The sequence below is a fragment of the Phyllostomus hastatus genome, unplaced genomic scaffold (assembly GCF_019186645.2).
Source record: "Phyllostomus hastatus isolate PE091 unplaced genomic scaffold, TTU_PhHast_1.1 phas_scaffold_385, whole genome shotgun sequence".
Lineage (NCBI taxonomy): Eukaryota > Metazoa > Chordata > Mammalia > Chiroptera > Phyllostomidae > Phyllostomus > Phyllostomus hastatus.
This window is the reverse complement of record NW_025334026.1, coordinates 35,878-107,436: the sequence shown is the minus strand read 5'-3', so window position 1 is coordinate 107,436 and position 71,559 is coordinate 35,878. Positions and strand designations below refer to the sequence as shown.

At 46.8% G+C, this 71,559-nt stretch overlaps 1 protein-coding gene across 1 annotated transcript; it reads left to right on the top strand.

Moving 5' to 3' along the window:
* Window positions 1-16,728: 16,728 nt before the first annotated feature.
* TEKT5 (tektin 5) lies at window positions 16,729-50,246 on the top strand. Its single transcript, XM_045819631.1, has 7 exons — window positions 16,729-17,304; window positions 20,448-20,531; window positions 21,137-21,207; window positions 25,291-25,434; window positions 29,531-29,753; window positions 47,093-47,247; window positions 49,893-50,246. The coding sequence occupies exons 1-7, from the start codon at window positions 16,729-16,731 to the stop codon at window positions 50,107-50,109; spliced, it is 1,470 nt and encodes a 489-aa protein (XP_045675587.1). The 3' UTR covers window positions 50,110-50,246.
* The last annotated feature ends 21,313 nt before the right edge of the window (window positions 50,247-71,559 follow it).

Sequence of the window (71,559 nt, the reverse complement as noted above, 5' to 3'; positions counted from 1 at the left end):
AAGGTGATAAGGAGGAAGTTACAATCCATTTACGAAACAATACATTCCTTTTGGCCAGGGGCCCCTGATCAGCCCTCAGTCATGGGAGGAGGAAGGGCCATGTCCACTGACCCTACACTAGTACAATACCATTATTTTTTCTGGTCAGTTCCACCACCACACACACAAATTTGGCCAGCAAAGCCTCATCAAGCCAACTCCTGTGTTTTGAACACCAATCCAACTTCTTTGAGCACTTTGTTGCTTTCTGACACAGTAAGATGTACCAGGTTCCCCCCCTGCTTTCCCTGCCTCAGCCACCTCTCCAAGGAACTCAGCTGAGTGTCCTGCAATCAGTTCTGACACTGTACCAGAGACAGTGCCAAATTCCACATGACAGCTTCCCCACGCCGACTTCAGACACCAATCGCAAACCACATTGTCATCGTGCTTCAGACCTACCAGCTATCAATTGGGGCTTCCAAGGACCTCCTCTTTGTGCTTCAGGCACCAGTTTAAAGTCCAGGTTGTTACCTGTGCTTCTGGTGGACTGTCTGTAAACCAGAGTTTCCCATGACCTTTTCCCTGTTTGAATTTACTTGAGTGCCTTAGGGAACTTGGAGAAACATTTTAATTGCTAGATTACTGGTTTATTATAAAAGTATGTAACTCAAGAGTAGCCAGATGGGGAAAGGGTGCCCTCTCCAGGCTTCATATCCCCCTCTCAGCATCTCCACAGGTTCACCAACTTGGAAGCTCTCGGACTGTCCCTTGAGTTTTTATGAAGGCTGCATTACAAAGGCAGGGCTGATTAAATCACTGGCCGCTGGTGGTTGATTCAGCCTCCGGGCCTCCTCTCCTCCCAGGACGTTAGGGTGGGGTGGGGTGGGTGGGACTGAAAGTTCCAGCCTTTCAATCACATGATTGGCTGTCCCACCCTTAAGTGAGGTCCAAACGTCACTTATTAACGTAACAGAGACACATTTATCACTCTTAAAGCTTAGGAAATTACTGAGGTTTTAGGGGCTCTGTGCTAGGAATGGAGGGGAGAAGACCAAAAATATATTTCTCACAAGTCACAACATCACAGATGGTTTAAAAACTTTTGGGGGGTTCTAGTGACGGCACTATAGCTTCCACGGCGGAGATGGTTGCAATGGGTGAGGGGCGATTACATAGTTTATACAGCTCACCACAGGGCAAAGCCAACCCCATTTGCTATGTGACACTATTTGCCCAGCAGGCCTGTGACCTTTTTAAATGTGACTGCCATTTTACTCTTCTGAGCTCATCCCCAGGACTGGAAATTACTGGGAAGCAAGAACAGAAACCGCTTCCTGCAGCCAGGGGCAGAAGATAACTTTGGAACAAACTGCAGCCTCACATTACAACAGCCCAGGAGCCACACAACAGCAATCTCCCCACCCTTTTTTAATCCAATTATAACCCAAGAAAAGCTCAAAGCCTCACACCTCAATACTGGTGCATCTCTCCACACCATACCCCTCTTCTTTCTTGGAGAGTGAATAAAAACTTCATTCTCTACACTTTCTTCTCTTTGTGAATTCCTTCACAGCCCTGTCACTGACCATTCTAACAGCTCATGCTCTGTGTTAGGTAGCTGAAGTGGCTAAGAAAGGACTCGGAGCCAGAAAAGTCCAACTAAGAGCTTTCTTCAGAAGGGAGACACTGCAATTGGGCAGGCTGAGTCTGACAGACTGCAGCCCCAAGGGAAGGGGTAGAGGGGTTTTTAAGGACATGGAGCAGACCCCCAAGAGCATGAGTCACCTTGCTGGTCTGTTCCGGATGTGCAGGGTGTAGGTGTTTGTGAAACAACAATGTCCTCTGGTCAGGAATGACTGATTTGGCAACAAAAAGCCCTGGGGTTATGGGCTTTGTTTCTGGGGAATGCTCCAGGGAGAGGGGAGAGGGCAGTGGGGCTCAACCGGTTTCCAGCAGGATACCGACAGCCATGCCCCAGTTGCCTCTGATAAGAGGCAACTGATAAGAGGGAGCCTTGTGGGCAGGTACAGAGCCTATGACACATACCCTCGTTGTTTCAGCACAGGTGGTGGCTCAGGTCCTCCAAGTCCCAGGACATTCTAATCACATGACTCATGTCCACATCCTAACTCCAACCAACCATTATGAGCTGAAAATGTTGCAGAATGGACCTATGGGGAGGACAAGATACTGTTACCGAATGGACCCCCTCCTGGGGTCCCCTTGTACTAGGTGCATCTTGCCTGCCACCAGGAAATTATGGCTCTCAATGCCAGAGTTTGGTGAAATGGAATTATTTATTCAAAAGTTATACAGGCTTAGAGTAATGACTTAATGTCTTTGTTAAAATCCCAGAGTCCCTTAAAACACTCACAAACACACAGCCCTTCCTTCCCCACTTCACCCGGTCAGGCCAGTCTCAGCACATGCCAGTCAGAAGTACTGTCCTCCAGAAGAAAAAGAAGAGAAGTCCACAGCGCACTTCTCCCAGTTCCTTCCAGCAATCTGTGCTGCTCGGCTGTAGGCCTCCCGTGGTTCCCAGCACCATCAGCTGTGTTGCCGGGATCCCAAGTTCTTAATTTGAAACTGCATGACACCTTCTCATGGCCCACCGGCAAGAGTCCTTTCACCCCTGTCCTTCCTGCAATATCTCTCCTGTATTCTTACAAACTGCTAAGAGAGAGCTCTGTATCACTGTTACATCTCACTTTCCAGCTTCCTAAGTTATGTGGCAAAGGGAACCCCCAAACTGTGTGGTTCCCCCCAAAACATGTGGTTTCACACCTTACCACAAACCACGTGTTTCCCCCCAACCTCAAGACCACATGGTTCTGACCTGCATGGTTGCCGCACCTGGGTTCAAATCCCAGCGTGAATCTTTCTCTGCATCCCTATTTCCAACTCCTCCCACCATTGGCTACATCTGCCAGCATTCCAGTATTTTTCCAGCTTTTCTGGGCTGCCATAGTAAGTTCAGGCAGGCGTGGCCCTGTGGCATGGAGGGAACTACCTGTAAGTGCTGTAACCAGGGGGAGTTGCTTCCCAGTTACACCCTGGGGTCAAAGTTACTCTCTGGCTCAAGGCTTGGCCACAGCTACTTAACATATCTATGAAACCAGTCAAAAGTTATAGATATGTTAAATGACCATTCTTGTGTTTATTTACAAAACTGCCGATATGCAAAATAACTCTCAATGGCCCTGCTCCATGTGTCCCATCCCCCAGTTCAGATTTGTGGGGGTGAGGACATCCTATATTTTTTATATTTCCTGGACACCCCAAGTTGTGGACCCGATTACAAGTCCCTCTTTAGGGGGGTTATGGCTGCTCCCTGCTATGAAAACACTGGGCAAGTCCCTTCATGTCCCCAGCCTCTTTTTTGTTCATCTTAAAATGGGGATAATAAAGCATTTGTCCTGTGAGGTTGCTGTAGAGATAAAATAATTTAACTCCTGCAAAGCACCAAGCACAGACCATCCAGAGAGCACAGCTCCAGTCTACGCATAGCTTGGAGATATCGCAGGTTCCATTTCAGAACACCGTAATAAAGCAAGTACTGCAATAAACCTAGTCATGATCATTTTTGCCTTCACGTTGTGAAAAATGTAATACCTGTAAAGAGCTATAAAACAAAGAGCAAGAAGATGAAGGTCTGCCTGTGCAGTTTGCAGGGTTGTAGATGACAGCTGTGGAGATGATCTCCTGCGTGGTCACTTACAGATGGGGGACCAAGGCCTTCGCAGAGAAAGTTGCCTCAAGTCACATGGCAGGTATAGTGGGGGAAACAAGACTAGCGCTTGGGTCAAACTGAGATAGGATAGTAAGAAGCTAGAAAGATTCCTGGGCAAGCAGAATGGGGAAACTGAGACAAGGAAATCAAACAAGGCCAAAGAGTTTGAGCAACTTACAGCCCGCTGGTGAATAGCAAGACCTTATCTTCCCTAACTAAGGACACTTGAGAACAAATGGTTTATGCCTCTTCTCCCTAACCAGAGAATACATCACTTTTCTGGTCATAAACCACAGGTGTCAAGAAGAGAGGAATGCTGATGCAAATGGAGAGCAAATGCTGGAGCAAAGGGAGCAGCCTGGGAAGAAGCTGAGAGTGAGACTCCCCTTTCAGCTCCCGCCCCCCCCTTACTCCCAAGGGAAACAGCATGTCTGCACTCCCCTCAGAAATTCCCTCTCCCAAATTCCCACATTTCCTTTATATAAACTTGTTTCATGAAAGCTTGAGGGAATGTGGATGTTAGGGTTTTTACCCACCACCTTTTCAGATTGCTGGCCTCTGATATTAATAAAAGCACAATTATAATCCAATCCTTGTCTCTGCTTTTTGGTTGAGTGGTGACAGGCAGCACGAGCCCCAAACTCGGTTGCCCTCTGGTTTCAAAACTAGTTAAGAATTTAGATACTGATTCAGCATATGCAGATGGTTGGTGAAAACGAAGTGCACGGGAAGAGCCTGTGGTTTTGCATTTTACCACCAGATGGCGATCTTCCCCTATCTATGAGGAAAATAGTCAGGAATTGGGAAAAAAAAAATGAGCAGAAAGTTTTTTTTACCTGTTCCGCGTACCCAGCAAAAATATCTAACAAAGGGCTATCAATATACACCACAGGCATTTAATATGTAACTGAGATGGGATATAAGGTTCAGATTTATGAGGGGGGACCCCCTAAAACCCAGAATTTTATTTATTAAAAATTGTGTATTTATTCTTACATGTTTAAACATCAGTCACCTTCAAAGTACTCTCCATTTGATGCACTACACCCACTGAGATTTTTGCACTGCTCAAAACAGTTTTTAAAGTTATCAATTTTGATGCCTTTTAGTGCTCCTGTGTTTTTTTGTTTCATTTCTTCCACATTGGCAAAATGTTCCCCTTTGAGGACTTTTTTCACTTGGGGAAACAAAATAAAGTTGCTTGGGGTAAGATTGGGTGAATAGGAAGAGTGGGGCATGGGGATCCTGCTATTTTGGGTCAAAAATTGCTGAACACTTAGTGCAGTGCGGGCAGATGCGCTCCTAAATCACCCTTCATGAAATGGACAAATGCATTGAGAGTCTTCAAAGAAAATTCACTGAAGCAGAATGCAGCCTCTCACAATACCACCAGTTGACACACTGATACAGATGGGTTCCTAGAACACTCATCTGGTGGGGGAAGGTTGTACTGTAAGGGGCCCACCCTCCAGAAGATAATACCTGGCTTTTGGCCACCCCTTGTATATGGAGAAACTGACTTCTGCGTTGGTTAAGAACTTGCATTTTTGAATGACAGGTGTCTACATTCAAGTCCCAGATCCCCATTTACCAGCTTTCCATCTTTTCTTCATGCCTCAGTTCCCTCCTCTATAAAATGGCAATAATAATATTAAGTACCTCAAAGGGTTATCATTGGGAGGATTAAGTAAGTTAATATGAATAAAATAGTTTTTTTTTAAAGTGCCTGGCACATTTGAGCCCTGTATGTGTTCTCAATTATTAGTTTAATTCTAGAAAAGTTTTATAGAAACCATCACCACAGTTAAGGGGTGAGCATGTGAGTCATCCCCCAGAGTTTCCTCATGACCTTCAGCAGACCAGCTCCTCCCCCCATTCTCAGGCAATCGCTTTTCCATCTCTGTAGCTTAGTCTGGGTTGCCTAGGATTTTACACAAAGGGAATCCTACAGTAAATACGTGCTCTTTCTGGCTTCATTCGCTCAGCATATTTATTTTAGATTCATCCATGTTTGTTGAGTGTGTGTAGGTCTTTTTTTTCCTGGTTGCTATGTAGTGTTTCATTGTCAGATTACACCACAACTTGTTTATCCATTCACCTGTGGGTGGACATCTGGATTGCTTCCAGTTTGGGCATGTAACAAATAAAATTGCTATGAACACTGTTGTATAAGTCTTTGTAATGACATGTACTTTCACTTCTGTGGAGCAAATACGTCGGAGTGAAATGGTGAAATGGTGGGAAACTGCCCGGCTGTTCGCCACAGTGGTTGCACACGCCCACCCGCTATGTGTGTGGATTTTAGTTGCTCCATATTCTCTCCAACAGTGGGTATGGCCCCAGTTTTTATTTTTTATTTTTGACAATCTAAGAGGTGCATAGTAGTATCTTATTGTGGTTTTAATTATTTGTATTTCCTAGTGAATAATTATGTTGAACATCTTGTCATGGGTTCATTTGCCATTCAGCATGTCTTCTTGGTGAAATGTCTCTTCAAATCTTAAGCCCATTAAAACATTTTTTTGGTTGTTTTATAACTGAATTTTGAAAATACTATAGCCCTGGCTGGTGTGGCTCAGTGGATTGAACATGGGCTTTGAACCAAAGGGTCACTGGATTGATTCCCAGTCAGAACACATGCCTGGGTTGTGGGCCAGGTCCCCAGTAGGGGCCGTGCAATAGGTAACCACACATTGGTGTTTCTCTCCCTCTCTTTCTCCCTTCCTTCTCCTATCTAAAAATAAATTAAAATCTTTTTAAAAAATAAAAATACTATAAGTATTTTGGATACAATTCCTTTATCGATTATAGGTTTAGTAAATATATTATTGTAGTCTATGTTTTGTCTTTTCATCCTCTTAAAAGTGTTTTGAAGAGCTATTTTTAATTTTGATGAGGTCCAGTTTATCAATTTTTTATGTATTGTATTTTTGACATCATATCTAAATCTTTACTGAACACAAAGAAATCTTTGCCTAATAAAGATTTTCTCCTATTTTTCCTTTTAGAATGTTTATAGTTTTAGACTTACATGTAGGTCTATGGCCCATTTGGAGTTAATTTTTATATGTAATTTTTGCATATGATGCAAAGTGTGGGTTGAAATTCATTTTTTATGTATGGATATTCAACTGTTCCAGCACCTTTTGTAGAAAAGACTATTCTTTCTCTACAGAATTAACTTCACCCTTTAGCTGAAAATCAATTGACCATGAATATGTGGATATATTTATGAATTTTATTCTGTTCCATTGATGTTTGTCTATCTCTATGCCAATACTATGCTATAGCTTTATAATAAGTCTTGAAGTCAGAACGTCTAAATCCTACAATTTTGTTTTTCTTTTCAAAGTTGTTTTTGGCTATTCTAGATGCTTTGGATTGTCACATGAATTTTAGAGTCAGTTTATTAATTTCTACTCCTAAAAAAGGCCTGTTGGGATTTTGATTTGGTTTGTATTGAATCTAACTTTCCATTTGGGAAGAACTGACTCCTTTACAATATTGAATCTTCCAGTTCACACACATGATACATCTCTCTATTTAGGTCCTTTTGAGACAGGAAAATAAGAAGCCAGGAAAACCCCTTGGCAAGCGGAGTGGGGAAACTAAGACAAATAGCTGATTCAAGCTGGCCTCATCCAGCACCCTGCCTCCCTGCCTCCTTCTCCCTTGCTTGACCACTCCCTTAAGCATTAAACCCTCAGGACAAAGAGGTTCTGACCCACATCAAATAATCTTAGAAAGAGAGCCTTGGGTCTGTTGACCACAGAGACAGAGTTTTGGTCAAACTAGGGCAGGGCTGTCAAACTCATTTTCACTGGGGGCCACATCAGCCTTCAAAGGGCTCAATGTAATTAAGTGAGAGTCCTTAACTCAGGGCTGCTGCTGGATAAAACAAGGTGGAGGTCTGGATTTGGCCCACAGGCCTTGTGTATGCCACCTGTGAACTACAGGTAACACCTAGACCTCAGTTGTGTTTTAGCTCCAGGCCCAGAAAAGCCGCAAAACCAGACAAAGTGACACACGGCTACCTCAGGACCAGCTGCAAGGACTAATGACCCCCTACCCTAGTGTCAACCAATCAGTAGAGACCAAGACCCTGAATCTTTGATTATTTTGATGCATCTGCATATTAAAAGACACACCTGGAAAGCTGGTGAATATTCTATTGAGGTCCTCTCAGACCTTCCCTAAAATTCCAACCTTTAGAAAGCAAATAAAAACTCTTAAGACAAAGGACCCAGAGCCCATTCGTCCTGGAGCACGCCTACATCTTTCCCCTGCCCTTTCCTCGGGTGCGTAGTTTTGTTTTCTTCCCCCAAAGCTCTAAAGGTTCCCAGGAGACTTGCGACCAGGGAAGGAGCAGGAAGTGGCAGCTCATCTCAGCTGACCTCCTGAGCCAGTCTGCAAGGGCCCTTATTTAGCATCTGTAACTTGTTTCCTGAGTCCACACATCCCAGCTGGCTCACTTTTCTGCCTCTGTGACTTTCTAAAGGGCAAGGCATCTATCTCTCTGAGCAGCTCACTTGAATCTTGTCTTTGAGTGTATTAAGTTTTCACGCTAAATAAACTCCCTCTTATGCTAGAGTTCTTGGTTCTGAACTCTGTTTTTGTCCAGTTTAAGAACCAGAAGCCGTCATTGCTGCTAACACTTTTAAACTTATTCAGCAATATTTTATAATTATTTTTCAGCATTTTTCTTTTGCACTACGTACTCTGCTATATAATGGATTGAATGTTTGTGTTCCTCCAGCCCTGCATCCATATGTTGACGCCCTAACCCCCACCCAATATGATGGTGTTTGGAAGTGGGGGTCTTAGGAGGTATTAGGGTTAGATGATGTCATGAAGGGGGTGTCTTATGATGGGATTAGTGTCCCCATACTCAGAAAGGCCAGATGAGGACACAAAGAGAAGGTGCCCATTTATAAGCCAGGAAGAGGGAGCTCACCAGAACCCAACTGTGCTGGAATCCCGACCTTGGACTTCCAGTTTCCAGAACTGTGAGCAATGACTTTCTGTCCTTTGTCAGGCACCCAGGCTGTGGTGTTTTCTTGGGCAGCCTGGGCTGACTAAAGCATGCCTTTAATCTCATCTTGTGTAGTTTTCATTTCAGACATTGTAGTTTTTGTCTCTGCAAATTCAATTCAGGTTTTTTCTTTTTTTAAATGTTTTTCATGTCTCCATTGGATGTGTCCAATATTTCTTCTAGCTTCTTGAACACATAGGATGCAGTTATAATAACTTTAGATATCCTTGTCTACCAATTCAATTATCTGTCATTTCTGGTTTGATTTCAGTTGATTGATTCTCTGCCTCTGTCCACCACAGGTCATATGCTCCTGCTCCTTTGCAAGACCAATAATTTATTATTGGATGCCAGACATTGTGAATTTTACCTTTTGACTGATGAAAAATTTTGTAGTTTTACACATTTTTAAAATATTTTTTCCTGGGGCACAGCTAATTGACTAGACACATTTTTAAAAATATTTTATTTATTTATTTTTAGAGAGAGGGGAAGGAAAGTAGAAAGAGAGGGAGAGAAACATTAATTGTGTGGTTGCCTCTCATATGCACGCCCTACTGGTGACTTGGTCTGCAACCCAGGCTTGTCCTGTGACTGGGAATTGAACCTGTAACCCTTTGGTTCACAGGCCCGCGCTCAATCCACTGAGCCACACCAGCCAGGGCAACTAGAAACATTTTCATCTTTTGGGGTGTTGCTTTTCAACTTTGTTAGGCAGGACCCTTCCAGATGTTTGACTTGGTTCTGCACAAATTGTGATGTTCCCTACTGTGGTTGGCGGGATAGGAAACTATTCCCAGCCCCATGGGAGCTCTGGGGATTGTTCCCTCTAATTCTTTTGGGTTGTTCTTTCCCCTGCACAGGGCTGTTCTGTTGCATCCAGGCACTGATCTTGCTCAGCTGAAAACCCAGGGACCCCTCTGCAAACCTCCAGAGCTTTCCCTGGGCAGCTCTTCCTTTTCCCCACTCTGTCCTTTGGACTCTGGCCACATTGGTGTCCCACCCTCAGCTCTGTCTCCTTAACTCCAGAAGAGATGCACTCCTGTGCCAAGGACTCTCACCTCCTTTGTTCCCCATCTCTCAGGGATGACTGTCCGTCATAGCCTTATGTCCCTGCTGCCATCAATATGGAAATGAACACATACATGCACGCGGTTCAGCACAGTGTATGTGTGTATCTGCAGGGACATTTCCAGAAACTTTGCTGGGTCACTGGACACCAGCCAGGGCCAGTGCTCTAAGCACCAGAAAGACACCTTCAGAAATTCAAAGTGAAAAATAAAATGCTTAATTATGAAAAACAGTTTTTGTTTCTAAATGATACACACCTAGGTGGATGCTGAATTCAAAGCAGCTTCTTTCTGGATTTTCTCTGTTTTCCCTCTGTGTGGGTCCCTATTTTGCTGGTTTTCTGAACACTGACTGGCTGCGAGGAATTGTGGCTGCGAGGAAAGCACAGGTGAAAGATCCCTGCTGACCCATAGGGGGCACCCAAGGGGTGCTTGCTGCCTGGCTCGAGGAAGCTGCGCCAGACAGTGCGGCCCTAGCAGTCACCTTTCTTCTGCACACAGAGGGTTTTGCATTAAATTCACTGAAGGGAGCTGCCCCTTCACAGCCCATGGAGGCCAGGCCGCCCAAGCAGCAGAGTGGAGAGATCGCAATAAAATAGAGTCAATGCGATCCCGGGCGTGGGGGGGGGGGGGGCGCGGGGGGAGGGGGTGGCCTCCCAGGTTTGGGAGGCGGAGCTAGGGTGGAGGACGGGGGGGGCGGGGGGTGGGGGCTGGGGGGGGCTGGGGGGGGAGGTAGGGGGGAACTCCCTGTGGGGGGCGGGGTGGGGTCAGTCAGGTCTCCCCTCTCCTCAGCCTCCCCTACTCCACTCCCCACAGAGGTTTCAGAAGAGAACGAGTTTTCTATGGGCATGGTGTAAAAGAGACTGAAAAAATCTTTTAGTAGGATCTCCAAACAGTGATGTGCCTGACAACAAACAGAGTGGATGATTTCATTGACATCTTCCCCTCTATACCTCAATTTTCCAGAAGGGTTGTGCTCCTGGTTAGTGTTTTAATTTTGATAGAATTGACAAATACAAAGATTACATACTCAAAGGGCCTTACTTTTAGTATTTTCACTCTCTAAATTTTTATTTTTTATTTTTAATTTTTTTATAAATTTCTTTCTTTTTTTTAAAGATTTTATTTATTTATTTTTCGAGAGGGAAGGGAGGGAGAGAGAGAGAGAGAGAGAGAGATCAACGTGCGGTTGCTGGGGGTTATGGCCTGCAACCCAGACATGTACCCTGGCTGGGAATCGAACCTGGGACACTTTGGTTCCCAGCCCGCGCTCGCTCTCTAAATTTTTAGAAGTTGATTCCTTTAGTCTTCTGGACAGAGTTTTCAGGTCTTACTATTCTTTTTTGGTTGAGCTGTGGCCAATTGTTTTCAATTTATTTTTCTCATTTAATGGCATCTGAAATTCTATCACTTCATTCATTCACATACTCACGTTCTACTCACTCACCCATCCATCCACACATGCACCTATCCATCCATCTATCTATCCATCCACCCACCTGTCCATCCATCATCCACCCATTTCTTTCATTCATTCGGCAAACCCAAACTGTGCACCTACTGTGTTCCAGGTACCCAAGTAAGTACTGTGGATACAATGACAAGCAAAATCAAATAAGGTCCCTTCTCTCATAGAATTTATTTCAGGGTTTCCACTACTCCAGGTATGTGTGGACCAGTCTCACCTGGGAGCTTGTAAGAAAAACATCTCTGGGCAGTCCTAGCCCTAGTCAACCAGCCCTGGCCTTTTAGCACGCTCTCCAGGCCATGTGAGGGCACATGAACAAACGAGAGGCACAGGTAGGAGGATGCAGTGGGACTGCAGGGAACTTAAGTTTGGGTGATACAGAGAATTGTTTTTAAGATTTAAATGCGTTAGAAATTGATGAGACCTTGGGAACAGCAGTGGTTTAGGAGATGCTTCAACCTGCCCCCTCAGGCCCGAGTCCTTCTCAGTGTGGACACTCATCAGCACATCACTTTTGCCTGACTTTTTATCACCCAGCATCCTTTCCTATTGCTGACTGTGGTGGAAAGAATGGTGGTACCCCGAAGATGTTTTCACCTTAATGTCCGGAAGCTGTGGTATGTTGCTTCACATGTCAAAGAGGACTTTACAGATGTGATTAGATTGAGAATCTCCAGAAGGGGTGATTCTCCTGGATTACCTGGGTGGGTCTAATATGATCAGAGGGTCTTGTAAGAGGAAGGCAGGGGGGTCAGAGGGGAGAGACGATGCTACACTGCTAGACTGCAGGCGGAGGAAGGGGCCTTGAGACAGAGGGGCCAGCAGCCTGTGGAAGCTGGAAAGGCCAGGAAATGGATCCTCCGCTGGAGCCTCCACAAGGAACCAGCCCAGCCCACACCTTGATTTGAGCCCCTTAAGGCTCTGAGAAGAAGTTTGTGTTGTTTTAAGTCACAGACTTTGTGGCAATTTGTGACAGCAGCTGTAGGAAAGTCATACACTCACCGCCAGCAGGATTCCAGGTTTAATAGAATGCTTTTTGATTGCTATAATAATCCCATTATTTCTCTAATGATTAGTCTGACTTCAGAAAGCCTGGACATGGAATCTGGCTTTTCCACTTCTTGGCTAGGTGGCCTTCATTTATGAAACGGCTGGAGGGGGGCGAACCAAATCGGGGCTTCCACTGAGCTCCCCGGAGCTCACCTCCACTCCCCGCAGCCTGAGCGGCTCAGGGCTCTTTGTGCCACGTGCCCTGCTCCTGTGGGGGAGTTTATTTGAAGACAACCTTCCACGTCAGAGAATGTGTTTGAAAACCACTGCATTTTTGAAATTCTTTATAAAGTTGCAGGTAAAAGAGAAACCTGACTTCACTGAGTTCTTCTCTGAGCTCCCTGCCAACTCCACTGGAAGGAGCTGGATTTTTATCTGGTTGTCCCCCCTCCCCCCCCGGGAAACAGAGAGGGTGCTACCTGAGCCATTTCTGGACACCAGTTGTCCAGCTGTGTGCCCCTGGGGAAATGAGTTCACCTCTCTGAGCCACAGTTTGCCCACCATAAAATGAAGGAGTGAATAATGCCCAACTCCTGACATTATCAAAGGATAAAAATACAAGGATGTGGTGAAGTGTGGTGTAATAATAATAATAATAATAATACTGATAACAATTGCCTAGCACCTACTACGCACTAAGTATCTTGCTGTGCCCTCACTTGATTCTCGAAACTCCCATCCAAGGGCAGCACGGTTGCCATCACTGTCCAGGCCGGGAGGGGTGCGCAGCTGTGATGGCACTCGGGGGGAAGGCTACCTTTGCCCGAGCAACACCAATCAGATGTGCCCCAGTGCATCCTTCCTGCCACTGGAGCCCCTCAACCCACGGTCAGGGCCTTGCGACTGACGTTGTTGTCCACAGGCGGAAGTAGGAGGGCAAGTATTTAACAAGCCTGGGAAAACAGATTCGTTTGTAATCAAACCTCTTGCCAACTTTCCACCCCTCACATGACATAGATTCTTCTTTGTCTTCAGAGCCGGAAAAAATGTGTGAGTCATATATATACATATATGAATGTACACATGTGTGTATATACTATATGTGTGTAAAAAATCCATATATTATAGGGTGCTGCAATAAACCTAACTGAAAGTAACCTCACAGAGTAATCTGATCACACATTTATAACTGGGCAGGTCACGGTGGGTAGTCACTCCCCAGGCCTATAACTTCTTAGTGAAAGGTTTACCTTTGCCTTAAGCCAGCCCTGCCAGTTGTTCTTGGGCACCGAGGTTAATGCACATTTGGGATGCCAGAGTCATCCTCTTTTTCAGACCCCTCTGAAGCATAACCACCTTTAAGAGAGCACATAACGTTGCTAACTATCCTGTAATCTGATCCCCACCTCTCTTTCTCCCACCTTCATGTAATCTTCCTTCCCTTTCCTCCTTAATTACAACTGTACAAAAGAAACTGCAAAACTGCTATTATTCAGAGCATTTGAGATTTTGCTTCCTAGCAGTGTTCTTCAGTTTGGCACAAATAAAATCTTATAAAAATTCTCTACGGTGTGGACATTTCTTTTGTTGACAATAACATATGCAGAGTCAAATATCAGGACTTGGAGATCTGTTCTTTTCTTCAAGGAGTCCCATCTTGCTCAGGAAAGTCAAGCCAGGGCTCCAAAGTGCTGAAAGGCAGGTGGGCTAGTTTCTCTGGTGGCAGTTTCATTTTGTGGAGGGCTGACTGTCAGTGGGGTTTGTCCCTGCACATTTTGCCAGATCAACCAAGCAGGAGACCTGGAGTCCAGGGAAGGGAGGCCACAGATACTTCCAGCCTGCTTGGAGCTGTTCCTACTGGAAGTCACCAAGGGACTTATCTTGCCAATCTTTGTTTTTTTTCTAAGGCCCTACTTCCTCTCCGCAGTAGCCCTGTAGCTGGTGCCGGGCTGTGGTGTTCAATCTGAGCCCCCGGCCCCCACAGCACCGGGTTCCCGGCCAAGGCAGACAGCAGGAGGAGACACCCCCGACTGAGACTAACGTTCCTAGGTGTCCGAATTGAAAGCCATTGCCAGGATTCAGAGAAAACCCTGGCTGCTCCCCTCAGAGACCAATGGGGCAGGAAAAGCTTCAGGACAATATACATACATGTAGAAATATACTAGTTGTCAAGTGTGTGTCTAGAGGCCCCCAGGACGAGGGAAACCTCCAAGACAGTATATATCCAAGGAAAAAATACACATGTGCTTCCACCCAGTAACTTCTTCCAGAAGCTGTGCTTGGATGCGCTCAGAAATGTGTGTGGAAGGACACCGCTTGCGTTTAGCGTCATGCTAAACGAGAGAGGCCAGGCTCGAAGGACTTCGATCCCACTCGAAGGACAACTCCAGGATCCCACTTACAGGGCATTCTCTGGGGACGGAGGGACCAGGAGGCTGGTGGTTGTCGGGGCTGGGGACACAGGGGAGAGCGCAGAGTGAGGGAATGCGCTCCTCCTGAGGGTGGCGGAGGCGCCTCTGTCAGACTCGGGGAGACCGTGAGCCCAGAGGGTGACTGCGCTGTGTGGAGACTGCGACTCCATTAACCTGACTTAAAGACAGGCATGTGGAAGGACACTCACTGAACAGTGTCTGTGGCAGCGAAAGACAGGAAACAGCCTAAAGGCCCAGTCACAGCAAATGGTCAATGAGTCACAGAAACACACAACGGAGGGCCGTGCAGCTACATAAAAAAAATAAAAGACAGATGTTTATGGACCAACATGAAGGGCTGTCCTAGAGCTATGGTTATATGGAAAATGGTATGCGTCTTATGTACCATTTATGTAAAGAAGATACAGATTTATGTGTGTTTGTGTATGTATAGGGTATTTCTATAGGGAAAATACAAAACTCTGACAATGGTAGTTGTATCTCTGGGAGACTGAAAGTAGCGAGGGGTGATGAGAAAGTCTGAATTTTACTTTTATACCATTAGATATTGCTCATATTACTGTTTTTACCTTGAAATTCAGGGCTTTAACAATGCCCTGAGTCTTCCTGGTCCACTTTGTGACTGCCCTCGACATGCAGGCTCTTCCTGTGTGGAGCTCCCATCTCCAGGAAGGACCCTGCGAGGTGAGCACTGTAGGGTCCGAGGGGTCCGGACCCCACCCTGTGCGCTCATGTCGCCCTGTGGGATGGGGGTGTCAAGGCCTTCTTCATAGGTTCTCTGTGGAAGTGAAAGTGAAATAAAGAAGTATATGTAAAGCATCAGGTATAAGGAAGGTGCTTAATAAATGTTATTTCTCGCTGCCTTAGTCCTCTGATACCCACTCCCATTTTTCAGCTCTGGTTTTAGGCAATCGGGGAGGACATTCCCATTGGCCATCACACTCCACTAACAGGGACTATTTGAGGGTCAGAATCTTGTCTTTCCCATTTCAAAGGGGGAAACCAAACACCCCTCTTATTCTAGATATTGAGATTTTATTGCCACTCCCACCAGATCAGGGGGCAGGGAACTTTCTTGATGGTATAAACATATTGATGTAGAACAGAGGGTTGAATGCTTTTTCTGAAATGATAAAACTCTCCTTTGAGATGCCCATCTGTCATTCCTTCATTCAGTGGTGTGCTGGGACCTGATGGTGAAGCAAACAGACAGGGTCCCTGCTGAGTCGCGGAGCTCATGCTCCCTCGCCCTCCCCTATCACAGTCGGGTTTATTGCAGTATAATTTGTGTACCATGAAATTCCCCCTTTTTAGTGGGCCGTGCTACAGGTTTTGACAAACATGTTTAGTTGTGTACACCTCACCGCAATCAAGATTTAGATCATACTATCACCATCCCCACATTTTCTTGTCCTCTCAGCCCCCTGGTAACCACCCGTCTTCTGTCCACATGGATCTGCTGCTTCCAGAACATCGTCTAGATGGAATCACACAGGATATGGTCTTTTGAGTGTAGCTGCTCCCATTTAGCTGAATACGTTTGAGATTTATCCTGTTGTTCTGTGTACCAAGAGTTCTTTCTGTGGATGTCCCACTTTGATGCCATCTTAGGGACAGGGACAGAAGGAGAACCACCCACCTTGACCAAACTGGCCCTGAAATGACCGACTGTGTTTTACTGGAGTGGACAACATTAAATTTTCTCCCATAGGCAGAGGTAGGTCTGGAAAGGCAGATTTGATTGTTATGAGAAAATAGATAAATGTCATTTCTTGCACCTCCAACTCTGTGGATTGAGGACCTCACATTCACTTAGGTGATTTTTGGTGTGTTTTGACTGGGACAATATGGCCCCAGCTGGCCTGAAAGTGAGCGAGGGCCCCAGCAAAGCCCTGTTCCCCAGGCTTTATGACAACAGTGCAGAGTCACAGAGGTCCTGCAGTCCCCAGAGACGCTCCTTCCCTTTGCTGTGTGCCTTGGCACCTGTGAGCAGTGTTTTGCCCTTTCAGGGCTGATGGGAGAGGATGGAGTTTCTTGGAACCGCTCAGACTGCCAGTTACTGTGGCCCCAAGAAAGCCTGTGGCTTCAGTGTGGTGCCTCCAGCTGTGCCGGCCCCAGTGATCCAGGAATGTTACCAGCCCTATTACCTGCCTGGGTACCGCTACCTCAACTCATGGAGACCCAGCCTCTTCTACAAGGTCTCTAATGCCCAGACCTGTCTGGACAAGGGAGCCACATGCCACAGCTCTGTGAAGCCACCCATCACCCTGCCTGTGCTCCACTCGGCGCTCTTCTGTCGCTACAGCCCCCATGACTGGGACAGGTCCAACGAGCTGCAGATGCGCGGGGCTGAGGCCTCTCGGCTGTGGGCTGGCCGGCTGACAGGGGACTCCTTGCAGCTCATGCAGGACAAGGACCAGCTGACCCGCCAGATGCAAGAGGGGACCTGCCGGAACCTGGGCCAGAGGCTGTCGGACATTGGCTTCTGGAAGTCTGAGCTGAGCTACGAGCTGGACAGGCTTCTCAACGAGAACCGCAGCCTGGACACCATCAAGAAGCGGCTGGAGTGTGCTGCTGAAGAAGCCAACTGTCCCCTGCAGGTGAGTGTGGGGCTGGGAGGGGGACGTGGAGGCCGCCATGATGCAGCGCCTGCGCTTTTTCTGAGTGAAGACAATGATGGTAGACTTTTGGGGGTTGGTTTGAACAGCGTCATCCTCTTAATCAGTTTTTAAGACAAAAAAATGTAATCTTAGTCATTTTAAGATAGTCCCAGTCAAATCAGGGTTCCTTACAGTGAGTGGAATTTCTTTTCCTCTTTGGGGTTACATGGAAATGAGAGTTCCATCAGGCATGTGTGTGGTGGTGGTCTGGAGAGGTCATACTTACAATAACTGCTTTGCTTCTCTATGAAGTCCTTAGTATCTGCTCACATACCCTATGATATTCACATTTATTTACTTACTGTTCCTCTCCCCACACTAGAATATAGGTACCACGAGGGCAGGAAGTTTTGTCTGCTTTGTCACACATGTGTTTAAGACTGATACTCAGCTCTGATGTACCTGCACATCTCTGCTGGTCCTTTATGAGCAATGTCCGTGCTCACTGCCTGTTGACTATACCACTGGCTTGAATATCTTCCCAGCCTAGCACAGTGTGGGGCACATAGGAGACAGTCAATGAGTACTGCTTAAATAAATGAATAAATATCTGAATATGGACATTCTCAAGACTCCCTTTGTCTCCCAGCATACCCTAGATGGGTAAGGATGGCTTTGGGCTGCATGGAAACAGGTACCTGACTAAAGCAACTCAACCAGACAGGAATTTCTTTTTCTGCCATAGTCAGAATTCTAGAGAGAAACAGAGCAAACATCTGCATTTGATGCCAAAAGGTAGCCAGGCTCCAATCTCTGCTTGGCCATCCTTAGCATGTAGCTGCTGTCCTACTGCTTGCAAGGGGGTTTCGTATCTCATATTGCAAGTTCCTGCTTGCAAGGAGCTTTGTCATATTTTCATGTGAGACAGGACAGTAGGGGTAGGGCATTGTGCCAACTGTGTCTGTCTCTTTTTATGGGGAGTTTCAGTTTTCCAAAAGGTGCATCATGTGATTCCATTTTTATCCCATTTGCCAGGCTCACCTGGGCTCCCTGGCTTCAGGGAGCCTGGGTGTTTTACTCTGGGTTCTGGAGTGGATGTTGGGTAAGGAGCCTGCCTTGTGCTGGGGGAGCTGGTCTTGGCCACCCAGAATGATGTTCTGTGGCTCCCTGGAGCACGTGGGGACTCAGAACCTCTTGCCTGGAAACCCCCTGCAGCTGTTCCTGCTCCATGTCAGGTGTGGGGCTTCTGTAGGAGAGGTCCTGCTTCCAGATCCTCTGGGAGACATGGCACAGATTCCATCCACTACAGTGGGGTGGGGGGAGTCCTACTGTTTCCCTACAACCCCAGGTTTCTCCCTGGGAGGAGAGTGGGCAGGAATGCTGCTCAGAGACTGAGGGCAGCGTCCCAAATCTATGCTGTCCTCCCCTGCTCTCTCCCCACTCTCCCAGCCTGTCTGGAAAACTCAGCTCTGGCCCTCACATCCCGTGGCCTCCTCAGACAACCACGTGGTGGCACAGGGACCAGAGACATCTCGGTTCTCTCCGCTTCTCTCCATCTGCAGGGTCACCGCCTCAGTCCAGGTGCCTCTCACTGGGCGGTGGTGACCGCCTCCCTCCTGGCCTCCCCGTTCCTATTCCCCTACAACCCATTTTCCAGACAGTGGCCAGAGGGATGACTTTAAATATTAAACTGGATCTTCCCACTTCCCCACTCAACCCCCCTCAGTGGCTTCCTAATGTGCCCTAATTAACATCTAAATTACTAATCACAGCCTCCAACTGCATGAGGCAGCTTCTGCCCACCAGTCCATCCTCACCTTCTCCACTCCAGTCCCAGTGGTTTTCTGTCAGCTCCTCCTCCTACCTCGGCCTTTGCACCTGCTGCTCCTTCTTCCTGCTGCATGATTCCCATTCATCTCTGCTGCTTCCCTTGGTTTAATTTAGGTCATGCATGGTGTGTGACCTCAGAGAAGTCCTCCCTGACCACCCTGACCCCCTTACTCCCCACCAAGACCCTACATCACCGTTTTTCTCACAACTCTTACCACAGTCAGAAATGATTGAGTTTATGTGTTTATGTGCGTGTGTTCTCCCCTCTCTGTGAAAACTCCATCACAGCTGGGGCCATCTGTGGAGTTTATTGCCGTTTCCCCAGTGCCTTGACTGAAAGTGACATGGAGAAGAGGCTCAGGAAATTCTTGTGGAATCAATGAATCCCTCTCTTCCCTGAGGTCCCAGATGCACTGGCATCCTGATACCAAGATGTGATGCTCCCCATTTCCTGCCCCACCCCCCACTCTTTGTGACATCACAGGCTAGTGGCCCATCGCCATTCTCAGTCTCATTGCAGGGCCTCCCTGAGCTGCCACTTCTGTGCTCTGTTCCACTCTGCTCGTGACCCCATGACAGTTGAAGGTCCATTGCTGGGTGGCAGGGTTTACTGGACTTGGCCTTAGTCACTTTCCAAAGCTTCCCTCTCCTTAGAAATATCCAGGAACAGGTTTTCACATCCAGTTGACCCCTGGACAATGATGGGGTGAGGAGCATCAACTGCTCTTGCAGCCCAAAATCCTCATATAATTTTTCACTTCCCCAAAACTTAACCACTAATAGTGTACTGTTGAGAGGAAGCCTTACTGATAATATAAACAGTCGATTAACACATATCTTGTATAAACACATATAAGTATACTAGAGTAAGCTAGAGATGAGAAAATGTTATTAAGAAAATCCTAAGGGAGGGAAAATACATCTACAATATTTATTGAAAAAAAAATATCTGCGTATAAGTGGACCCATGTAGTTCAAACTGATGTTGAAGGGTCAACTTCAACAACAATTAGTATTCATAGATAATAATTGCCAGTATTCTGAGTGCTTTACCCTTCTCAAGTTGACTTAACCCGCACAGCAAACTGGTGTGATACGCACCAATATTGCACTCATCTGCCGTCATGGCATCTCACAGCCCCCTGAACCCCCTGCCAGAAACCCACTCAGATGCACAATGATGCGGCTACCTGAAGTATCCAAGTTTCTCGGGGATAAAAGCAGACCATGGCCAAGAGAGATGTGAGTCCCTCCTCTCAGGGTCTAATAGACTGCAGAGAGAACACCTAATTTCCCCTGTTTGGTTCCTGCAGGTGGCCCTGGAGTGTCTGTACCACCGAGAGAAAAGGATTGGGATCGATTTGGTCCATGACAATGTGGAGAAAAACCTTATCCAGGTAAGGTGCCTCCTGGGTCGCCCAGTCCCTCAAGGTGGGAGGGAGGACCAGCTGGTCAGACAATGTCCCGAGCTGCCTGCTGGGAGCAGAAGCCCCATGTGTGAGCCCGTGCAGAGTTGGGGCTCAGAAAGCCTGGGTGGGGGGGCCAAGGTTGTGGTTTAGGAACAGGCAGAAGGGTCATTTGACTTTTAGTCTTTTCATCTCCAAAATGTGGGTGCCATCTTCATCATAGTAGTAAAAAATAATAATAACTAGCATTAATGAAGCACCTACTGTATGTACTGTATGGTATGCATTATATAATTCAGTGATAAAATATTTCATAAATGAGTAGTTGGAACAAAGTAGGTGCTAGATTTTCTTTTAATTTGGAAGTGTATAAAAAAGAAAAGAAGGTGGGCAAATTATGTGGAATTTCCATAGTCAACCCTCATCTGTCTGGCTCTGGGATCATGTGGGGTGAGGCAAGAAATGGACTCCACCCTGACATTTCAGCTTGTGGGGTCTGGGGTGGGCAATGGGAGGTGAGGATGGGGACACTGGTCTGGGGGACAGGAGGCTGTGAGTTTTAAGGGGTGCCGTTCTTGCTGACATTTTCATTGCAGGAGGTAGATTTGTTAAAATGTTGCCAAGAACAGATGAGAAGACTAGCTCAAAGAATTGATATCCAGATGAGGTAAGGGCTGCTTTCTCTCCTTCTTAGAGTTTGTATCGTGGGGAAAGCCAGATGAACCCCCGGCTCTAGGTGGTTCTCATGGTCAGTGGTATCCTGGGAAGTGTTTAACAACTAGCTCCCTAGGAAGGAAAAAAAAATCCTGATTTGGAGCATTTGACAATTTCAGTGGTATAAATGCTGCCATCATAGCTGATTTCATTCTACCAGTAAGATGTTACTGAGATGTGCACATTGATTCCCATGAGTCAGCATATCACTGGTTGTTCCCGTTTGCAGTGCGAGCCTCAGCAAAAGAAATCATTCTCACTGTGGCCTCCTCACTGTGGCTGTGTCATGTGAGTTCTGAACCTTGGGAAATGGCAGAGAGTGGGTGGCATTAGACATCAAGGTGAGAGGTAGGGGCATCTCCAGAGTAGAGCTGGTGGATGCCTGAGCAGAGATCCTTCAAAAGGAATCAGCTTTTAGTTCTTGGAAGATTATGTAACTGGTACCATGACAAGCCAAGAGGCTCCCTCATAATTAAAGGGAGGCTTGAGTTTTACAAGGCTTGGAGCCCTAGCTAAGCCCTTGGCTCCCAGCTCTTCCAGAGGCGGCCTTCCTGCCTGGCTCTTGACCCGGGCACTTGCTTTTAACTCATGCAGGGCACACAACTCTGCTAGCTTCTCTATTTACTCAGATAGAGATAGCAGGAGGTAGGCTGGCAACCTTTTCAGGGCTTCCCTCCTTGCTGTGTGTGGCTCATGGGCAGCCTGGATGGAATGTTAAGGGGCCAGGCAGCTTGCAAATAGGCTCTAGGGGTGCCTTGGCCTGCTGTACCCCGGGAACAGCAGTCACCTCCCCCCTCCACCACCACAGCAGTCCCTCAACTCCACTGAGGCAGTGAGAACTGGGTGGCAGGGATTGCAGAGACTCACCCAGGACAATACAGCATCCAAGGCAGTGTTGAAAAGCTACCAGCAGAACTGAAGGCGAGGTTGGGGGCAGAGCCGAATGAGGTGCAAACATAGCATCTCACTGAATGGATGAAAGCAGGGTTAAATCCTGTCACCTATGTGCCTCTGTCCCGACTTCTGATAATTCCACCCTCCACTTGGATTGCTGTTTGCCTAGTGTTTGTCTATACACTAATTCACTTTTTAAAAACCTTATATACTTGAATTTAAACAAAAAATGTGGGTAGGTGAATGCCTTTATTGTATTTTTATTGCTTGTATTTTTACAATGACTTTTTTTGGCAAGAGCAAATGATTTTCTTTTTGTTGTCAACATAAAGCTGTGACAAAACGCGGTGTTCAGGCGTCAAGAGAGCTGAAGTTTGGGGAACAGGACAGTTTGAACCGACAAAGTGAGCAATAGGCCAGACTTGAAACTGGGGAGCTGGACCCCAGGAGAGAAATTCTGAGACTAGGGTTGGGGGAGGCTACTTGTGCAACCCCAGACAATGAAGGACACGGAGGGAGAGTTGGGAGAACCAGAGAGACTGAAACAGACCAAGACAGTCCCATCACCTGGGAGATGGAGTAAGCACTGAGAGAGAGAGACAGCATGAAGTGGTCAACAGAGATGGGAGGGGGGTGTCAGGGAGACAGAGGGACAGAGAGGGACAGAGGAGAGACATAGTTGTGCTCAAAAAAGAGAAATCAAGAGGTGAGTTAGAAGCAGAGAAAAGCAGAGGTGGAGAGGGGCAGACACGGAGAAACAGGAAGAGAGAGCAGGGGATGCTGGAATGGACACTGAGAGATGCACCAGCTGAGGCAGAGGGTTGGGGGGTGGGGAGCATTCCCTTCTGTGGGACCAGAGGCTGGGCCACCCTGGATAGAGACTGTTCTATCTCAGAGAGCAGCCAGTTTGTCAGAGAATGCCTATCCTCCTGCAGGGAGGCAGCCTGTGTTGTCATGAAGCCTAATTAACCTAGAAATGGCCAGACCTTTATTATCAGTGTGTCCTGGCTGCCTGTAGGGAGGTTCTGCTGTTGACCTACTCAGGTGGCTAACCTGGCATAGGCAGGCCAGGACTATTGACTTGTGGTTTTCCTCAAGTCAGGGTGAGGCCTGAGGTCCCTGTCTGGGCAGGACCATGTTTGCAGCTTCCCAGCCTTCTGAGCAAAGCAGGAAAGGCTCTTCCTGATTGGGCGGGAGTCAAGTTCTGGCTTTTTCTGGTGGATAAACAACTGGGTGAGCCTTGACACTAGCAGGGCTTGCTGTCTTGGGCCAAGGAAGGGACTCAGGGGCTGTCCCATCTTTCTCCAGGCCTCATTGTCAAGGGCCAAGAGTCTGGACCAGCTCACCAGGGATTCTGAGGCCCCAGGATGCCTCCTTCTGCCCCAGCATCATCCTGAGTATACTGATAGGTGTGGGCCCACCATCAGGATTTAATGTTCCTGCTCCTGGCCTGTTTGTAGCCCCTCACCAGCTCCCAAGATCCATAGCAGAAAAAGAAAGTGGCAAAAGGATGGAGATAGAGAGGGAAGAAGGAGAGAGAGAGAGAGACAGAGACCCTAAGGCAGAGAGAAATCAAGAAAGATGAGGCAGAAAGAGATAAAAATGTGAGAAAGAGATAGAAACAGAGGAAGGGAGAGAGAATGAGAGGATGCAGAAGGGGAAAGCAATGTAAGATGTGCACCCATCATTCTAGCTGGTATCGGGATATCAGCTTGCTGAGTCAGAGTTACTCCCTTGTTCTCTTTCAGTTCTTCTAAGCACTTCAAGGAGAAATTCCCAATCGATGCTTAGGTGTTTTTAACACTGACTAATCTCTTTTTTGAACAAGAGGGAAACAAAAAAAGTTTCAGTCTTATAGCCTTCTAGAGACAATGGATTCTAGCTAGGATTCTGTTAGTGCTTACTTAGTATTTATGTTTGAGGTGACCCATTAATGGAAAGAATTATTGTTTTTTTTTAAGACAGTGATGGAAATTTTCCCTTTAAATACATTTATGGTATTTATATTTTAAGTGATTTAATACAAAGATAATAGGACATAACTAATAGTGTATGTACTTTGGGACTATGACAAGAATCATGAACGTGGTTCCCCAATGGCTAGAATTTGGCAAACAGGGGCCTTTGAGTCTAAGCTTCTTAACCAAGATACCAGCCCTGTAGGTTCAAGTCCTGGTCCCTGACTTATTGTCCTCTCATTTCCTCTGCCCAGTCCTGGACTCCACCCAGTCCTGGACTCTGCCCCATCTCTAACTCTGCCCAGTCCCGGATTCTGACAGCCTTACTGAGCTGCTTATAGATCCCTAAACACCTGGGGGTCTCTAGATCCTCTGCTTTTGCACATGTGGTGTCCTCAGCTTGGAATGTTCATGCCCCCACCCAACTTTGTCCACAATGTCTACTCCTATTATTAGGAAAAGCCAGCTTAGTACCTCCCTGGGAAGCCTTCCCTGATTACCCTCTCACCCTGAGTTAATATTACTTGGTATCCTTTACAAACCTGCAATGTTGTCCTTACCATTCTGTACACATGTAGTTTTACTATATTTATTTACACAAGTCTGTGAGCGATGTGAAGGCAAGTGACTGGGTCTTATTCACATCTTTTCCTTCTGTGCCAGCTGTAGGATGAGACACATGATTTAAACCCATACCACGCTTTGTTCAAAGTATGAATTCATGTCTTCTAAATCAGGTCGGCAAACTACAGCTGAAGGGCCAACTCTGGCCTACCACTTGTTTTTGTAAATAGAGTTTTATTGGAATGCAGCCATACCCATCATTTACATATTATCTGTGACTGCTGTCTGCATAGCTGAAAAGCTGCTACCAGACCATATGACCCACAAAACCTAAAATATTTAGCATTTGACTCTTTACAGTAAATGTTTGCTCACCTCTGTTCTGATAACAACAGGTCTGCTTGGATTGGAAGGAGGCCCTAGGTATGTGGTGAGGGCATCAAAGTGGGAAGAGGCCTGAGAAGCTGCTGGGGGTGGACAGAGCACCCTCCTGGGAGTCCAAAGACTTGGCTTTCAGCAGTGGCTCTGCAGCAACCTCCCATGTGCTCTCGGGTGAGGGGTTCTTGGGTTAGTGCATAATCCAGGGATAAATCCTTGACAATGCCCCTGCCCCCACCCAGGGATAACCGAGATGCTCAGCATGCTCTGGAGAGGGACCTTGAAGACAAAAACTCAGCGCAGTTTATTGATGAAAAATGTTTTAACCTGAGGAACACATCAGACTGCATCAGCTACTTCCACGGCATGGAGAAGGTGGATGGCACGTAAGTACTGGGCTCTTGGTCCCCATCTGCCCATGCCCAGTGGGAGTGGGGGTTTCTGAGTCTGCTCCTGCCAAGCAGCCTTAAAGGGGCATCATTCACCAGTCAAGTGAGAGGCAGTGTGGTTGAATGGGAATCTGTGGTTGCAACCCACAACATCCAACTCTGGCTAAAAACTTAAGACAAGTTGGAATTTATTGGAAGGCTTCGGGGAGCCACTGAGGGAAAGGCTGGAGGGGAAGGCTCTGGCAGCTTAAACGAGCGAGTGAGGAAGTGAGAGCTAATCAGCTCTTTTGTCAGAGCAACACTGTCTTTCCATTCTTGCCCCACTTTGCCCAAGATTCAGATTCCACCAAGATAGAGCAAGCGATCGGCTCAGTGAGGGTCACACAACTGCTGCTGCTGGGCCAGGACATCCTGAGACACCTCAATTGGCAATGCCACCAAACAATTCCCAGAATAAAATGGTAGTAACCAGAGGGAGGAGGAATTCGAGCTCAGCCAGGAGAGCCAATTGATGTTCACCATCGCTGGTGGTGGTTAAGAGTGGATTCTACAGCCAGGCTGTTGGCCTCAAATCCAGCCTCTACTCTAGCCCTTGAGGTAAATTACTCAACCCCTCTGGGCCCCAGTTTCCTCATCTATAACACTGGAATAATAATAGTCCCTAACTCCCACAGTTGCTATGAGTATGAAAAGGTGGGTGTGTGAAGTGCTGAGAACAGAGCCTCCGGTAGGGGAATGACAACAGCCAACAATTACCGAGAGCTTGCTGTATGACCTCATCTTCTCATCACAGCAGCTACGAGCTGAGTGCCTTCTGTATGCCGGGCACTGTGGTGGGCATGTCACAACAACCTAGAACTTTATGCAGAACTAAAGTGTACTTTCCCAACTGGTAGTTTGAAAGCTGGGGAGAGAGGGGGGTGTTTCTGGGTACGGACAGAGGGCGGTGTCTCTCTTGTTCCCTTTAAAAAATTTTTCTAGCACATAGATTTGTGCTTGTCACATAGTAGATGTGCAATAAATATTTGTTGAATGAAAATGCGTGAAAGGGGGAAGTGAGGGAAAGGAGGACAAAAGGAAGGAAGGGAGGGGAAAGGGAAGGAAGAAAAGGAGTTTGTTGGCAGTCTCCTGGACCATGCCCAGGGTCACCTTCTGGATCTTAGTAAACATAGAAGTGTTGAGAGGACGCTTTGGGGTTTTCAGCAATGACACCTGCTGGGGATCTTTCTTTTGCTAACAAGGTTGATGCCCCCATAGTGCTGGCAAGGTGAGTAGGACTTAGGGGGCTCAGTGCCTTCACCCACAGCCACCCACAGATGCCTCTCTGACACCTGAGCAGCCAGGTCGCATGCCCAGGAGGGGGCTGCTATTTAAAGTTCCTCCCCCGGCACCTCCACTGCTGTTTGTGGTGACTAATCACTCCCCAGATGTGCTAGCTCAGGGCTGTTATTTGGGGTTTCTCAGAGCAGGGCCATGTCTAGGCAGCTGAAAGGATGTTTGGAGACTCTGAATTACAGTGTCTGTTTATTGCAGTTCTCATTGGCATGAATTAATTGATGATGATGGTGGTGATGATGATGATGATGATAGTGGATGTCTTTTACCTGATGTTTGCTACACCCTGCTGACAGATTTACACACAGCGTGTTATGAATCATAAGTATTTATCAAATACATTTTGATAAAAGTGTTTATTATTGTCAGGTGCTGTGATAGGGGCTTCCTATTCACTCAACAAACACAGGGGGTAGGCGTCATTATTGCCCATTTACAATGAGGAAACTAAGGCTCAGACAGGTGAGGTGACTGGCCCACACTCACACAGTGAGTGGCAGAGCCACAGTCTGAGCCCACATGGATGGACACTGTGCCTGGGTGTTTTGTCTGGGTGCCTTTCTATCTCCCCAGCAAAGCCTGAGGACTCTGCCATCTTTAGTCTTCAGAGGACACAGGCTACAGGAAGCCGTCCCGCCCGCTCCTGAGGCACACCACCTGCAAGGAGACAGGCTGCCTCTGGCAAATTCTCCCCAGGGAGAGTGTGATTAAGCCGGTTGTTTTCTCTGAGGAGCTCAGCTGTCTGCTCCAGAGGGGGGTGAGGGCTCAGAGGTTGCTGCCTTGATATTGACAGTGCCCCATTCAGCACTGGGGTACATCTGCTGGTCTCTATCTGCTGTCCTTGGTGCCTCCTCCTTCCTCATCTGATGGTGAGTAGCTGTGTGACCTTGGAAAAGACACTCACCTCAGGTCTTTGTTGGCTGAAAGCTTTGGATCAGACACAGTGCCCCTCCCATCTCCAGAAGCCTGAGAGACCCCTGTTCATTGCTTGCTTTTAACTCCTGCAAAAGCCAGACTAAACAACCATGTATTATATGTTTGCACATTTCTATTCACGATGCAATCTAAGTGTGATTTAAAATGTTTGAAAAGAGACTTCTATTTCAGAAAATTCAGTCTCTTTTTTCCTACTGTCTGAGAATAAAAATCTACTTTACTTAATAACTGGAGAGACTTCCTGGCTAGAAAAGACCTTGAAAAGTTAATGCATTTCCCTCCTTCTCAAAGGCTTCCCAGAGAACAAAACTCTTGGTGGTTGCTTGTTGTAGGGATTTACATACCTACAGGAAGAACTTTATCTTGCCTAAACTGAATCCCTTATGAATCACCACCTCTGAGAAGTCTTCCCTCATTTCCTAGGTTGATTCCTTAGCTGCCTGCTGCAGAGGAGGCTGCCCTCTGTGGAGTGCCTTTCTGGCTCTTTGCCCTCTGGTTTCCAGTTGAGTTAACCAATAGGAGAGGCACCAGCAGTAGCTGGAGGGAGGACAGAGGAGAAAGCTGTTGGGCATTTATCCTTCCTTGCTCCTTCTCTCCCCCCTCCCAGTGACTCTCCAGGCCTTCTCCTCTCCGACCTGCCCCTCTCCTCTCCTCTTCACAGCTGGGGTGATGACAGCTTTGTGCAACTGGTAATCCATGGGCACCTCCACCCTCTCTGAGTATAAATTCCATTGATTTCCTTCTACGACCCTGACACATAATGGCCCCTTTCCATTTGTCTCTCTTTTGCCATCCTGCTCCTAAATTCCTTTATAGCACATAATCCCACATGTAAACATCTTATCTATTGTCTGTCTCCCTCCACTGGATATTTATCACCATGAGGTCAGGGATGTTGCTGTTCTTGTTTACGGTTAGATCTTGAGTGCCTAGAACAAGGCTTGGCACGTGGTAGGGGTTCAAAGAGCATTTGTTAAACAAAGAAGTCAGTGCATTAGCATGGTCCCTGAATTGAAGGGACTCTGCAGCCAGCATTGTGCCCTCTGTCTCTATGATTTTGGTGGTGGCAGTGGAGGAAATGTTACCAAAAAGAACCTTTCCAGGGAATCTCTTCAGAGAGATAACTCACCTATAACTCACCAAGGAAAGCAGCCGTTCTCTCCAGGTTGCAGTGGCCTCACCTATAAGTAAGGAGGTTGGATTAGCTCAGTGGTTCTCAGCTGGGGCCATTGTGCCTCCTCCCCTAAGAGACTCTGGGCAATGTCTGGAGACATTTTTGGTTGTCACACTGGAGAGGCATTGCTACTGGCACCTGGTGGGTAGAGGCCAGGGATGCTACTAAACATCTCACAGTGCACAGGACAGCCCCCACAACAGAGTCTGATCCCCACCAGATGTCAAGAGTACTGAGGTTGTCCAGGCTGGTATAGTTCAGTTGTTTGGAGCATCTTCCCATAACCAAAATGTTGCAGGTTTGATTCCTGGTCAGGACACAAAATGTTGCATGTTTGATTTCTGGTCGGGGAAGGTTGAGGGTTCATCCCTAGTCATATGGGCACATGCGAACCCTGGTTTGGACACGTATGACCCCTTGTCTCAGAGCAGATTCCTGGGTGTGTACAAAGGCAACATTGATGCTTCTCTTGCATTGATGTTTCTCTCTCTCTCTCTAAAAAAGCAAATGAAAAATGTCCTCAGATGAGGATAAACAAAACAAAAAAAGAGTGATGAGGTTGAGCAACCCTGGACTGGGAGATCCCCAAGTCCTGCCACAAACCCTTGATCCTCCCCTGTGCTAAATTTGTTCTTGTGCCTCTTGCAGGATCTCTGTGCCTGAGACCTGGGCCAAGTTCAGTAATGACAACATCAGGCACTCGCAGAACATGCGAGCCAACTCCATCCGGCTGCAGGAGGAGGGCAAGAACCTCTTTGAGACCTTGTCAGATCAGATGTGGAAGCAGTTCACTGACACCAATCTGGCTTTCAATGCTCGCATCTCCGAGGTCACGGATGTGAAGAATAAGCTGCAGATGCAGCTGGCTAAGGTCAGTCAGTGAGATGTGCCTGAGGACTGTTGTCCACTCGGTCACACTCTCACCTTCCTTCTGTGGTCTCAGCAGCATCTGGCCAAGTTGTCCACCCACCCCTGCTGCTGAAAAGGCTGCACTTGTCCCACAGTCTACAAGTGTGTCCAGCCCAGAATGGGGCAGGTGCTTTGAGCTTCCCAGGAAGACTTGAGCATCTAGGAGTGTTCTCTGGGTGTTGGGGCATAGAGCTTGGCTTGGCTGTCACCATAGACCCCAAAGGCTGCTTGCTGATGGCCCCCAAGGCCAAGGGAGACCCAGGAACCATGTCTGAGCAGATCATCTCCACTCTTTGAAAATGTGATCTTTTGACCTTCAAAGGCTTCAACAGCATCAGGACCCTGTGTGGAGGGGTGGGGTGCCTTTTGAATTTGAGGAGCACAAAGGATGGTCTAATTCGTCACTATCTCCTGCTACTCCCACACTGACATGCCCCTTTCACTACTCCTTTATTCCAATATGTCATGCTGTTTCACGCTCCTCTGGGAAAGTCCCCTCTGCATGAAATTTACCCTCCCTACTCAATGTAAATTTAGAGAGCCTGTTGGATGCCAGAGCTTCACTCCTGGTTTAGCCTCGTACCCCTACCACTTGGTATGCTGCCTGGCACAAAGTAGACACTCCTGAAATCTTTGTGTGATGAATGAAAGGAATTGCAATGATGAGTTTTGAGCTGATGTTGAATGATGCATGAATGAGTGAATGCTTTTAATTTTAAGCACCTTTCTTTTTCATTTTTGTAGGGAGAAGTCATTTTTATATTGCAGTAGGATATACATAAAAGTTACCATTGTCTTAGTCCCTTGGGTTGCCATAACAAAAATCCCACCAACTGGGTGGCTTGTAAACAACAGAGATTTATTTCTCACAGTTCTGGAGGCTGAGAAGTTCAGGATCAAGGCTCCAGCAGATCTGGTGTCTGGTGAAAACCAACTTCTTGATCATAGACTTGTCTTCTCCCCCAGGAAAGGGGCGCTGAGAGATCTCTTTTATAAGGTCACTAATCCCATTCACAAGCCTGTGGATGGCATAATCACCCCTCAATGACTCCACCTCCTAGTACTTTCCCAGTGGGGATTTTGTCTCAGTGTGTGAGTTTGGGGACACACAAACTTTTAGTTCGTAGCTACTGAGCTATGAGAGTACTTACTGTTCAGTGGTCCCAAGTACCTTCACATTGTTGTGTGACCATCGCTGCCATCCATCTCCGCAGCTTTTTTCCATCTTCCCCAACTGAAAGAACTCTGCGCTTCAATTTATACCTTTTAAACAATAACCCCCATTTCTCCTTCCCCAGCCCCAGGCAGCCAACATTTTACTTTCTCTGTCTATGAATGTGACTGCCCTATGTACTTTATTTAAGTAGTCATGCAGTATTTGTCTTTGTGTGACTGACCTTTTTCACTTAGTGAAAGGTATTCAAGTTTCATCCACATTGTATCCTGTGTCAAAACTTCCTTTCTGTAAGTCTGAATAGTAGCCTGTTGAATGTATAGACCACATTTTGTGTGTTTATTCACCGGTTGATGGACACTTGGATTGCTCCCACCTTTTGGCTGTTGTGCAAGTGTTTTCATTTAATGAGCATTTCATTTGGTAGATCAAATACCTTGTATTGTCATGTTTATGGCATGAAGTCTGAGGCCTGGGAGTGACTTGGGATGGCTCCTCTGGTGGGTATGGGTGGCTCACCTGTGGAACAGAGAGTAAGAATTCCTACCTGGTGACATTATTGTGAGGATTAATGAGTGGATCTCTAAGCACATAGTAAACACTTAATTAAAAGGTAACAAGTATTGATATTATTATCAATAGGAAGAAAAAGGATCTTTTGGGTGGAGGTGGGGAGCAAAACCTTTTCCCTTTCCAAATTTCTCTGGAGAAGTTTTGAAATATTACTAGCAGCCTAATCACTACTGATCAGAGAGTTTTTGCAACCAATGCAGATTTTAATTGATAGGCATTATATAGTCCCGGCCAGGTAAGTCAGCTGGCTAGAGCATCATCCCAATATGCCAAAGTTGTGGGTTCGATCCCTGGTCAGGCACATGCCTCGCTTGTGGGTTCTGTCCCAAGTTGGGGTGCATTTGTGAGGTAACTCATCAGTGTTTCTCTCTCGTGTCACCGTTTCTCCCTCTCTCATTCCCTACCCTTCCCCTCTCTCTCTCCAAAACAAACAAACAAACAAAAAATGCAATGAGAAAATGTTCTCGGGTAAAGGTAAAAAAAAGTAGAAGTTGATGTAATGAAGATAAATATATAGCCTCCATTTTACCTTTCAACAGTTTGCTTCTGCTAGAGGATTTGAAATGCTCCCTTTAAAATCTTAACTGTTAATTATTGAGCTTGGCCTGATTTTCCTTGACAAGAGGCATTTCTGGAAATTCTAGGTCCCCATCCTCACCCATGCTGCAAAGCAATTACATTATTGCCCAAAGTGCTCATGCGAACCCACTCTGAAAGGCCAGGTCTACATGGCATTTCATGCAGGCATCGTTGAAGCCCCCAGTGGTTTGGGGATTTGTAGGCAGACTTCACTATTCACCATGATCTCTGGGGTTCAATCACCAAGGTCACACCCCAAACCTTATAACTTGTCCTGGGTTCTTGTCCTTTGTCCTTGTGTTTTGGGGATTTGGGGATTTGGGGCACTCTTGGTCATATTGACCCCTGCTAGAAGAGAGGCTGGTGACTCCTGTGGGCCGAAGCAATTGATAACCACCATGTGGGAGGCTGCCTTTGAGAAATGTTCTGTCTTGAAAGCCAGGGTCCTGAGGAATCTCCAGATAAGCTTAAGTCCCCACCTACATTCAGTTACCCAGCTGAACATGCCTTTTAGGGAGAGGACTTTAAGTGGGGAAAAGAGGCAAGGACTTATGGGGAGGAGGTATGGGGGCAGGGACACTGCAATAGAACAGCCCTTATTCTAAAGTTGTAGGGGAAATGACAGTAGGTGTGTTATGTAGACACAGCATTAATATCATTGAATCACACAGTTATTCTTTCTTCAGTCCTTTTTCAATCCTTGTGATGGTCTCAAGAGGAAGGTCTTGATCAGATGCTAGAATGCCTCCCTCACCTCTATAAGACTAGCTGATCTCCCTTTTAAACAGCGAGTGTGGGCCTCAGGCTAAGAACTTTGGGCAGGCAACAGTACTCAGCCAGAGTTGAAACAGCATGGTTTTACTTTCATCTGGTTTTACTTTACTTTACTTTCATGCATTTTGATGGCCATTTCCAGTTACAGCAAGTGATGCTGATTTTCCACTGATGATTGTGATATGAAGTTTTATTTTTAAAAAGATTTTATTTATTTATTTATTTTTAGACAGGTAAGGGAGGGAGAAAGAGAGAGAGAGAGAAACATCAATGTGCAGTTGCTGGGGGTCGTGGCCTGCAACCCAGGCATATACCCTGACTGGGAATCGAACCTGCGACACTTTGGTTCGCAGCCCGAGCTCAATCCACTGAGCTATGCCAGCCAAGGCTGAAGTTTTATTTTTAAATAAACATAAGGCTTTTTGAATGAATTGAGTTGAAGAAAAGATTGTTAATCATGTTGAAAATAGTGTAAGGGAATATGGCAAAAATGGTAAGGATGGTCAGTGAAAGCCCGATACTTAGAAAACATCAGGGTGTACCTGTATGTCTCAGATATTATGTATGTGCAGTAATCATGAGTATCACCTGGGGATTACATCAAAATGCAGATTTTAATCCAGTGGGGCTGGGGCTGGGCCTGAGAACCTGCATTTTGAACTGGGTGGTAAGAAGTAGCCAGAGGGAAGGTTGTAGAGTGCTTTAGCTTTGACAAACATCTGGGTAAGCAGCTGTCTCCTTCCAATCTCTCCCTTCTTTTCTTCCTCTCTTCCAGACTCAGAGTATTAGGAGAACCAAATCCTTCCAAAAGGCAAGCCTGGGTCACCTAATTGTAATCAGATTTGCTCTAATTTCGTTTTGTTTTCAAGTTCCAGGCCAAGCCCAGTCATTTCTCAGGCTCGGATGGGATCAGGCCAGCTTAACCCATCACAAAGCCGGTGTCCAATTGTGCAGTGCAGACGCCCCTCTGGGGTTCCTGCCTCATCCCCCTGCAATGCGTGTCCTTGAGTCAAATCTCATTTTCCCATCCTGATTGTTAATGTGGTTGGGGCAAATGATGTTATTAGTTGAGGGATCCGGATAAGCCAGAGGCACAGCCTTGATCAGGTTGTCAGAGCATCAGATTAGTTGGATTTCTCTGCTTCCTTTTGACAGCTCACCCCACATGTGCTATAGGCTTTCTTGCGGTCAGAGGCAGCAAACAGGAGCAGCCAGCTTTCAACTTCCCTCCGGCTCCACTTGGAGCTCTCTTACCTAGTTGGTGGCTATGACTTCCAGGTGCTTCCAGGGGGTCCCAGGGGCCTCCGTTTCCAGGTGCTCAACCCCAAACCTTGGAGTGCACTTCCATACTTCCCACCCCACATCCACTCTACCAGCAAATACAATTGGTTCTATTCTCAGGATGTCACCATTTCTCACTCCCTCCTCTGTGTCCCCCTCACTTGGGCCTCTGCCACCTCTTCCCTGGATTTTTGCTCTGGTCTCTGTTTACTCTGTTTGCTTTTGATGCTGCTAACTGATTAGCTGACAGCTAGTTAAGAGGGCATTTTTCCTTGAGTAGGCCAACTGGATTTACAGAGAGAAAAAGTTCAATTACTTTAGATTCTTCAGAAAACCTGAGAGTTTAGAAGGAGAGTGCAGGCAACAGGCTCTCTCTGGGTAATGCCTGCCTGTGTCTGCAGGTCACCATCTTCATGGTGGCCAGGCCGGCCTGTGCCACTGTGGCCATGAAAATTTCTCAGCGCCACTCACCTTGGCAACTGTAGTGCCTCACAAAATGCATGGTGCACAGTGAATTCCAAGTGAATGCTGACAGAATGGTTAAATCAGAGGATAAACATGAGTAGTCCATGTATTTTTTGGTTCCTCACTTTTTTCTCTTAACAGTTTTATTTCTACTTGATACATAAATAGATACACGTATTTCAAGTGTACAATTTTAGGAGTTCTGACTTTTTGTCATGAGGTCACCACTTCAATCAAGGTAGTAAATAAAGGTTTCCTCATGCCCCTTTGTTACCTGTCACTGCTATCTCCCACCCCCAACCCCACACAGCCCTTGACCTGCTCTCACTATAGATCAGTTTGCATTTTCTAGAATTTTATGCAAAGGGAGAAATATCCTATGCACTCTTTTTTTTTAATTTGGTGTCTTTCACTCAGCATAATTGAGATTCCTAGTTTAATCTTTCTTGTTATGGATATACCCTAGTATATATGGTGTCCATATACCACCGTTTGTTTATCCACTCACCTGCTGGTAGACATTAAGTTTGTTTTCAGCTTGGGGCTGCTATAAACATTTGTGTGCAGATTTCCAGAATCTCTTGAAAAATTGGTAGCTTTAGCAACTCTGAGCCTACTTTTCTCCAGAGGAGCAATGGGAAAAAGTTGAGAGGCCACTGCATCTCTTTGGACAGGGCCTGGGCTCTAATTTGCCTCAGTCATCACCATGTCCATCATAGCCCCCTTCACTCATCCACAGCATTTGCCTGGTTCCAGCAGGCTTGTGCGTGGACATGGTCTGCTCTGTGCATCAGAGGTAGTGCAGGAAAGCTGATGTATAATAGTAGCCAGGCAAGGAAGGAGTTTAACACAACACAAAGGGGCTTATGAGCTTTAATTTTAAAAGGCTTTGCTCTTAGCTGAAATTCCTTTGGGGTTTTGAGTTCTGAGTGGTTATTAACACCAGCAGAACCACCCCTTCCCTGGGAAGCAATGACAGGTCAGGATGGCGGTGTCTGAGGGGTGAGGGCCAGCAGCTGGCCAGTGAATGAGGACCCCAGCGCCTGCTGCCTGCCCCCTTGTTTGTTTTAGGAGGTCTGGAACCCGTTGTGGAATGGGAAATGCTTATGTGCTTTGCAAACAGCCAGATCCCTTCCAGCACGGGTGCTGCAACCAAGCTACTGACTGGCTTGTTTCTAAACGTGGCTCAGCCCAGGGGAAGAGGAATCTCGTGCCCCTGGGGGCAGTCTGGGAGGAGGGCAGGGGTCAGGCCTTAAACACCACTGCGCCTTGGTGAGCAAGTTCCCTTCATAAGTTTTCCTTCTGAGAGTGTCCAGGAGCAAGATGGATTGATCCAGTTTGTCAGTAATCTCTGCCTTTCATTTGAGATTTCTGTTTCTAACAGCAAGGCATCAAGCCTCAGGAAGTTTCTGAACCTTGGAAAGGCAGCAGAACATAGAATTAACTTCTTTTTTCCATTCTCTCTATTGTTATGGGACTCTTTCTTAAAGGCAAGGGATACTAGCTTTCTACTTCCATATAAACATTCCATCTCAAATACATTTGTCAAAGGCTTGAAAGGAGTTGATTTGAAGAAAAAGATTATGTAAGTGTATAGGTACTATGTAGTGGACTTGGCACCTGATTCTCAGGAAAAGCCGCAGGGCCACATGTGGTAGGTCTCTCAGCCTGATGCTCACCTGAGCACCAAGAGGAATCAAAGGCTCTTCAGTGATGACACATGGGCTCAGGTGTCATCACTGTACCTGGGAGGTGTGTGCCTGGGACACTGTGCATGAGGGGTCCATGAGAGCCCAGAGGGGTGCATCACCAGTATTTGTCCATATTGATACTGTACCAAGAGGGAGAGGAGCTGTTGGAATCAGAGAAATAGAGCCAAAATCCAGAGCTGGGAAGGTAGTCAACAGATTCAGTAGGTTGGATGGACCAGACAGGGGCGGGTGGGGAGAATGAGCAAGGGCTAGCATGGCATAGGTGGGGGTGGGGGAGGGCAGTACAAATGAGGCTATTTGAGCTCATTTTGTGAATGCCACTGATACTCGAAGAAGCTATTATTTTCCTCTTCCCACTGCACTCTACAGTTGGTATTAGCCAATCATATGCTTTGGCTGGACTCCCTGGGTGGGGCAATCATTCACATTGGTTACTGTGGAGACAAGAAGAATGTGAGATGCAGCCTGGATGAGGCAGAGGGTTGCCTGGGCATCTCCTGGATATGTCCCAGCAGTCTCTTAACTTCTTCCAAGTGATGACTTGTCCACCTTTGGGTCCTTGGCTGTTCGAGTGCTTGGGACCTGCTGCCCAGCCTTGCCTATACTCCCAACTTCTACATGTGTTTGTGGAATCCTGGTCCAGATTCCCCTTCCATCTTGGCATTCTCCATCCCCCATGCATAAGCCCCACAGTGCAGTGCAGATGGCTGGGTTCAATTCCAGCTCTAGCACTTCCTGGCTACCTGACTGAGGTCAGTTTGCCTCATGTCTGTGCCTCAGTTCCCTCCTCTTTCAAATTGGAATAATAATGGTAGGCAAATATTTGTTGTCAGAACAAGGGCAGCAACCACAGTCACTTTGTAAGTGCTCAATGAATATTAGCTCTAAAGATGGTAAAAAGCCATGGTCTGATTTATGACCTGCTCAAGGGCAGGGACAAGCAAAGTGACTGAAAGAACACTATGTCTGCAATCAAAGGGCTGGGGCTGAATTTTGGCACAGCTAAGGGATCTCGGGGAAGATAAAGGAATACTCCTACCAGCTGTGAGGATTGTATGAGACGGTAAAGCTGAGCAGGTCTGAAGCTTGGCTAAATACTGGAATCACCCAGATGCCTGAGTCCTGTCTCTAGGGAGTCTGATTTCATTGGTCGGGGTGTGACCCGGGTATCCAACCTGCAAACTCCCCAGCCAGGAATGAGAGCCAGGGGTTCAGAGTTCAAACCAGTGGTTCTCCAGCTATGTGATCCTTGGACCAGCAGCAGTGTCACCTGGGAACTTAGTAGAAATGCAAATTCTCGGGCCCCATCCCAGACCTTCTGAATCAGAAACTCTGGGGCCCAGCCATCTGACCTTTAACCAGTCCTCCAGGTGTGTCTCCCAGGTGTGGGCATGCAACAGATGCTTGTTAATGTCCTCCCTCCCTGAAGCAGACATTTACTTAGTATATCCTGTGTACGAGACTCTGAGTTAGGTGCTGGGGATGCAATATGAATGGGACAAGAGTCTCTGGCCTCAGGTGACTTATGTTCTAGCGATGGAGACTGGTTTTAAAAACTAAGTAGATGCATAATTAAAAATTGTGATGTGTTAAAGAGGAGATCCTCCAAGGCTTGAGAATGGATTATCATGAATTTTCACAGACTCAGACTAAGAGATAAGTCATCTCTTATTTAGCACAGAAACCCCACCTGTTTCCAACCCCATCCAGGACTTTCAGAGCCCCTGACGCCAGATGGCCTCTCAGCAGCTGAGATTTGTATTGACCTGGCATCATCTAGGGCAGCTCCGGACAGAATCAGCTGTGAGCAGGACTTGTGCAACACCTGACCTCCAGAGGACTAGTTCTCTCCCAGGTGGCATTTGCTTCTCGGTGGCATTTGCCAATGTCTGAGACATTTTGGTTGTCACAACTCGATGGTAGTGAGGAGGAGGGCAATGTGCTACTAACAGATAGTGGACAGAGGCCACGGAAGCTGCTAAACAGAAGGCACAAGACAGCCCCCCAAAAGTGTGGCCCCAAAAGTTAAGAGTGCCGAGTTTGGGACAGCCTGCTCCAGAGCCTTCCCATCCTGAATTTCAGGTGAGGTCCCTCAGGAGCAATCCTCTCCCCCCTAACTTTTTTGTTCCTGGGCTTGGTTGTGCTTGAAAACCTTCCACCATTTGACCAGAAAAAGGATTCCAAGCTGCCTTCTTGCTTCCTGAGCTGGGGAAGCTGCGCTGAGCCAGGCATCTCCTTGGAAACTCCTTGGCTTCATGCAATTTGGAAAACAATAAATTTGCAAGGTTGCACAAGGCATCCAGAAACCAAAAGCTGGCTGGAACTGCTAAACCCATTTTTCCCCTCCACATCAAAAATAATTTCCTGGCTGTAGAGACTTTCTCTGCTGTCACAAGACGAGACGCAGGCAGATCGTTTTACATGGCAAACAACCCAGCCAAACACATCCCCCCTTTCAAAGGCTTTTTTGGGTGGATTTCTATTCCAGCCAGGAATATTATTGGGGCACTTTTCTGCTGAGCTGAGCTTGGTTTCATCTGAGGCAGACCTGGCAATTGCCTTTCACACCCCAGATGTGGTCAGAGACCATTTCCAGTGCAGACCTCACCCTTTCCCCACACCGGGGGCTGGGGTTTGCCCTCAGCTGGTTCCCAACAAGGGCTGAGGTGGATGGTCATGGTCTGGTTTGCCATAGCCTGCAAATGGAAAGAGAAAGAAGAGATACATTCCTCACAACTACAAAAGACATATTAACTTACTAAATGCAGCCAGAGTTCTAAGTGCTTTTCTTTTGTTAACTCATCTTTCCCTCCTACAATGCTATTAAGAAGAGGTCATGATTAGCCCCATTGTATAGACAAGGAAACCAAGGACAAGCAATTTGCCTCAAGTGTAACCTTCCCCTGCCCCACTAGTAAATGGCAAAGCCAGGATTTGAATCTGGGTGTCTTGCTTCAGAGTTCATGCTGTCAGTTAATGTGAACGCCTCCCCAACTCCTACCAGCACAGCCTCATAATGACAATATATAGGTAACATCCAGATCTGTGGTTCTCAAAGAGGACTATTTTTTACCCCAGGGGACATTTTGCAATGTGTAGAGACATTATTGCTGGAGTATTACTAGTATCTATTGTATAGAGTCTAGGGATGCGACTAAAACATCATTGTATAATGCATAGGACAACACCTACCACAGAGAATCATCTGGCTGAAATGTTAATAGTGTCAAGGGTGAGAAGCCCTGGTCTCCTGACATTAAGGTTTGATGAGAGAGAGAGAGTGAGAGTGAGAGAGAGAGAGAGGAAGGAAGGGAGGGAGGGAAGGAGGGAGAAAAGGTAGTAATGGATATGTGTGGATGGGTGGATGGATGGATGGATGAATAGATATAAAGTACTGAGGCTAACAAACCCAGATCTATGTGTACTGGCCACAGTGCTAAAAACATGGGTACCTAAATCAATCTTCATAGCCACCCTCTGAGGTAGAGACTGTTATTATCTTCAGTACACAGATGGTGAAACTGAGGCTCGAAGAGGTCTGTTGATTTGCCAAGGCCACATGCTCTGCGGTGTGGTGCTGGCATTTAAACACAGACTGGAGGCTCCCAAGCCTTTCCTCTAGGAGGCTCCTGATTCCAGGGGCTGGGCTACCTGAAACCTGACCTCTCCTTACTTGCCATACTCCATCCGTTATGGTGCTCCCCACCTTGCCTGTGATATATGCTGTGACCTTGTTCCTCTGTGTCTGTCTGCCATGCTTTGGTGTGGGCCCTTCTGGCTCTCAGTTCTCACTAGGAGAACTGCCTCTCTCCCCTCTGTCTGTTCTCCAAATGACAGCCAGAGAGAGAGATCTGCCTCAAAATACAAACCCAACTATTCCTCCTCAACCTTAAAACTTTAATGTGCCTATGATTACCATTTTCAATCTGTTAAAATGCAGATTTTGTTAATAGGTCCAGCTGGAGTGGGGCCTGAGATTTTGCATTTCTAACAAGAGCTTCTAACAAGTCCTGCAATATTGGTCCATGGACCACACTTTGAGTACCAAGGTACAGCCTTGTATGAAATGAGATGCTTAAAGAGAATAGGACTTCCTCTGTGATGGGCTACAGTAGGGCTCTCAAGCTATTGGTCCCAGGGCCAAATGGCACACCCTACCTGTTTTGGTAAATAAAGTTATATCAGAACACAGATCGATCCCGCCCCAATACATTTATGTATTGTCTGTGGCTGCTTTTGCACTACATTGGTCAAGGTGAGTAATCGTGAGACCACATGGCTCATAAAGCCTAAAATATCTACCACTCAGACCTCTACAGAAAATTATGTCCATTGTGTAGCACATCTTCACAATTCTCTGGAAAGCTGTGTACTTGTATTCCAGCCATCTGCAGAGGGTTGACTTGAACACACACACACACACACGCACACTCTCTCTCTCTCACACCCTGCCATACCCACAGCTGACGGGTCTCAGGCTGATCTCAAAGCATGTGGTCCCGGGCATGCATGGGAGATAGATGGTGGACTAGAGCAGGTATAGAGCACTTACCCCAGTGCTCCTTATCCAGGAGCACTTGCTGCATCCCAGCCAGAGAGGAAGCACAGGCTTTGAGTCCCCATTTTCTGGATAAGGAAATTGGGATGCTGTGTAGACAAAGACTCTGAGTGGGGTTGTGAGCTCCACAGCTGGTTTGTGTTAGGGTTTGCATGGGAACCCCAGTCTCCTGACTTCCTGCCCAGGGCTTCTATCTCTAAGGCACCCTGTGTGGAGGCCCCTGGGGCTGGGAATCTGCCTGGAGGGGCATTGGTTAACAAAAAGAACTTTGGTTGTGGGGAAGAGGTGGCTGTCATACAGAGGACATTCCTCCTCCATTGCACAAGTGACCCCTGCCTTGACCCCTTACACCCAAATACATGGGCTGTTGAAGCCCAAGTCCTGGGCTGGAGGGCTGACGGAGTTTAAGTTGCATGCAAAGACAAATTCCATCAAATGAATCTGAGTTTTCTATTGTCTTATTAAAAAAAAAAAGGACCAATGATCCCAAAGGAAAACTCTACTAACAGACAAAACATTACAGGATGGCGGTTGGCATAGGATGCAGGGTGGTCCCATGGTGTATGTCAGACACTAGACTAAGCACTTTACACACATTATCTCATTTAACCCTCACAGCAACCCCGTGGGTGAGTTATTATGATTACTCCAGTTTTACAGACAAGAGACCAAGTGCCCCACACAATGCCGAGCTCAGTAGAAGGGCTACTGAATGAAGCAGCTCAGGAGATGAGTTCACGATTGCAAGGGGCACAGAGAAGTTAAGAGTCCTGTTCAAGGTCACTTAGCAGAGAAGAGCAGGAGCTGGAATTTAAACCTAGAGCTCTGCGACTATAGAGGGGCTCAGTCAGCTGAAGTGAACTGCTCCCTTCCCCCATCCAGCCATGCACAGCAAGTGGAAGGCCTCGGACTCTCCTGCCCCAGTCTTGCAGCCCTGACTGACAGGCAGAGTGCAGCAGGCAAAGCACAGAGATAAAAAGGCCTGGGAAGCGAAGTGAGGTGGGACCTGCACTCCCACCACCTCCTCCTCAACCAAGTTCCTGCTGGAGGCTGCAGAGGCTCCTCCCATGGGGTGACCCCCTGGGCCAATCCCCCAGTGGCCCCGCCCAGCCGCTCCAGTGAGCCAGGCTGAGCCCTGTGCCAAGGAGCCTCTTTTCCCTTAGTTCTTTGGTTTTGTGGGAACAGAAAGGTTAACCTCCCGGGGGAACAGGGAGAAGGGGGGCTTTGGGGACTCAGGGCAGCCATTTAGAACTGAGGGGGAGAGGCAGGAAGGATAGGAGAACTCTGACTGGTCGAGGGAAGGTAGGGACGGAGCATATGCCTTTCCTGTGGCACTTTACAGGGTGTGTTTGTGGGAGAAACATGCATGGCACCGCCGCTCTGTGTGCCTGCCTCTCTCCAGCTGTGTCCCAGCAGCGAAGGGCTTTGTACACTCACTAAGATTTCCAAGAGCTCTGTCTCAGCCCTGGGGCTAATCACCTAATCTCCACTCTGTGGGGTGGGAATAATGATTATGATCCTCGTTTTACTGTTTTTCTGAAAATGCCCAGGCAGCTTCAGACACTTGCTTAATCCAGCTTGGATGTGCTGGATCTGGGATTTGGACAGATCTAGGCAGTCTAATGTCAACATCCACACTTTTGTTTTAACCAAACACCCAGGGAACAAGGGTTCACTGAACACTTAGTGTTTGGTCAATTAAAAATTATAGTCCCCAGTGGCCCTGGGTGAAGACACCCTCCAGTATGGACCCAGGAGTCAATGTGCTGGGCTATGCGGGTCACCCTTTTGGACTCTGGGCTCTTCTCCCAGAGAACGAACATCAGGGAATGTGAGGTCCAGGAACCAGGCTGACCTGGAGCTCAGAGCCTGGTGGGCCAGGTTGGCACTGGGAGCCTGTGTTTGCACGAAGCAAACCCTTAGCTTCCTCCTGAACATGAAAGTCAAGGCTGCTCTGTCTTCAGATCCGGCCCAAGGTCAGCCCACTCTCTCTGCCTCCTGGCCCTTGGGGGTTGTGTTCCTCAAATCCTGGAGCCTGAGTCACCACACCTGGGGCTTCTGGAGATAACTGGCTGGCAGGATGGGGCTGGGTGGCAGGGGCTGCCCCCAGGACAGTGTGTGTATGGCTTTTTTTCTCCCTTTAATGAAGAGGACCCTGGCTGTGAGTGACAAAGCCTGGACAAGAAAGAGGTTAGCAGGGGTGTCCAACCTGCAGCCCACAGGCTTCATGTGGCCCAGCATGGCTATGAATATGGCCCAACACAAAACTGTAAATTGACTTAAAACATTATGAGATTTTTTTTGTGACTAGGTGACACAATGTATTTAATGTGTGACCCAAAACAACTCTTCCTCTTCTTCCAGTGTGGCCCAGAGATGCCAAAAGGTTGGACACCCCTGAGTTACAGGGAACATTTTTGGCAGAATACACACCCACCTGGGCAGATCTGCTTTGGATGTGAGTCATTGATTGGTTCTAAAGCAGCCAATTCCAGAAAACCCCTACTGTTCTGGAAAATCCACAGACAGGCCTGCTCAAGAAATGCCACTGGGGTACAGGGGGTGGTGGCACGGAGAACAAAGCAACAGCCGGTTCCGGCCCTGCACACCCCCCACCCCCGACCCGATGCCGCCCTACGGAGGAGATGGGGAGCCAGGGACTTCATGGTGATTTCTCACTTGCTGCATCTCAGTCTCTGGGAGACACAGTGTGATCTGAGGTTTCCCAAATTCACTCGCTCCGGGGTCACTCCTAGCTCCCACCCCATTCAGAAGCATATTTCCAATTGTGTTATATCCATGTGCCACCTGGGCTGTTATTTACTTCATATTTCTGCTTAAATTACTTAAAAATACATTTATTCAAAATGTATTTATAGCTCTTCTGTAAATTTGCCCTAAACAGAACGATACATACAATGAAAGCAAACTTGTTAGCCTATGGCTGGATCCTGTTGTCTGCGGAAACCTCTTTATTCCACAGTTGTTCTTTGTGGACCAAGGGTGAGGAGCAGGTGATGGAGAGCCAGTGCCCAAGGCTGGCGCCACACTGGAGTTCCATCTGGAAGTGTTCAGCAAGTTTGAAAATACTTGACAAACTCAGGTCCCCAGGAGCTCCCGTGCATGGTGTTGCTGTGTCCCTGTCCCTTTGCTGTGCTCACATGGGAGTTCCTGGAGAAATGAAGTGAACATGTATTGGATACCTCATTTGTGACCACATCCCCCAACAATGTTCTGCACACTGAAGGTGTCCAACACATGCTTTTAACAGGAGATGAAAGGACTTGAATTTCCATGATGCTAAAGAGAGTACTGTCCAAACTGTGGGAAGCACTTGCCAGTGGAGAATAAAAGCTTGTTGCATAAAGGTGCAAATGAATGCACTTACACTAGAATGTAAGCTCCACAGGACAGAAGTCTGTCCTGTTCCCTGCTGTGTCCACTGCCTAGAGTAGTGCTGGGCACTTTACAGGTGCTCAGTGAGTCCATGAGAGAATCAGTGAATCCATAAATTAATGAATGTGTGGATGAAGGAATGACTGAGCACAGGATGACTGTCACTTTCTTGCCTAGACTCAAAAGACAGGCCTTTTCTAAAGTTAGTTGCAGACCCTGGTAAGGCTGGCCAAGCCTGGAGCTGGGAACCAGGGTGTGGAGAGAGCAAACAAAAGAAACCAACATAAGGGCAGCCTCAGGGCACTGGCTGCGCATCTGAAGGTTCCCCCAACAGCAGCCCTTACTGGCAGCTGCCTTCAGTGGGCTTGGGCTGGGGCAGGACTGACAGGAACTGGGAACCACAGGCAGCTAAACCAGATAACTGGTAATGTCTCTCTCCCACCACCTCAGCAATAGCCCTCTCCCACCCCAACTAGGGGCATCTAGATGGTAGAGTGAGGAGCTGTTTTCCACATTGGGCAGTGGGGTCCCAAGATGCATTTTTCCTTTACAGTAGGCTCGATTTTCTTCTGTACTAGGCTGGGTGGTGCTTTCTGAGCTTTACCTGTCTTTGACATGCTCTCTTTCCAAAGGGCAGATTTCTGAAGAAATTCTGCAGGGTTTCTAAGAGAGGTGTTCCCCACTGGAGTGTTTACATGCCAGCTCATGTGCTCGACCAGAATGTTCTTATAGTGTTTAACCTGCGAGTAGTCAGCATCACTCTGGCTCTGCGTGCTCACTGAGGGCCTGGTGAGGGGCTGGCTTTCTTCCTCAGGGTCCTTTGAAGGCAGCAGAGTAGGCGTCCTGCCCTCCCATAATCTGCCACCCATGTCTCAACCCAGTAGGAAATGGGCATCCTTTTGTCCTTTTGAAGTAGCAAAATGCTCTCTCTTTAGGCATTTTTCTTAAGCTAATAGGAAAACCAGGACTTAATTTCTTTGGAAAAAAAGCCTTTTAAGCAATTTCTTGGTCCCTACAGAATATGAATGCAACCCAGCTAAAATAGTCATCCTAGTACTTATTATGATTTGTGAATATTTCATAGCTTATGAAAAAGGGAAACACAACATGATTGGAAAAGTCCTTGAAGGAGGGGCCCAGGTCTTATACTTGAGTCCCCGCCCCATTCAGGAGCACTGGCATATTTGTGTGTAAGCAGTTTTCCAATATAAAATCTGAGAGACAGGACCACATCAATTTTAGGCCACATGGTTTCCAAACCTTAGCATGCACAGAGACCATTGGGAGGCTAGCTAAAAATCTAGGCTTGCAGATCCAACTGTGATTCATTCATTCAATGTTTATTGGGCTCCTACTATGAGCAGAGTTGCTAGATAGCCAGATAGTAGCAAATAAAAATGCAGAATATCCAGTTAAACTTGAATTTTGGATCACACAGTAGTTGGGACATGTACAAAAAATGCTTTGTCATTGATCTGAAACTCACGTTTAACTAGTCATCTTGTATTTTACCTGGCAGCCCTCAGTCTGCACCTAACACTCCCTGGAGCTCAGAATACAGCATGGGTGAAACAAAGCAAAGCCCCTGACTTCTTGTAGCTTAATGCCAGCAAGGGTGATAGGCAAGTAAACAGCTGAGGGAAAAATGTTGAGGGCCGTGGCAGGAGCCACTTCTAAGCTTGTGAAGAACCTCACTATTGGGCCCTGCCAAGTCTGGGAGGGGTGTTGGCACAGCCCCCCACCCCCCTGGCAAAGAGCCTTCTCCTGGCAGAGGAGCATGGACATTAGAGCTGCTCACAGATCGAGGGATGCTGGTGGTGGTGGGAGGAGAAGGGGTGTTTTGGTCATACATAGTAAGGGGGCATCTGGTGAGCATCCTCAGTTCTGGGTGTGCTTAAGGTTGGGCAAGTGTAAGGTCAGGTTCCTTCTAGTAATGACTGTGCTGCCTTCTCTATTTGTCCTCTCATTCTTTTATTTTGGAAAAATTTAAAACACAGAAGTATAAAGACTCTTAGAAAAGATCCACATGTACCCAACATGAATATCAACATTTTGCCACTCTTTTCTTGTGATTAACCTTTTTCTGATTTTAGTTTTATTTTTTATTGAGATATAACAATCTTAAAGTACAAGAAAATCTTGATGAATTTTGGTGCTGCGTTTTTTTTTTTAAATTTGTTTTTTTGCCTATGTATGCACCTGTGAAACCTCCACCTAGATCAAGATATAGAATGTTTCCAGGCCCCAGCTGGCTCTCTCCTGTTTCTTCCTGGAAACTGTACGTTGGTCATTTGTAGGGCACAATGGGTATTATGTTGAGGAAAATATTTCTATAGTTCAATACAAAACTTTGAATTTTCCCCCCACCCTGCTCCCTTTCATTTCTTCTTTTATTTTTTTTTCTTTCTAGTTTATTTACTGACCTACTTATTAGGAAGGTAAACTCTGGATTGTAAAATGAAATAGAACAACCTCGATTAATTCAAATTAAAGTGGATTTAGAAATTAACTATTATTTTTGGGTTATCCATGCTAATCTTAAAAGCCCTCTCCCAGTGAACATTAGTAGGCTAACTCCAGTGGATATTGGAGATAGAAAACAAAGCCAACCTTAGTAGCTGCCCCTCCCCAGCATTCACAGTGGCCTGGGTAATGAGAAGTGCTGAAGCTACTTTCTTAAGACTGTCTTAGGAAGAGCAAGGTCCCTGCCCCTCAGGTTAAGCACCTGAATGGATACTGAACGAGTTGACCCCATGTTCCCTCCGTGACACCTGACATGTTCCCCGCAGACACTGCAGGAGATCTTTCAGGTGGAGAACACCATCCTGATGCTGGAAAGGTCCATCATGGCCAAGGAGTGCCCGCTGAAGGTGGCGCAGACGCGGCTGGAGTGCAGGACCCGGCGCCCCAATGTGGAGCTCTGCAGGGATGTCCCACAGTTCAAGTGAGTGATGGAGGCTCCCCTAGAAGGCGAGCTCCCAGGAAACCTGGGTCTGGAAAAGGGACTCTCCACCAGTTAGGACATCTAGTCTCACAACTCAACAGGGCACTGGGTGGGGATCTGGAGTTGTGAGGGGTCTCTAGATGACCTCCTGTCATGGGGAAGGCCCAACCCTTTGCACTGAAGCCTGTCTCACCTGCCTAAACCAGGGATGGTTTTATAGCCCCACTGTGTTCTGGGGACCCCCTAGCTCCCCAAGCTAAAAAGAGGTACTCTCCCAGCCAGAGATGTGGCCTTTGGCTCATGGTTGTTTTACTTTTCTTCTGTCCAGGCTCCCATGAGAGAGGAGCCCAACGCACACCTCACTCATTCTCCATGGCTCTTTCTAAAGTTCTCACCTGTGAACCATTGGAATAGCTTCCTGCTTAACTAAGGAAGGGCTGCTTCTGTTGATAAAGGGCCTCCTCACAGCAGAAGGGGTGAAAAGAGCAGGCAGGCCCAGAAACAGGGTTTGTGAGCCTGGAGTATGAGCTTGGGAGTGATGATGGCCAGACAAAGCAGGAACGACACACATGGCGGGTATTTTCCCGCGATGTGCTGTGTAACCTGGCTGCTCTGTTCCCTCCATGCTGGGGGCAGGGGCAGAAAGACTATATTAGTTCTCTATTGCTGTGTAACAAATCCCCCAACTCAGTGGCTTGTCCTCCTCCTAAGCCAAGACGTGAAGACGAGAGCTAAACTAAAGAGAGGGAGGAAAAATGCTCTGAGAGAAAATGCTGGTGGTTCCAAGGGATAATGTTTGCACAGCCCCATTACTGCCTGAGATAATCACTGAGGAAACAAAAGCTGGGTGTTGTGTGTTGTGGGGATAGGCAGGGAAAGCAACCCTGGCTTTGAACATGATGGCCTGGCTACCTGCTCCTCAGCCTCCTGCTGACCTGGAAGATTTTCTCCCCTGGAAGTGGGTGTAGCATGCCCAAGGTCTCACACTGCTGGGCTGGAAGGGGTCCAGATCCTGGGTGAGGGGTTGGGGGAGAATCTCTTTATCCTTCCTCCACCCACTTCATGCTTCTTAGTCGCTGAGGTTGGGCTCCAGCTCCTCCTAAAGCAGAGGGTTCTGATAGCCCATTTGTCCCCTCCGCGGCTGCTAACACAGAACAGGGCTTCAGGGGAGCAGCCAGATGTTGTTCTGGAGGACCTACTGCTTGCTCTTCCTGCCTCTTCATCCACTAGCTGTGTCACCTAGAGGGGTAGATAGGGAGCATGAATGGGGTACATTTGGCTCAGGAGCCCCAGACACTGTGTGTGTATGTGTGTGTGTGGTGTGTTTGTGTATCTGTGTGCCCCTGTGTATCTGTGTCAGTGTACTATGTATATGTCTGTGTGTGTGCTATGTTCATTTTCCTGTGTAGGCATATGTGGTACATGATGTGTTTGAATGTGTGTGTGCACGGTGTGTTAGGGGCTGAGCAGATCATGGGACTCAGGCTGTCTGCCTTCTCCACCAGCTGAATTGGCCCATCTATGAATTACCTTTGTTGCCCCACATTCTTTCCAGCACCACCTCTGGGCCTTCACTTTCCTTGTCTTCCTACAGGTGGCCCCTCTTCTCCTGACCCTCTCTAATTGCTCAGGTCCCATCCATACCCAGTCCCCATAATGAATACCCATTTAAATTTGAATTTAAGTTAATTAAAACAAAACAAAAATTTAAATCCAGTTCCCTATTCACACACACATTTCAGGTGGTCAGTAGTCAGTGCTAGGGGCTACTGCATTGGATGGCAGCCCAGAAATTTCTGTCACTGTAGAAAGTTCTGTTGAATGGTGCTGATCTACAGATCCCCAGGGAGAGAAGGGTGTCTCAGTTGCCTCTGTCGCCTCTCCAGCTCAGGTTTGTCACAGTGCAGCTCGTCCTGATGGCAGCTCAGGTCCTTCAGGCAGCAAGTCCTTCAGTCCTGAGCACAGTGCCATTGTCCCATCCCCCCACAGGTGAGGCCCATTAGTAGTCACTCCCTATTCTCCTTCCTCCAGCCCTTGGTAACCACTAATTTACTGTCTCCATTGATTTGCTTATTCTGGGTATTTCATGTAAATGGAATCACAAAATATGACCTTTTATGACTGGTTTCTTTCACTGAGTGTAATGTCTTCAAGGTCCATCCATGTTGTCACATGTATCATATGTACTTTATTCCTTTTTATGGCTGAATCATATTCCATTGTACGGACAGACCACCTTTTTATTCATTCATCTGTTGATGGACATTTGGGTTGTTTTCACCTTTTGACACTTGTGGTTAGTGCTGCTATGAATGTTTGTGTACAAGTATTTGTTTGAGTATCTGTTTTCACTTCTCGTGGGGAGATAACAAGGAGTGGAATTGCTGGGTCATGGTAAGTCTACATTTAATGAGCAGTAGCCAGATTGTTTTCCTAAACATCCTGTCTGTTTCTCCCTCTCTGCTCATCACCACTGGTAGCTCTGTCATGCATTTACTTCCCTGCCTGTCTACCCCTGATGGCTGAGCCTTGCCCGTCTGGCTTACCACAGTCCCCCAGAACCTGGTCCAGTTCCTGGTACATAGTAGGTGTGCCTCTGTTGAATAACTGAGTGAATAGTACCTTATTCTCTGCTCTCGCCCCAGGCTCGTGAATGAGGTGTGCACCATTGACGACACCCTGCAGACCCTCAAGCTGAGGCTGCGGGAGACACAGGACACACTGCAGCTGCTGGTAATGACCAAGTGCCGGCTGGAGCATGACCTGGCTATCAAGGCCAACACCCTCTGCATAGACAAGGAGAAGTGCATGAGCATGCGCAAGACCTTCCCCAGCACCCCCCGGCTGGTGGGCTACACGTGAGCTGGCGCCGCCAGCCCTCAGTCCCTGCTCCGCACCGGTTCCTTACACAGTATAAAATTTGAAAAGGCAGACAAACAAAATAAAAGAAAGTGTTGTTTTCTCTCTTTCCTCCTATTATGGAAAAATATATATCTAAAATAAATGTGCCCAAACTGAAGATCATGGTGCTCATTTCTCACTGTAGGAACAGACTTCTGGTAGATTCTGGAGGAGACAGACCATGGCCCCTCAGGAAGAGAATTGTGAGGTTGTCAGCATCCCCAGGAATAGAAGGGGTCTCATTTTGTAAATCCTGTTTGTCCATTTAGGAGCACAGTACAGAGAGACTGTGGTGTTCAGAAATTGGACACTGGAGCTGAGAGTCTAGAGCCAACCTGTCACTTAGGAACAGTGGGCCTTGAACAAGCTTCCAACCTAAGCATTGTCATCTATACAATGGTGTTTTAGGGATTGATATGGTAAAAGAAGGAGGCAAAATCAGTTCTGTGGATGGATCAGGAGGAAACAGATGAGGGTTAAAAGAAAGCTCTATGAACAAGTGACATTGCTTCAAAAAGTTAAATGTAGCCCTGGCTGGTGTGGCTTACTGGATTGAGTGCTGGCCTATGAACTGGAAGGTCACCAGTTTGGTTCCTGGTCAGGGCACATGCCTGGGTTGCAGGCCAGGTCCCTGGTGGTTGGGGTTGTGCAAGAGGCAACTGATTGAGGTATCTCTCGCACATCAATGTTTCTCTCCATCTCCTTCTCCCTCCTTTCCCCTCTCTAAAAATAAATAAATAAAATCTTTTTTAAAAATTAGATGTAGAATTACTACATGACCCAGAAATTCTACTCCTGTGTATTTAACCAAGAGCACTGAAAACAAAGGAAAAATAAAACTAGCACACAAGTGCTCATAGTACCACTAATCACAATAGTCAAAAGGTAGAAACAACCTACATGTCCATCAATGGGTAAATGGGAAAACCAGATGTGGTCTAGTCATGTAATGGATTATTGTTCAGCCACAAAAAGGAATGAAGTGCTTATTCATGCTATAACACAGATGAACCTTGAATACATGATGCTAAGTGAAAGGAGCCAGACAGAAAAGGTCACATATTGTATGATTCCATTTATATGAAATGTCCAAAATAGGCAAATGCATAGAAATAGCAGATTGTGGTCACCAGGGAGAGAGGCTAGGAAATAACTGCTTAGTGGACACAAGGTTTTATTTTGGAGTGGTGAAAATGTTTTGGGACTAGATAGAGGTGGTTGCATTGCACCATTGAATTGTTCACTTTAAGTTGTTTATTTTATATTATGTGAAATTCACCTGAATTAAATAAGAGAAGAAAGAAGTCCTATTGCAGCTGAGTCTTGAGTGATGCAGAGGCTGAGGCAGAAGAAGGTGGGATTTCTGGAGAGAGGAATAGCATGGTAAAGGCAAGGAGCTAGATGGAGAAGCTTTTGGAGAGGCATATGAATCATCTAGGTGGGTCATGAGGCCAGACCATGAATGACAAATAGTTTTGACTTTTTTCCTGAAGTTAGTGTCTCTCAAACGTTGTTATTCACATCAGTGCTTCCCAGTGTTTGATGTGCATGTGAAAATCACTTGGACACCTTGTTAAAATGCACATTCTGAATCATTAGGTCTGAGGTGGAGCCTGAGATTCTGAATCAAACTCCCAGATGATGTTGACAGTCTATGGATCACACTTGGAGTAGCAAATAACACCTCAATTTTTGCCATGACCAAGAATCACCTTTACTATTATTCACTCAGTCTTTTATATTAGTGATTTTCAACCGATGTGCTGCAAGAAGTTTAAGACATGCAACACCTGACTATTTAGTTAGGGACACTGACCTCTTTTCCTTTAGATGATCACATACAAAAAAATGACAACAGCCAATACAACAATAGCCATCCAGTGTGAATGAATCAAAATTATACATGTTGTTTTTTCCAGATTGGCAAAAAGTAGTTTTTGATGTGCTGCAGAATTTTAGTAATTAGTTTATGTATGCCACGAATGGAAAAAGGTTGAAAATTGCTGCTTTAGATGCTTGCACTTAAAAAAAGTCTATTTAGTTTAAAGGCAAATTTATAGCATGATTGCAAACAGGAAACCTGTCTTGCCCAATGTTGAACAAATCAAAATAGTGTTGATGATATATGGTTAGGGAATATTGTCTGACCAAGGTAACGTTGTATGAAATCTCCTTTTGTTCAAAAGGGAGATCAGCCAGCACACCGTAAAGAGGAGTTAAAGACCACTTAGCATTCAGTGGAGACTCTCCTGAGGCAAGTTTCCTTGAAACAGAATAGAAGAGTCAATTTCTCTACAAATGAGTAGGGATCCCTAAAGAGGGGGTGTGAAGTGACCAGATTGGTGTTTTAGAAATAATTCTTTCCCAAGGAGAAGGAAGTTGGAGGGAGGCAGGGAGACTAAGCTGTTAGAATTTCAGGCACAAGATGCAGAGGGCTTGAATTAGGACAGGTGCATAATGAATATTCATGAGAATGGAGCCAGAATAATTTGAGTGTGGGTTGAAAGGGACAGGTGGGAGACCAGATGGGGCAAAGAAGCCAGGCTTGGGCAGCTGGTGCCTGGGGTGCTGCACCCTTGAGGAGGGGTGTGAAAAGGTGGTAGAAAGAGTCAGGAAAAAGTTGATGAACTTCTCTTTCACATGTTGAGTTTGGATTGTTGCCTTGAGGAATGTCCTGGTGTAAGTGTCTGAAAGGCAAGTGGAAATGTGGTCTTAGAGCTTAGGAGAGAGCCCGTGTCTGGGGATGTGGGAGAGATCCAAAACCTCAGGAACAGATGGACTGGTGCAAGGAGATCCTTAAAAGTGAGCCCTGACTGGTTTGGCTCAGTTGGTTGGGCTTTGCTCCTTCAAAGAAAAGTTGCCAGTTCGATTCCAAGTCAGGGCACATACGTACATTGCAGGTTCGGTCTCTGGTCAGAGCACATGCAAGAGGCAACCAATTGATGTTTCTCTCACATATTGATGTTTCTTTTCCTCTCTTTCTCCCTTCCTTCCCTTTTCTCTAAAAAAATAAATAAATCTTTTTTTAAGTGAAAGAGAGGTTCTTATTTATTTATTTTATTTATTTAAATTGTTTGAGTACAGTTTTCTTTCTGCCTTTTACCCCCATCCCACCCCACCCCCCCAGCCCTGTCTACCTTTCTCCCATTTCTACCCCACCCCTAGTTTTCGTCCATGTGTCCTTTATACTTGTTCCTGCAAACCCTTCCCCTTTTCCCCTGAAATTCCCTCCCCTCTCCCCTCTGGTCACTGTCAGCCTGTTCTTTATTTCAGTGTCTTTGGTTTTATTTTGCTTGTTTGTTTGTTGATTAGGTTCCTGTTAAAGGTGAGATCATATGGTATTGAAAGAGAGGTTCTTGTGTGGAATGTGATGCTGGGTAGGTGTGGTCCAAGGCAGGAACAGAGGCAGCACAGCAAGAGGCAAACAGCCAGGAAGAAGCAATGTCAAGGGGCTCTCAGGAAGAGTTTTAAGAGTTGTAAGAGTTGTAAGATGCTCAGATGAAGACTAAAGAAAGCCCTTTGGAAGTGGGCATTCTAAATAGACCAATGACCTGAATACCAAAGGGTATATACATTTTTGAACAGCAAATTGGCAATACATGTCAAGAGTCCTGACTTATGAATGTCTTTCTTAAGACTCTGTCACTAGAAAACTGTCTCAAATGCAGACTCAGGTGTATATGTGTTAAAGACTTATCACAGGTAACCTTAGAAAGTTATTCAATGGCAGAGAGCAGCTAATTAAAGTGTAGCACAACCAAATCATGGAGTATTAAGTAGCTACAGAAATGATGCAAATCAAATGCTTGAATGCTGAAGTAATAGACTTGTGGGGCTAAACATGCACAGGAAAAAAGATTGCACTGGAATGTTAACAGAGTTGGTGGTAAGCAACTGCTGGGTTCTTCTTCGTTTATATTGTGAATTATCTACAGTAAACATATGTTCCCTTATTAATCGAGAGGAAAGTCTTTTTTTTAAAGTCTGTTCAATTTATGGAAAAGTTGCAAAGACAGCATAGAAAGTTCCCACTTACTGTTCACCCATTTTCCCTTGATGCTAGCATCTTATATAACTGTTTGTTATGGTACATTTGACTAAACTAAGAAATGAACATTAGTGCATCACAAATGCCAGGACTGGTTTTTCCACAGTTTATCCTTTTTCTGTTCCAAGACCCAATTCAAGGTATCACATTGCATTTAGTCTCCTCTGCCTGCAACCGTTTCTCAACCTTTTCTTGTTTTTCATGACCTTGACAGTTTTGAAGAGTATTTATATTTGTAGACATTTGTCAAATGCTCCTGAATTTGGGTTTGTCTGATGTTTTTCTCATGATTAGTCTGGATTTATAGATTTTTGGAGGAGATCACAGAGGTGAAGTATCCTTCTCATCCCCTCATAGCAGGGCATTCATGATGTCCCTGTGATGGCCTGGGGTTGTCAACTGGACCCCTTGGTGAAGGAGGCCTCTGCCAGGGGTCTCCACTGTGAAGTTACTGCTTTTCATTAAGTTCAGCCCACACTCAAGAGAGCAGTGAATAAGCTTCACCTTTTGGAGGGGGAGTATTTTACAAATATTATTTGTAATTCTTCTCTAATAAAATTATGTCCCTTCACCCTCATTTGTTCTATCATTTATTTTTATCTATATGCACTCATTAGATATTTAGATTATACTCTGGGTTATAATCCAATACTAATTTATACAGGGTGAGACAAAAGTAGGTTTCCAGTTGTGAGGATATGAAACACAGTTTATACTTATATTATTATTTATTATTTTATTATTTTCCATACAAACAAGGGTAAACCTACTTTTGCCCCACCCTGTACATACTGGTGCTGTGTGGTTCAAATGGTTCCAGCTTGGCCATTAGGAACTCTTTCAGGTGGGTTCCTGTGTCCCTTCTGCACATCCTCTTGTTGTTGTTGGGTTTTTTTTTTTTGATACTTCCTTATTTTCCAGTGCTGTAGGATGCTCCAGACTCATCTCAATTTTTTTTTCTATTCTAGCCCAGGATTAGCCATTTCGTCAAGAATGCTGGTTTCTTTTATAGGACAACAGTACTTAGAAATCAAGGTCTGGGTGCTGGGGGTACTCATTGCTAAGATATTTTTTTCAGTTTTTCTTATTGTGGTAAAATGCACATAACATGAACTTTATCATCTTAAGCACTTGAAAGTATGAAGTTCAGTGGTATTAAATGCATCCATATTGTGTGGCTGTCACCACCCTCCATCTCTGTAACTCTTTTCATCTTGTCAAACTGAAAGGCTATACCCATCAAACAACAACTCTCCATTCTCTCCTCCCTCCCCTGACAACCACCATCTGCTTTCTATCTCTATGAGTTTGACTGTTCTAAGTACCTCATAATCATAGAATCATACAGTGTTCTTCTTTTTGTGAGTGGCTTATTTCACTTAGCATAATGTCCTCAAGGTTCACCCATGTTATAGTAGAGGTCAGAATTTCCTTTCTTTTCAAGGCTGCATAATATTTCACTGTATGCATATCCACATTTTGCTTATCCATTCATCTGTTAATAGACACTCAGGTTGATTCCACATCCTTTTGGCTCTTGTGAATAATGCTGCTATGAACATGAGTGTACACATATCTCTTTGAGACCCTGCTTTCAGTTCTTTGCATGTGTATGCCCAGCAGGGGATTGCTAGATAACATGGTAATTCTACTTTTAATTTTTTGAGGAACCATCATACTATTCCCATTAACAAGGTTCCAATTTCTCCATATCCTCATGAACACTTATTTTTGGGGGCTTGTTTTGTTTTTTATAGTAGCCATCTTAATGGGTCTGAGGTGGCATCTCATAAGTACCACGTGCTAACGGATTGAGCCACTGGAGCTGCAGAGGTGGCATCTCATTGTATTGTAGTTTTGACTTGCATTTCCTTGATGATTAGGTTGTTGGGTATGCTCATTGTCAAGAAAGTATTTTTCATAAGAAAACTTTGGTGCCCAGAAGACTTTATGTGAGTTGTAAGAAGTGTTTTTGACTGAGTGATGTGGGTAGAAGACAAAGTGGAGGAAATGGGATGCCCTGAGATTTGAGTCACCTCTCTACCCTCAGTTCTGGCAACAGTGGGTGTCCCATACATATTTTATTAAGCAAATAGTAAATAGCTAAACAAGCATATACAGTGCATGTATATCTATCTTGGACCAGTGTGTGATTTCTGAGTTTGAGAAGGAAAAGGGTGTGGTTGCCTTTGGATGTGGTAAAGTAAGCTTCCCAATCCATCTGCTGTTTACAAGTGAGGGACCAGTGATGTGGGATCCCACCATGGCTCTCAGAAGCTGGTCCGCTGACCATAGCCTCCCAGGTGTCGCCCGTGCTGTAGCCCAGGCAGGAAATCCCAGAGACAACTCCAAGCGCTGGCTCCCTTCCAGGTCTGAGAACAAACTGGGAGAACTTAGAGGGCCTCCCACTTGACTTGCTTTCCTTGTTGGCTCAGCTGGCTTCAGGGAACACACCAACCACAGCCTAAGCAGCGTGTGTGTGCATGTGCACACACGCGTGTATATGCTCCTGCTCCTAGTCTTCTTCTGCCTCCATGGCCTAACCAGCATGTTAGCATTTTTCAGAAGACCAAATCTCTATTAGAAACCCACCAGGTTCTTCCCTGGCTGGTGTTGGTTGGTTAGAGCATCATCCTGCACAACAAAAGGTTAGGGATTCCATTTCTGGCCAGGGCACATACCTAGGTTCCAGGTTTGATCTCTGGTCAGAGTGCATATGGGAGGCAACCAACTGATGTTTCTCTCTCTGTCTCTCTCTCCCTTCCTCTTTCTCTAAAATCAATAAACATTAAGAAAAATAAATCTAGCAGGTTTTGGAGATAAAGTGAGAAACCACAAGAAAGGAGATGGAGTTGAAGACACAGGGACTAACAAGGCTGATGAGCATAGACCTGAGTCTCAGAAAGCCCTTTAAAATGTATTAATTGCCAACATTTAAATAATAAATTCTGCATCAAAATATATGTTTTTTGGTTTGTCTTAAACATGAGATTATCTGGCTGCCCTGTGCCCACATTCCCCTGCATAGTTGATATACTGAGCTTGCAGCCTTTATTCTGCAAACTACAGTCCCCACCACTCCCTGTTGCTCCACACTGGTTCTGCTTCACTCACATATGTTACCTGCTGACCCTTTAGGCAGCTGATTCTGTCCCTCTACCTTGTTGAGGCTCCCTGAAAGATCCTTTGATCCAGCCTAGAAAATTGAGGCCCAGGGAGTGGAGAGGAAAAGGCACTTCAAGTGGGGTCACACAACTACAGAGGAGGTAGATTTGGGTAGGCATCAGGTCACCTGACCCATGTTCAGTTGATTTACTGTGATACCATCCATGCTTCTCTCTTCATGAGTTGTTCAGAAGTTATTATGTGCCAGACACTGAAAGTGACTCTCTGTCTTTGTAGTCCTTTCCCAAATGGAGTGCATTAAAAGAAGGGTTATGGGGGGCTGAGACATACAGGCTGGAACCGTTAGGGGCCAGATCGCTTTTTAATTTGAACACTATTGTATTCTTCCCAGTTCCATTTCACAAATTAAACAAAACTAAGTCTAGGAAAAGTATAGTAAAACCTCAATATTAATGTTCTGGGAATGCAAAATTTGGGGGTATGTTTCATTTTCTGATTAACAAAGGTGACCCTTATTTGGTTTTAACCTTCAGTCTTAAGTGAATGGATGGATGAATAGGTGGATCTAGTGAGGGCCTCAGGAGGTGATACTTTCAACCCCTCATTTTTTAGAAGAGAAAGGCCCATCCAGAGAGGCATAGTAACTTGCTCACAGACACACAACAAATTAGAGGTGGAGCCAGTACTCCCCATTCTTTTCAAAATTCCCAGGCCTGCTAACAGTAAAACCTGCTGAAGAGTTTCAGTCCCCTTTCTCTCCCAGTTAGGAATGCCGAGGAGTCAGATTGAGCTGATCTTTGTTGAGGTTGCCTTTGAAGGCCTGTGAGTTGTACTATTTGGTCTGGGAATGAAAGTGGCTATAGATTAGGGCACACAAGAGGACTGTTTTTGGAAGCTGCCTTATTCTATATAAAGTTGTATTCATTCATTCATTCATTCATGTCTTCATTTGAGGTAATCACCAAGCACCTGGCACATACTGACATGTTTGCAGGGCATTGCAGCCCCAGCAGGGAACATGTCAGGTTGACTCCTGCCTTCATGGAACTCACAGCCGCAGTTGTCTGTCAGACATCAAGGGGAAAACAGTTCTGTTTCACTGAGGAGTCAAATCAGATTTTTAAAAATGGGCTTCAAATATATACACTCATCTCTTGAAAAAGAGAACCTGCAGGGCCTTTTTTGACTCAGCAGCTGGGTCAGAAGAGGTGCCTGAGTCTGCAATTCCCTGCATCTGACCTCAGCCAGTTCCATGGGGGGACCCATCTGCCTTTTGTTCTGCCTGGGCAGCGTCGGGGCCTGCTCCAAAGGAGGCCTCAGCCACGGTCCGTTCAGTGAATCCATGCCACATCCCTTCACCACTGAAACCCCCCAGAGGCTTCCATTTGCAATCTTTCCAGTCTCACTGAAGAGTAGGTGACATATTGCAAAGTACACGTACTTAAAAAGGAATACAGTGTGATCAGCTTTAGCATATATGTCCCCCCAAGAAATCATAGCCACAGTCAAGATAGCAGACAATCCATCACCCCCAAAGGCGTCTTCACTCCCCTTCATCACCCCTCCCTCCAGGCCATCACTGATTTCCTTTACGTTGCTGTAGACGCCTTTGTGGTTTCTAGAGGTGTTTTTTTTTAATGCAAGAACTATTTTTTTAAAGATTTTATTTATTTTTTAGAGAGGGAAGGAGAGGGAGAAAGAGAGAGAGAGAGAGAGAGAGGGAAACATCAATGTGCGGTTGCTGGGGGTCATGGCCTGCAACCCAGGCATGTACCCTGACTGGGAATCGAACCTGCGACACTTTGGTTCACAGCCTGTGCTCAATCCACTGAGCTATGCCAGCCAGGGCTGGTTTCTAGAGTTTTATGTAAATGCCTCTTTTTCTGTCTCACTTCTTGCAGTCAGTGTAATTGTTCTAAAATTCGTCCATATTGTTGTATATGACAATAGTTGTTGAGTTTCTTTTTATTATTAAGTAGTCCACTGTCTTTTCCATTGTGAGCTGAGTGAAACCCAGACCTCTGATTACATTCCATAAGCCTCCTGATCTGCTCCCTGCCTCCCTACACAGCCTTAGCTCCTACTTATCACCACACTCACTATGTGCTGGCCATACTCACTTTTTCTCCACTCCTCAACACACCTAGCTTACCCCTGACCCAGGGCTTTTGTATTTGCTGTCCCCACTTCATAGAATACTCTTCATGTATATGGTTCCACTTTGTCATTTGGGTTTCAAATATCACCTCCTCAGTGAAGCCTGCCCCGACCACTCTGCCTCACTTCCTACCTCCGTGACTACCTCATTATCTTGTTTTACATACTACACAGAACTTACCCCCTGAAATCCATGTGAGCAGAATAAGTGAATGAATGAGTGAAACTATAAAAAACTCATAACAACTCAATTCTGTCATGATGCTTAGGTGTAGGTTAAAAACTCTGGTACAAACTCAGTAAGACAAAGACAGAATTATCCTCCAATGCCAGAACTTAGAGAAACCTCAGGACACCTAGTAAGATGGCCACACTTGAGCCAAGTCGAGCATTTTTTTTAATCCTCACACAAAGATATGTTTTTCATTGATTTTAGAGAGAGAGGAAGGGAGAGACAGATAAAATGAGAGAGAAAGAGATCAATGTGAGAGAGAAATATTGATTGGTTGCCTCCTCTACAAGCCCTTACTGGGGATTGAACCTGAAACCTTTTGGTGTACAGGATGATGCTCCAACCAGCTGAGCCACCTGGCTAGGGCAAGCTAAGTAGGGCATTTGAAATCTTATTTAGAGAAGCAGTAACTAAAAGCTAGAACCCTCCCTATACTTGGACCCAGCTCCAGGGTTCTCTGTACTTCTGCTGTTTGCCATCTTATACTCAAAATGCCTGGCTTCATTCCATGGAGAAGGTCCAAGAAATGAGACCCTGGAGCCCCCAGCATCCCTGTCCCTGGGCCCATCCCCTACTTTCACCTCTGCACTCCCCTCTCAGTTGTAGGTTTGATGGTGCCCACTTCCCAGCCTGCACAGGTCTCCATCAACATGAAAAGATTCACTTCCCACTGTGGGAGCTGGAGCCAACTATTCCAGGAATAGGGACCCTGGGCCTTGAGTCTGTTCAGATGCTTTCTCAGTCTCTAACATCAGCAGACATGGGGCGGCAGTCCCCTCTCTTCCACGAACTTCTAGGGGTGTCTTGCCCATTCCTCTCTTTTAACACCTTTCATCCCCTACTGGCCCCCAGATCTGTGTCTCTTAACCTCAGACTCCTCTATCCCCCACCTGTCAACATTGCCAGATTCACTGGCCCAGAGCCAGTGCCACCACCTGTCCCTCCCTAAGGAAACACGCCCACCACCCCACCCAACCTGGCAGTCATCTTCGACTTCTCTCCTCTCACACCCCACATTGAATCCACCAGCAAGTCCTGGTGGCTCCACCTTCAGAATCTCTTCTGCACTTGACCGCTGCTCACCTTCTCCATTACCACCCTAGGCAAGTGCCCATCGTCTCTCACCTGGGTGACAGGCACAGTGGGGGATGAAGGTGACTGTGGCCCCCCAGGGTGCTTACAGGTGCCAGAAAGGACCCAGACACTGGACACAGCTAATATTCAGTGAGGCAGATGGAGGTTGGTGACCTTTGTTGAAAAGATCAGCACTGAAGTCACGTAGACCTGAGCTGGTAAGGTTCCTGAGCTCCAGTGAGCCCCGATTCCTGGGGAAGCCTCAGCACCATCAGGAGAGAGTCCCTGAGCCCATGCGTGCAGCAAGACACAAGTAAAAAAATACATAATACATCTCAAACAATATTAAAACTGTTATTTAAATGTTTATAGATGTGTTTGACCAATATATTATTGAATTGATATTGGCTTTCTGTTGTTAGAGATTTTTCTTGACAAATCATGAAAACAGGACTCTTCCGTGTGGGGAAGGAAGCCTCTTAATCGGTGTTTGAAAGGGGCAGTGGTAGGCCCTGGCTGGAGTAGCTCAGTGGATTGAGTGCAGGCTGCGAACCAAAGTGTCGCAGGTTCGATTCCCAGTCAGGGTACATGCCTGGGTTGCAGGCCATGACCCCCAGCAACTGCACATTGATGTCTCTTTCTCTCTCTCTCTCTTTCTCTCCCTCCCTTCCCTCTCTCAAAATAAATAAATAAAATCTTTAAAAAAATAAAAAATAAAAATAAATAAAAGGGGCAGTGGTATAATGTCATGGTTAAAATCAGGGCTTTCAAATTTAACCTGGGTTCTAAGTTTCTACTCCCTACCAGCTGTGTTGCTTTTGGGAGAGCCCCTTAATCATTTCCAGCCTCCGTTTCCTTATCCATAAAACGGAGCTGATAATACTCTTCCCCTGTTGTTACCCAAACACACTTTTAAAGAAAGGGTGATTGTTAAGACCTGTATGACTCTTCATCTAAAGGGTATCCAGTAGTATTTTTAAAATTTAAAAAAAATGATTTTATTTATTCATTTTTAGATAGAGGGTAAGAGAAGGTGAAAGAAAGGGAGGGAAACATCACTGTGTGGTTGCCTCTCGAGTGCCCCCTACTGGAGACCTGGCCTGCAATCCAGGCATGTGCTCTGACAGGGAATCAAACTGGCGACCCTTTAGTTCACAGCCTGCGCTCACTCCACTGAGCTACACCAGCCAGGGCTCCAGTAGTATTTTTAAAACACCTCATGTTTATTGAATACTTACTGTGTGCCAGGCAATTTTTAGAAAGTACTATTTCATCTAATCATCACACAGCCGTGGAACATGGGTTCTATTTATCATGTCAGTTTATGGAAGTGGCAACTGAGGCCCAGAGAGGTTAAGGAACTGGCTCATTGCCACACAGTCAATAAATGGCTGAGGCAGGGCTAATGTCCGCTGTGTGGCTTCAGGGTCTGAATGTTGACCACGGCCTCCCAAATAAAGGAGAAGCCATTGTTTAAGATAGACCCAGAGTCTAAGAGGGGTCTGGCAAGGCCATTGGGAAAGGCCAGCCCTGCAGGGTGGTCTAAAGAAACAGAGAACCCCACGTCCTTACTGACAAGCAGCTGACCTGGAGGAACAGCATTTTTCCCGTCTCTGCTAACAAATAGCATTAATAATAGTAATAATTGGACTTAACATCTTGAATGCTTGTGAGATGCCAGGTGCTTTACCCTCTAACCCAGGATCTTTTGAAGTAGATGCTGTGTCTGTCCCCACTTTACAGATGAGGAAGCTAAGGCACAGAGAGACTAGGTCACTTGCCCACAGTGACACAGCTGTGATGAGCTGGCACTGGCCCCCAGGTGGCTCCCCACTGGTGCTCCCACCCACCCTCACACCCACACAAACCAGCGTCAGACGGCAAGGCGCTTGGAGGGAGGCGGCTGCATATTTTGCCTTGCCCAGAAATGTCAGTGCGTCACCATCACACAAAGTCCTGGCTGTTTGCTTCTGTGGTTCCTGGGGTGCTCTTGACAAGTGTCCCCTCACGCAGGCTGAGGGGGAGGGGCAGGAATGGGAAGCAGGTTCAAAGCGCACAATTAAAATTCCTGAACAACTATGTGGGGTCCTTCTATTCCTCTCCTAAAAACATGCAGAACATTCTTGGTCTCCATATTGGGCTGGGGGCTGGGCTTTAAGCCTCTTGCTGCACCTTCTCTGGTCCCATGTGACCACAGAAGGGCTCCCAGCTGGAATTCTCTGTGTCCCAGAAACAGCCAGTCCTTCCCTCCTCCCCACCCAACTATGCTGCTTGGGATTCCTGGCGCTCCTCTGGGGGCAGGCATGGGTGTGGGCACCCAGGGGGAGCAAAGCCCAGGATACCCTGAGCAGGGGGCCCCCAAGGGGCTGCTGGCCCGGCCCTTCCTCTGCCACACGCCTGTCGAGTTTGGGCCTGGCAGTGTGTGTGCACGCATGTGCCTGTGTGTGCACACGTGTGACTCCTGGGAGGGCAGCTCCAGGCTGTTAGTGGTCTCAGAAGATAAGGGAGACCCCTCAGCTGTAGAAGTGAGTCATAGAACTGGCCTTCCAAGGGGTGTGTGGCCTCCTGTCTTGATAGGGGGTCATCCTGATGGGGAGCCAAGAAGCAGATCAGAGAACCCTCATTTCCTAGCAAGGAAGGACGATAAGGAGGGACTCCCTCTCGGGTTCTCCACACTTCTAAGGGCCTGAGGGCAGTAAGGTATGGGGAGTGACTGCTTAACAGCCTCCTTCAGGAGTGATGAAAATGTTTCAGAACTAGATAAGGTGATGGTCACACCACATGGTGAATGCACTAAATGCCTCTGAGTTGTATGCTTTAAATAATTAGTTTGTGAATTTTGCTTCAATTTTTTAGAAAAGGGAAAAGAGAACCACTGTAGCTGGTGCAGCCCAACCCATTCCCTTCCAGCCTGTTCTACCTAAGTAAACATCTGTGTGAGCTCTGACGCATTTCCACGAGATAATAGAAAATGTACTGATTGAAAAGTTAGAAAATATTTTGAAAATGTATGTAATAAACTGAAACATACACACAAATATAGGGAAGCCCTTGGGCCCGGGGACCTGTGAGTACAGGGACCACACAATCACAGGGTCCATACAGCAGGCACCAGGGGTCCTCACTACATTTTGCTCCTCGTTTGCCTTCCCGTACAGGTGAGGTGGGTGGCTTTCTCCTTCTTTGTGAGTCAACATGAGGGTTAAAAGCACCCACTGCCAGGGGTGTGCAGCCACTCTGCCCGAGTTTAATCCGGGCACTGCAGCTCACTCTCTGGGTGATTGTAAGGAACTCAGTTTTCTCATCAGTAATGTGGGGACAATGATAATAGTCTCTGCTGACAGGGCTTTAGCCTGTTCTTTGGGATAGTGTCTGTAAAGTACAGGCTGCAGAGACTGGCAACAGCAGGGGGTTTGCAAGCGGCTCATGATGGTTAGGCTGGCCCTGCTTGCCCAGTATGTGTTAGTGACCCCCGCCACCAAGCACAGAGCTCCAGGCCAGGGGGGACCCTTCAGAGGTCTTGCCAGCTCAGGACTCGCTGAGCCACACAGTAGCAAAAAGGCAGAGTGGGCTCGGTGACAGAGGTCGTCACCAAGGCCCCTGGAACGAGAGAGAGTTGGAGGTCTCCAGGAGGGAAATGAGGGGAGTGACCCATCCCTAAAATAGAAGAACGCAGAAGGCGCTGGTGGAATATGCCCCTCTCCCCATACGCTCTCCTCACCCTCGTTTCTCATAAACCCAGTGGACTTGGCTTTTCTCAGTAATGGTTCCAGGAGTGTTTTTTTCATCAGTTCACAGAATGGGGGTCATTTTGCCCCTTCCCTCCACCTTCTTGGATTCCAGGAATTGGTCCAGAAGCTTTAAATCTAGTCAAAGAGATAAAGATGTCGGGGGGTTGTGGGAAGGGTGAAGGTGTACCTGGGTTATAGGGGCAGTGGGCCTGGCTTTTGAGGAGGTTGGGAGACTGCAGATCAAGAATTCGCAAATGGCCAGGCCTCGCCTTCTGGCCCCGCCCCTCAGGGTTGTATGCAAACGAATGCAATCTGTAACCCCGCCTACGAGCCACGCCCTGCTCCCCAAGCTCCTGAGTGCAGTAGGGGAACCTGGCTAGCATTGCCTCACCTTCCCCCACTGCCTCCCTACCCACTAGCCTCTGCGGGACTGTGGAGCCGCTGAGGACCCCCCTGCTCTCCATCTGTCAGCTAGACTGCAGTGCAGCAGGCTGGTTGTTGGTGGTGGGGGAACGGGCTCAGTCAGGCAGAGAGATGAGGAGAGTCCCCTGAGGGGATGAACGTCTGCTCTTCTGCATTCCCTTGCCGGGTCTGTTAGCATCTTGGCAGGTGACTCTAGAGGGCAGGGCAGGTGGGTGGAATGTGTGTGTGTGGTGGGGGCGGGGGTGCTGGCACTGCTAAGGGGTGGAGGAAACAGGGTGGGTCTTGGCAGTGGGACTAGAAAACAAGATTCTCTCTGGAGCTGCCCACCGGCTGTTGAGCCTGAGGGGATGCAGAGGTGGGCACAGCCAGCAGGAGTGTGTCTGCCAAGGTGGGCCTCCAGGCTACCTAGGCTCCTGCTCCTCCTCTGCCAAGGCTCCACAGAAGGAGGCAGTTGGGAAAGAAGCCTGATTCTGCCAAAATCTGGCCCAGGGCCTGTTAGGCTCAGTGTGTGTTTCTGCTAATGAAAAATCTTTTCAAAGCACCAATTATGTCAACTCCTCTTGCACAAAAACCCTTCCAAGGCACCCCAGTGCTCTTAGGGTACCCCTAGACCCAAATTTAACTCTTGTCCAACTCTTCAGCTTCCTGTCTCTCCCGAGCGCCAGCTGTACCGATTTCTACCTTCCAACCCAGGGCCTTTGCATGTGCTGATCCCTCTCCAGGAGCACGAGTCCCTCCCCTCTTCACCCAGTCAACAGCCTTGCGATTTAGCTGCTGGCTCTCAGTTTCCCAGGAAAGCCTTACCTGACTTCTCTGACCAGTCCTCTCAGCTTCCTTTTCCTTCTCAGTAAGTAACTCTTTTTACCCACTCCCCTATTCCTTGGGATATGTTTCCAAACTCCTTTGATAATAATAATTATGTAAAAACCACTTTTTAAAATGCAGACTCCTGCCCTGGCTGGTGTGCACTCTGGATTGAGTACCAGACTGGGAAACGATGGGCTGCATGTTCGATTCCCAGTTGGGGCACAGGCCTGGGTTGTAGGTCAGGTCCTCATTAGGGGGAGTGTGAGGGGCAACCACACATTAATGTTTCTCTTCCTCTCTTTCTCTCTCCCTTCTCCTCTCTCTAAAAATAAATAAATAAGTCTTTTAAAAAAAGTTTAAAATGCAGATTCCTGGGCCCCCTTTCAGCCTGTAGAATCAGAAACTCCAGGAGAGGGGTCTGGCACTCTTTAAGGAGCCCTTTGGATGATTCTGTCCATTACCGTGGGTGGTGGCTGATAGATGCTTGTATCCACCCCCGCCCCCCACACACAGTCTTTTTCCCTGCAACTCTACCTCTAACACAGTGTCTGGCACATGATAGGGCTCAAAACAGTATTTGTTAAACAAATGGATGACTGTAGAATGAATGGAATTAGTTCCAGCGACTAACTTTAATTCTATGCTGAGTGTATTTATTACCCTGACTACACATGGCCTGCAGAATCCAAAATGGGCTGATGTGTCCCGGGAAGTCTAGCTGAGAGTAAACAGGGTATTAATAAAACTCAAGCTGGGATGTGACACAGAGGTGAGTTGGGAAGGGGACCCTGCCTGTGCTGTGAACCAGAGCAGAGGGCAGAAGAGTTCTGGAAACCCTCCTGAAGTCGCTTAGCCCACCCCCTTCTCTGGGAAGGCACCTGCCCCCCAACGCAGGTAGGGACAGAGGGACTGTTTACACCTGTGGGAGCTGAGGGCCCAGGGAGAGGACAGAGTAACAACAACAACAACAACAATAACCATGGTAAATTAAGATACTTAATGGTAATTAAGGCACCTCTGTAATTCTAGGCCCTGTTCTGAGATTACACACATTAGCTCATGCAATCTACTAGCTCTTTGGGCAAAGACAGTACCTCTCCTGCCCTGTACCCCCTTTCCCTCTGTTCCCTCCCCCTCAATTCTCACCAAGCATTAAACAATGAATTGGAACAGCTCTAGCCCTCCTTCCACCCTGCTGTGCCCTGGATTTCAAACAGCCCCCATTCCTGACAATCTCTACAAACAAGAACTGCAGGCATGCCTGCCCTTCACACCATTCTCTTGATTTTGGGGTTCTGAAAAACATCACTGCTACCCTCAAGTAGGTGGTAGGGGACTCCTCTGTCTGATGCAAGAGTGTAGGGGGTGAGGAGAGGAAGGATTGGGGGTGCAGCACAGGGAGCCAGCCCCCACCCTGGCTCTCCTCCCTTCTGGCTTCCCACCCTGCAGCCAGCACCCACAAGGCTGCAGCTGGCAATTCAGGATTTTGAACTTGGCCCAATGCCTGCAAGGTTCATTTCTGAGGGGGCAGAGAATGGAAACAGAGGGTAGGAGGAGCCAGAGCTTTCCCCATGCCCTGCCCTGGCTGGGATGGACAGTATCTTTGAGATCAAAACCCAGCTGGCCCACACCCAGGCCTCTGGTGCATCCCTCCCCCTTTGATGAGGGAGGGGAGGGATGAGGATGCAAAATAGGGGTGGGTGGGAGAGGACCTAAGTTGAGGGTGGCTGGCTCTGCAGTCACTGGCCCCCCAATGAGTTACTATCAGGCCCCACCCCCCAGGAAACAGAAAGGACGTGTTTCAGGGCTGGGTGGGCTGTGCTGACAGTAAAGGCTTGTTTGCCCGCTGCCCACACTCAGTAGGAATCGCCTGTGTGGCAGGGCTGCCACTTACGCCAATGCCCCTGCAGTTGGCTCCCTTTCCCTTTCCTGACTGTGCCTCTGTGTCCCTGGGGCATTGAGGGCCTTGGGATGGTGAGCTTTCAGGCAGGGTGGGAGGGATCAGGCTGAGCCAGAGCACCTGGACTCTGCCAGGACAAAGGGGTAAAAAGCTCTGAAGTCTCTCCAGACTGCACATGGCCAACTGACTGATGCAAGGGTGGGGAGTGCTTAGACAGGCTGGAACTTGTTCCTGCCCAGGGCTCCCTGGAGCAGGCGTCCCCCTGAAACCAGGAACTCTCAGCCTGCTCTTGAGTGAGGCTCCTAGAAACAGTCTTAACTCTACCCTTCCCCTTTCCAAACCTGGCCCCCAGCTCCAGTGGGTCTGGAAAGGAAGCCCCCTGGAAGTTCTGGGTCCAGGATTTCAAAAGAAAACAGGCAGCAAAGCATTTCTTTGGCAAGGGGTACACCTGTGCTGGGGTTCTGTGGGTCCACCGGGGTGAGGTGCGTTCACATCCAGGAGGTCGGGGTGTTCCTGACTCAGGTTGGCTAGAGCAGGCTGGTGTTTTGGATTCTGACTTTGCCCTTGTGGTCTGTGGGTCTTAAGCAGAGCTGGCTTTGTGGGCATGTGGCCTGTGAAGTCCCAAAGGCTCTTGAGTTCAGAAAGGCCCTGCACTGTAGTTTGTGCTCTGCTAGAGCCATTTTGAAATTCATAACAATGTTGAACAAGGGGCTGTGCATTTTCACTTTGCACAGGACCTGGGTAATGATGGGGATTACATAACTGATCCTGGTCTTAACACCCGAGGAAAAAGTGGTGGCTCTAGAGTTTCTACTTGGGGGAAAAGCTTCTAAGTTAAAAGCTGGTTGGAAGTGAAAGCTGGGCAACTTGTCCTGAAGCCACACTTGAATAATAATAGTAATAATAATAATAACAAAGCAGCACACTCTTACAGTGCTAACTATGTGCTGGTCACTATTCTAAGTGCTTTATATGAATTAGCTCATTTAATCCTCATAATGTCTCTATATGGTCAGAACTATTATACCCCCATTTTACAGAAGGGGAAACTGAGGCCCAGTGAGTGGCCTGATCAATCCTGGGCAGTTTGGCTCCACAGCCCTTCACCTTGTGCTGGAGCTCCCCTTCATTTATACTGGGTTGGCCAAAAAGTGTATATGGGTTTTTTTTTTCTGCAAAAGACACATTTTTCATTTTCACCACTCTCTTTATTGATTTGGATATTTTGTGCTGTCTTGGCTATCTCCACGTGGTATGATGTCGATTGTCCTCAATTAATGTCTCGACCTGATTGATGTCAACTTCAACCGGTCTACCCGACTGTGGAGCATTGTCCGGCAGGAAATCTCCAGCACAAAACTTCGCAAACAACTTTGACACATTTGAGCAATTGCAGCACCCTCTCCAGACACTGCACAATTTTGTGTGTGTGTGTGTTTCAGTTGTGTTTTTACCTTTCTTGAAATAATAAAGAATAATATGCCAAAAATGTTGCTTATTTTCTTCCACCTTAAATATTAAAATGGTTGCACAAGAACTCACCAATTTTGGTAAGTTTTATTTTAAATGCATGCTGAGATGACAGGTGTCACAACACAATCTAATAGAATTGTTTCAAATGAAGTTAAAGACAACTGATCACTACTAGAGCCATCTAATGAAAAAAGACAAACGAACTTTTTGGCCAACCCAATATTTAAAGTTGGTTTCTCGTACACAACAGAGTTAGGTCTTGTGCTTTTATCCCTTTCGGCAGGCTCCCTTTTCTAGTTGGTGTACTGACACCATTCACATTTAATATCAAGATATAGTTGAATTAATATCTACCATGTTTGTAACTATTCTGTAGTCAGTGCAGCTGTTCTTCCTTTTTAAATCTTCCCTCTTCTCTGTTTTTAATGGTTTTCTCTGTTTTTTATTGTTTTATATGATTCCATTTTTTTATCCTCTCTTTGCCTATCAGTTATACTTCCAAAATCTTTGTAGCGTTTGCCCTAGAGGTTTTACAATGTGCACTTACAACTAATCTAAGTCCATTTTCAAATAGCACTATCCTACTTCACAGAACCTTCCTAATTCCCCGCTCCTCTCCCTTACCCTATGGCTGCAATTCATTTCTCTGCAATCACCCAACACATTACTGCTGTTCTCTGTCATTTATTGCACTATTCATTTCCTGAGTCCTCACAAAGACGTTATGAAGTGGGGTTGTCCTCATCTCATTTTACAGTATCTATAAAGGCAGAAATGTTTAACGAGTTGCCCAGGTCACAGCTATTAGGACCAGGCCCGCCCAGCAGGAGGTGAGCTTGAATCATCCTGAAACCATCCCTCCTTCCCCCTCACCCCCCAGGCTGTGGAAAAATGGTCTTTCAAGAAACTGGTCCCTGATGCCAAAAATGTTGGAGACCGCTGATCTATTTTATGTCATCCAATGGAGCAAAAAATTTTAAGACTTTTATTATTTTATATGGTGTTTTCATTACCTGTTGTTCTGGTCAATGTATTATTATGGGGGGGCGGCTTTGGAGGGGCCAATGGAGATGGGGAGCCAGCAAAAGAATTTGGGTTCTAGTCTCATCTGTTGACTCCTCCTCAAGTCACACCCTGCTCCCCCCACCACCCCCTGACTTAGAGTGCGAGAGAGGAGCCTGTGGTGCCTGTCCTGTGGTGTCAAGTACTCAGAGCTGGGCCATCCTATGCAGAAAAATGGGGGGCTGCTCTTCTAGAAGGTTAACACTCTGGCCTGTGTTGCAAAACCTCTCTGCCTCTGGATTTTCAGGCTGTTCCCTGGTGGCCCAGGGGTTGCCCCTCGGTCCTTGGAGAGAGGCCAGAGAGGGATTCTGGGGACCCTCCCTGCAGGAGCCAGACTTCCTGAGCCAGCTGGGCAGTGCCATTCTCTGGGGCGGACAGGAAAGAGCCACTTTCTGTTTGTGAACAGTGACCACACCCTGCTGGCATCCTTCCTTCCTCCGCCCTCCCTGAGCTGCGCCCCCTTGGCAGGGAGAAGGAACTTGGCCAAGGGTCCTGGGGCAGGAGTGGGCAAGACTGTTCTCCCCAAGCTTATTGGGCTGATTTACCAGGCCAGAGGGGATCCCCCTGAAAGGGTTTCTGGAGTTCCCCTGGGGTAGACACAACCTTAGCTGATCTTTGAGGGGGAAACCATGCTCAAACAGAGGGGACCTGAGAATCCCCACAAATGCCCGTGGAGCTGGGGCTGTGGGGTACCCAGTGACAGGCCAGGAGAGTACACATTATGGTAAGGCATCTTTTTGTTTGACAATCATTTGTTCTTCCTTCTGTCTCCAACACCTCAATTTCCCTTTGAGGAACCACCCTCCCACCTTTTCGGTGACCTCTCCCCTCTGGAAGATCAAACCTGGCCAGTCCCAGCTACCATGTTGGTTCAAGGTGCCCACTGAGTCAGCCCTGGGAGCTTTTGCTGGGACTCTGAGAAGAGAAGACTTCTATTTGCTGAGCTTTTTGAGCTGGTCAGATATAAACTTGGAGCTGCTGGTAGCCAACTTGCCTGCCAACAGAAGGAATACTGAGCCGAAAGATGAATTTTTAAGTGGCATTTCAAATTAGTGAGGAAAGAATGAATTATTCAGTAAATGGGACAATTGGCTATACATGTAGAAGAAAATTAACTCAGATCCCCTCCTCCCATCACACACAGAAAGGGATTCCAGTTGGATGAAAGAAAAAAAGATTAGAAAGTGAATATAGTAGAAGAAAATGCAAGATAATACTTTTTCTTAAGTTTGGGAGTGAACAAAACAAAATCTTCCTTGTCATGACACAAAATCCAGAAGCCACAAAAGCTATGCACAGACTGGCTGCATAAAACAGAAACCTGTGCAGCCAAAGGTAGGACAGAAAAAGTTGAAAGGCCAATTATTGCAATTGACAG

Coding starts and splice junctions, on each gene's coding strand:
- TEKT5 (XM_045819631.1), top strand. CDS start 16,729: ATGGAGTTTCTTGGAACCGCTCAGACTGCCAGTTACTGTGGCCCCAAG. Junction 21,208..25,290: donor AGAATTGATATCCAGATGAG/GTAAGGGCTGCT, acceptor GCCCCCACCCAG/GGATAACCGAGATGCTCAGC. Junction 47,248..49,892: donor AGGGATGTCCCACAGTTCAA/GTGAGTGATGGA, acceptor CTCTCGCCCCAG/GCTCGTGAATGAGGTGTGCA.